Below are 72089 nucleotides of genomic sequence, written 5' to 3'. Positions count from 1 at the left end.
AGGTCTCGAATCACATCAAACAATGCCAAAAATGCAAATCGCACCATGAATCGAACTATGAACTTCCAAATATTCTAACTTCGAAAACTCATGCCGAAACCAATCAAACCAACCTGAAATGATGCCAAATTTTGCAAACAAGTCCCAAATGACATAACAGAGCTGTTGCAACTCTCGGAATTGCAATCCGACTATGATATCAAAAAAGTCAACTATGGGTCAAATTTCTCCATTTTCCAAACTTCAACTTTTCTAACTTCCACCGAAATGCTCCAAATTACCCTACGGACCCCCAAATCTGAATCTGGACACGCGCCTAAGTACAAAATCACCATAAGAAGCTACTGACATCATCCAAAACTCATTATGAATCCATTTACATAAAAGTCAAATTCCGGTCAAAATTTTCACTACTTAAGCTTCCAAAACTAGATTCCTTCTTCCAATTCGACTCTGAATCTCTGGTAACTGAATTCAACCATGCGCGCAAGTCGATAAACATGATATGAAGCTCCTCAAGACCTAATGCTACTGAATGAAACTTAAATTCTCAAAACGACCGGCTGGTTCATTATAGTGACGAGGTCAGGTCAAGACACATACTAGAATAAATAAAGAAGCTGAACATGTATGGTACAATATAATTATGGAAACAAGGAAATGATACAATAAAGAAATACAACAAGATAAGCTACATTGAAATTAAGGCAATAAAGGCATCAAGGGAGGAACTCATAATAAGAACACCAAGGAAACTATGCAGACAAACACAAGTGATGTAAATGAAAGATTACAACAAGAATCACATATGAGGTACCACCTCGTATCTCATTTCATAATCACAATCTTTTCTTATATCACCGCGGGAGCGTTACATTTGTTTTTGAAAATTATTTTTCAAAATAGCTACCGCGTTTTATCCCACCTTATCACACCGCGTGACTTTAAGTAATTTCCTTACTAGCAACACGCGTATCAAGCCCACCTTATCTCACCGCATGTGTATCAACCTTTATCCTTATACCACCGCATGTGTATCAATATCACAACATATCACAACTCGCCAAATGAATCAGTAATAAAAATATTTCCACAACAATAGCCCATAACTCAATCACAATGTGTTCAAGAGCCTCAACAATAGCAACAGAAAGTGAATATCTCAACAAGAATGGTATTTCAACAATTTATAATTTTTCCTAAATGTGATCACAACTTTTACAACTTCAACACCAAAACTTAACAATAAGGTATTCCAAGAAATAACAACTTCAAGTAAGGTAAAACAATAGTTAAATATGTAACAAGGCAATAAGGAAACAGTAACTTCAACTAAGCATGTAAGGGCAAATAACAAGTAAGAGGTGAAACAAGTATTAACAATGTCAAGTAAAGCATGTAAGGATAGATTAACGATGAGGAATATAACATGTTATGACAATTCGATTAAAGGAATGAAAAGAATCTACATAACTTAAACCGGTCAATTACCACATATAGCCCATGTACTCACTCTTTATCTTGCGTACACGACCTTCACGTACCACAAATGACACAAAACAACTCTCCTAAGGGGTAATTCTCCCAAACTAAGATAGGCAAGATACTTACCTCAAAACACGCTAACTCAATCCACTAGTAAGCCTTTTCTGTGAATCTCCAACTCCAAACAACTCGAATCTGGTAACTTTATACCATAAATAGAAGCCATAGAAAACTATTCTGGATAATAAAGTTAATATATTTAAAGAAAAATAAAAAGTCAAGTTAGAAAGTCAACCCCCGGGCGCGGGTCTCAGAACCCGACCACACTTGTAAAATCTGAACACCTATTCAATAATGAGTCCAACCATACTAAAATTATTCAATTCCGACCTCAAATTGCCTTTCAAATCCTCAAAATATAGCTCATGAGATTTTCACAAATTCACCCAATCTTTCCAACCAAAAACACTAACTAAATGGTAAAATTATGATGGATTCATGTATAATAATCAAATTTGAGTTTAAATCACTTACCTCGGCCAATTCCTTTAAAATTTCTTCATACATCACCCAAAACTGAGGTCTTTAGCTCAAAAGATGAAAAATGGAACAAAACCCTCGATTTGAAAATAATATACTGCTGCCTAGTTATTGCCTTACGCGATTGTGGAAAAGCACTTGCAATCGTGGAGAAAACATTCTCCCTGCTCAAATAATATACTATTACCATATTTTTCACTATCCTGCAGAAATGTTAGCTAATGATAACAATCCATCCACAGTTTTCGGTTACTCTAACCCCAGCTGGATCTTGATATCATATCCTTCTCTTAAATTATATCTATTAGCTCCCATAGGGCATAATTGAGATGGTGTCACACCTCCCTTTTTACCTACACCCCGAGGGCGTAAATGAGTTTTTCCATTTAAAGGACAATCGGAACGGGATATAGTTATTAATTATTCAGAGTCGCCACCTGGGAGATTAAAGGTGTCCCAAGTCACCGGTTGAATCCCGAACCGAGGAAAAATATGACTCTGTTAACAGTCCGCGAACCAGAGATCCGAGTAAGGAATTATGTTAACCCGCGAGAAGATGTTAGGCATTCCTGGATTCTGTGGTTCTAGCACAGTCGCTCAACTGTTGCATTTAGCTTATTTACTGATTTTATTACATGAAGAACCTATGTGCCATATTTTACTTTTAACCGCTTATTATTTACATTTTTTTAAAAGAAAGTTGAACGTCGTTTAAAATGTGTCTTTGGATCACGTCACATGAAATGCACCCACAATCCTAGACACACTTTATTCAACGTTTTGGGCTTTGATTTGGGTCACATGAAATGCACACCCGAGTTTAGGAAGGTAATTTTATTAAAATCGCGCCTAAAGTGGCTATGCGTTATTTTCTTTTGGGAGGGCCGTGAAATTTGCTAAACGGCCCTTCCCGATTCTCTAAGTATTGTTTAGTTAAGCATTGCATGAGGGCCCCGCAATTTGCACATTTTATTCGGCGAGGCTCGTCTCAACATCTTATTTAAAGGTCAATCCTAAAGTGACTATGATTTTTTAATTATTTGTCTCTAAAAATAAATAAAATCCTACACAATTATTTTGTTAGAATTCGGGCTTCAAGTTCAAGTCCAGGTCCAAACAAAAGGAAGAACCTTTTAATTTGAACCCGCTACCTAACTTAAAACTCAAACTTATATTGTTTCTTAAATCTTGAATTGAACTCTTTGACCTAAGCCCAAATTATGGGCTTATTGAACTGGGCTTGTGTAAAGAGCCCCATTTCCATTTCCATCAACTGTGCGCGAATCAGACATCGAGTCTAGATGGAAACATCCCAAAATTCCAACTGACAGTCCATATTCACAAGGCTTGCGTGTGCCCAGTTTTGGGCTATTAACATTGTGCCCGAGCCCAAGTCTCAGGCTACGCAGCCTGAACTCTTCATCAATTAAATCAACAGGATCCATGGCCTGGGCCTTCAACTGACCAACAGGGCCCAAACTCTCAATCCCAAAGAATGTACAACAAAACGCCAAGCAATTTTTACCAGGAGACAAATTTTAAATACACTGATCAACTATTTCAAATCAGCGGTGGTATCAATTGAACGGAAATTACCACTAGTAGATTACTAAAAATGTTTACTAACAATTAATCACATACTAACCCGGATTCGATTCTGGAAATAAACTATACGATTTAAAATCAATTTTAACAACAACTGGAGCATTTGGAAACTACTACAACGTGCTTTTGATCCATGATTTGATAACACAATGCGCCTTAATTACTTTGCATTTACTCAAGCTAACAAACGATAAGTAGATAATTGAACTATCGAATACAGAATACTAACTCCTTCTTCCTCAGTTCGTTTCCATAGATTTTAATCAATTGAATCTGATACTAAATAACTATACACTACATGAAACAATCACAAATCCAATATTTCCACAGTCCAAAAGCTTAAGCAGTACAAAGTTAATAAAAGTAGATCATTACAATCCAATTTCTAGGCAGTTCATATCAATTGGAAATAATTCTAATTAAGCTCATACAAATTAAACTAAACAACTAGGCATGATTGATTATAACTACAGTTCAGCTATTAAACAGCGAATGCGACAGAGGAGCCTTGATCCAAACTTCATTTCATTTCAACAACCAAGGGTGTACAAGTGTACCTGGAAAGGGAAATATGAGAAGGAAAGAATGTCAGCTACTTTGAACAGCAACAACAACCAAACTCAGCAATATAGCATCACAGAACAGGCCAGAAAATGATTTTTGAAAACCAGAAATACAAGCAGACTCAATAGATCAATTCAACACGCACTTGACATGCACTCCTAGCCCTCAAAACTGAAGTTAGATGCCTCTGAAACCTCACTGGAACAAAACTCAACTGAAATCCAAACTAGACAAGCCCAAATTCACTTGAGTCAGTCATTAAACACTTCTGAATGCTTTTAGAACTTAAGCCTCGAGCAAAAATGAAGAATACCAAAGAAGAATCTGAAATAGGCAATGAAATAGTAATGTTTTTGATTTTCCTCTGTTTTCTAATGTTTTTTTTTTGAATTTTTTCTGAACTTCTGAACTTCTGAACTTCAACCTAGATTTTAGAAGTTTCTCACTTCTACTGCAGACTTGGAATTTAAAATGGAGAGAGTATTTTGGAGCTAAACTGGCTGGAAAAAAAGAGATGCCTCTTCAAGGCATTACATGCTTTTTTATAGGCCAAATGAGGGGTAGCCCTCAGATTTCTGTTTTCCCTATTAGTCCCTCTTTCTTTTCAGATTAGTCCCTTATTTCCTAACTTGTTACCCAAGTAAATGCCCTTAATTATTAAAACTTACACTAAAGCCCCATTTGGAATGTCTTAGAAGGTTCTTTTAGCTATACAATGCCTATATCACCCTTTCCCCTGTTTTGAAATTACCAAACCTAATAAAATTACCCTTTTCTAATGCCCAAACTACCCTTGTTGCCTCTTAAAATTACCAACCCTAGTTAACTACATCAACCCATTTGCCCTTAGCTAAGAACTTAACTGAATTTAACTAATAAAGGCATTAACCAGCTATATCCAAACCTTAAACCTAATTAAACTCTGAACTAATCAAATATCAAATAACACCATTATTGCACTATCGATTAACCAATAAAATCAAAAATTGAAATCAAGCAAACTAACATCTACTGGAGTAGATTAAAAGCAATATGAACTTTATACTAGTGAACTGAAAGCATCTACCAAACATGTGCCACCTAATTAATTGCAGAAGTCTGGTCAAGTCCCAAATCAGTATCACATGAACAAAACAAAGGGAAAATCAAATTAAACTAGTGGCTAATTGACCAATTAATAATGATCATTCAAACTTAGCAAAAGAATCAAAATAAGATCAGAATTTGGACGAAGAAAGGAAGATTAACCTAAAAATTAACCAAAACATTTACGCCCATTATGACGACTAAGTTGTGAATTAAGAATTATGCCTGAACGAACAGACCCAACACTGAATCGAAAAAGAAAACTAAAGAAAATACAGAGAAGAAACACTCACTGAATTTTGGCCATCATGCAAACTTTCGAAACTAACTTCAAGTTAGTACGATACGTCCATTTCTCTCGAAATAAACCTATAATACTAGCCTGGGGTAGCTTGACCTTGACAAATCACGGAGTGACTAGGCGCAGTGAACCCTAGATTTGAAATTGGGGTGGCCTGGTAAGATTCGAGGGTTTTTATGTAGAGATTAGTGATGAGGGAAGAACGGGGAGTGTATGGTATGACTTTGGTACTAGTTGGAAGTGGCACCGCCACCAGGGAATTTTGTGGCGGTGCTAGGGTTCTTGATTTCAAATCTACATTCGACGAGCTAGGGTTTGATTCGAAGGAAGAGGTTTGGATATTCATGAAGAGGAGGTTGAGGCGGTTCTATGGTGTGTTTTTGGAGGTCATCAGAGACTGAAGGTTCCAGCCATTTTTCGATTGAAGATTCGAAGACCATGGCTAAGATTCGAGATAAGTCTGGTGCTGGTTAGAAAGGGGAGGTTGAGAGGAGTTCGTGGTGTGAAAATGGGGTTATTTGGCTTGCCGGAACCGCCGTGGGGTGATTTCCGGTAGGCGGAGGACGGCGGCTAACGGTGGCGGATCTGTTTGTCTCTGTGAGAGACGATGAGGTGAGGGGGGGTAGGGGCTCGTTTGGACATATTTATGTAAAACATCCTAGGATACTATCAACCATTAGATCAAGAATTAAGGGCTAGGATTGATTCTGGAAACGACGTCGTTTGGACTTGTTTAGGAACCGGACTGGGTTAATGGACGGGACTGGGCTATTTGGCGTGATTGTTTGGGCTAATGCTCAATTCAGAAGAGGCCCAATTGTTTCTTTGCTAGAGACAACCCTTTTATTCCTCATTTTCAATTGTTCTTCTCTTTGTATTTTGATTTTCCAAATTAATTCATCCTTATTTTCCACCTCATTTTTGTTACTAATTATCTAATTTGCAAAGATTGCAAAAAATTAAAAACTAAACTAAGCTAATTAATGTCTTAAAACATTAAAACTAATTTGTGACAATTTTACAATTAAAACAATAAAAATGCTAAAGTGAACTATTTTTTGTAATTTTCATGTTTTGTTCAAAAAAAAAATCCCTAATTAATCCTAAAAATATGAAATTATATCCTAAATGCAAATGCATATTTTTTGTATTTTCATGTGAATTAACATGCATAAATAAAATGCAAACAATTAACAGAAAATGACACAAAAATTCTCAAAAATTGTAAAAATAAGGAAAAATCATTTTTGTTTGAATTTTTGGGAATAATTCATATATAGGGCAAAAATCACGTGCTCACAGCTGCCCCTCTTTGCTCGGAAACATGAAAAGTTTTTGTGCAAAGATAAGTGAGCAAATACGAGCGATTTTTGCCCGTTCAAATATTCCGTTGTGAAGCATTTTTGAAAAGTTTGACCGCACCCTGCTTCAGAGGTTGCCTACATATCCTGGGTTAAACAGGAATCAGGTCAGTGTAGTTCGGAAATGTCTGGTAGCTGGGACTACCAGGAGCTGTGATTTCACTGCGATTGTTGTTGCTGCTGCTTGCTGACCTCCCTTATTACACCGTGTCAAAAATAAAAGAAGCTAGCCTAAGCTATGAACTATGAATTACAAAAAGTCCTATCTAAAATCTTCAACTTGCTTTTGTACTTCCTTATTGTCTTGTTGTCTTGTGTTTTCTCGTTGCCTCATTGTCTTGTGTTTTCTCGGTAAAATCCCTTGTTGTTACTTCAACTGGTCAACTGAGATGTTGTCCCTTCTCTTCCAAATTGCTGAACTTGAATAAACTTGAACTTGAATGTATTCCTCTGTTATCCAGGCGGGCTCCTGATTTCATAAAAAGACAAACAAAGAAAACTTTCTGCCCCAGTTTGGAAAACTGGGTGCTTGTTACTGGATGAGAATTTAAAAGCTAAAACTTGAATTGTAATACCTCCATTCTTCAGGCGGGCTCCTGACTTCAACACTTGAAAATTAAAGACTAACCAAACTTAAAATTTTAAGACTGAAATGTATTCCTCTGTTATTGGGGCGGGATCCCCACTTCAAAACTTAAAATTAAAGACTGAAATGTATTCCTCTGTTATCGAGGCGGGCTCCCCACTTCAAAACTTAAAATTTAAAGATTGACCAAACTTAAAATTTAAAGACTGAAATGTATTCCTCTGTTATCGGGACGGGATCCCCACTTCAAAACTTAAAATTAAAGACTGAAAACTTAAAATTTAAAGACTGAAATGTATTCCTCTGTTATCGGGGCGGGATCCCCACTTCAAAACTTAAAATTAAAGATTGAAATGTTTTCCTCTGTTATCGGGGCAGCTCCCCACTTCAAAACTTAAAATTTAAAGACTGACCAAACTTAAATTTAAAGACTGAAATGTATTCCTCTGTTATCGGGGCGGGATCCCCACTTCAAAACTTAAAATTAAAGACTTAAATGTATTCCCTTGTTATAGGGGCGGGCTCCCCACTTTAGAACTAAAAACTTTTGTCCTAAACATGCAAGCTTTGAGACTACCCTACATTCCTATGTTACTCCTCATTATCCTCTGTTTTAACCGTAACTTACTTGCAGTCAAACCTGATTACTTCTTGTTTTTCCCTCACGGAGAATTCCTCTTGAACAAACAACTTTTCTGCCCCTGTTTCAATCAAAGCAAATTTCGTTAGTTTAAATGGTGGTTAGTTGATGGCATTCTTGCTGCAAAATCCTTCCACTGCCTTGCTTTGTGTTGACTGGCTTCCTCGAACTAACCTTGAACCGCTTGACTTTCTGACTGACCTTCCCCTTCCCCAACCTTTGACAACCTGAATGTTTTGTACCCATGTTGTTGTTTCACTTTTCCGACCCTTTTTGCATGAACCTTTACATTTCCCACAACATTTCCCAATTAGTCCACCTATAAAACTTTCGGCGACTTCCCCTATTCCACTTTACGGCACGGTGTTGTTGACATGCTCTGGCCACATATTGTTTTACCATTTTCAGGAGCTGGTAGTGAGCTTTGAAATCTTTTCCCCTTTGCATTGAACAAAACTGACATTGGAACATCTTAGACAGACAAAACCCCCAAAAAGAAAATGAAATGCAATGATTTTATGGATTAAGGATAAGGAGAATCCAAAACCAGATGACTATAAAAAAACAAGGAAAAAGAAAAGAAACTTATCTGACCGGAATAGATGGCATCAATGGTCATGACATGCATTTCGAACTAACCGGCCCAATCTGTCCAACTAACCAGCTTTCAGTTGCCATACTTCATTGCTCAGAACTTCCATCACTTGATTACCTTAACCAAACCAACCCTGTTTATCTTGCGGTGCCACGGAACAGTTTTTCACCGACGAACCTTTATCAATTGACCATTTCTCAACTCACTTTCGCCTCAAGGTGCCCACGAGGGTTTTCACCACTAAGACTCTCTCATTTTTATTTTCTCTCAGCTCCCGTCGCCTTACGGTGTCTGTGAAGGTTTTCACCAATAAGACTCTGTCATTTTTTTATTTTTTTTTTATTTTTTATTTTTATTTTTTATTTTTGCTTGAATCAGGATGTTACCCCTGTCATGAATTACCTCTACCTGCTTGACTTGGCATTTCCCCAAAATTGATCAGAAGGTCTTTATTTGGACCGTAATGTCGGCTTTTGGATGGGTTAGAAAGAAGGGTATAAAAGGCTCAAAACAATTTCAAAATGGGTTAAAAATACAAATTTCGGAATCCAATTTCTCACAACAAACCACAACTTCTGCCTCAGTTTCTTGCTCGGGGACTTTTGGATTGTTATTTTGGTATGACTGAACCTCAGAGAAGCTGCTTACGTACCCTTTCGGGATCAAGTCGAACGTAGTTCACTTCATAGAGACTACGTTGTTATGTTTCTCTTCTTCTTTTTTTCTTCCATTTTTCCTTTCATTTCTTTCTTTTCCTTTCATTTCTTTCTTTTTCTTTCTTTTTTTTCTTTTTCTTTTTTTTTAATATCCGGCACCTGCGTTTCCTGATTATGCCTTTGATTCCGAAAGAGGGGTATGAACGAAAACAATTAAGGCTCAAAAGGGGATAACAATGGATAAAGTGTTTGGATAGCAGAACAAAACGCCTTCGTCATTTCAATCTTTAAAAGGTGCCAAATACAAACAAGTATATTCAGAATAAAGAATCATACATAGTATCTCTTGACCGCATCGGAATTGATGGCCATTTCTACACATTTCCTTCTATGTCTATCAGATATAGTGCACTATTAGACAACACTCTGGTTACAACAAATGGCCCCTGCCAGTTTGGGGCGAATTTTCCTTTTGCTTCAGCCCAATGAGGCAGAATACGTCTCAGCACTAGCAGTCCGACTTCAAACTTCCTCGGACGCACTTTCTTGTTGTACGCTCTTGCCATTATTTGCTGGTACAGTTGAACATGACACATTGATGCCAATCTCTTCTCGGCAATCAAACTCAACTGCTCGAGGCAGCTTTTCACCCATTCATCATCATCGATCTCAGCCTCCATGATGATTCGCAGAGACGGGATTTCCACCTCTGCAGGTATTACTGCCTCGGTGCCATACACCAATGAATAAGGAGTTGCCCCCACCGAGGTACGAACGGTGGTGCGGTACCCTAACAATGCAAAAGGTAACTTCTCATGCCACTGTCTAGACCCTTCAACCATCTTCCGGAGTATTTTCTTTATATTCTTATTGGCTGCTTCAACCGCACCATTTGCCTTGGGACAGTATGGAGTAGAATGCTTATGGGTAATCTTAAACTGCTCACATGTCTCCTTCATCAAATGACTATTAAGATTAGCCCTATTATCCGTGATGATTACCTTCGGAATCCCAAACGGACAGATGATATTTGAGTGCACAAAGTCGACCACAGCTTTCTTAGTCACAGACTTAAACGTCTTAGCTTCCACCCATTTGGTAAAATAGTCTATAGCTACCAGAATAAACCAGTGCCCATTTGATGATGTTGGATCAATTGGCCCAATAACATCCATGCCCCATGCAACAAAAGGCCATGGTGCGGACATCGTATGTAGTTCTGATGGTGGAGAATGAATCAAATCTCCATGCACTTGGCACTGATGACATTTACGCACAAAACTGATACAATCCCGCTCCATAGTGAGCCAATAATAACCTGCTCGGAGAATCTTTTTTGCCAGAACGTACCCACTCAGATGCGGTCCACAAACTCTGGAATGTACCTCAGTCATGATAGATGTGGCCTGTCTTGCGTCCATGCATCTCAACAACCCGAGGTCTGGAGTTCTTTTGTACAACACTCCTCCACTAAAGAAAAACCTGCTTGCCAATCGCCGAATCGTTCTTTTCTGATCACCGGTGGCCTGCACCGGATATACTCCCATCCTAATGTGCTTTTTGATATCATGGAACCATGGCTCGCCGTCGAGTTCCTCTTCTATCATATTACAGTAAACATGCTGATCATGGACCTGAAGTAGCCAAAGCGTCAATGCCAAAGTAGCCAAAGCGTCGGCAACCTCATTATGAATCCTTGGAATGTGCCTGAACTCTATAGACTGAAACCACTGACAAAGCTCATGTAGACATTGCCGATACGGTATAAGCTTTAAATCCCGTGTTTCCCATTCTCCTTGAATTTGGTGTACCAATAGGTCCGAGTCACCCATGACCAAGACTTCCTGTACACCCATATCTACAGCTAATCTCAATCCCAATATACACGCCTCATATTCTGCCATGTTGTTCGTATAGTAAAAACGAAGTTGAGCTATAACAGGGTAATGCTGACCTGTGTCAGAAATAAGTACTGCTCCTATTCCCACACCTTTCATATTTACAGCCCCATCAAAGAAAAGTTTCCATCCCGGCTACTCAACTTGTTCCAATTCATCAATGTGCATCACCTCTTCATCATGGAAATAAGTTTTCAAAGGTTCGTAATCTTCATCGACGAGGTTCTCAGCCAAATGATCAGCTAATGCATGTGCTTTCATTGCAGTCCGTGTCACATAGATAATGTCGAACTCTGTAAGCAGGATCTGCCACCTTGCAAGCCTCCATGTGGGCTTAGGCTTCTGAAAAATATACTTCAATGGGTCCAAGCGAGATATGAGGTAAGTGTTGTAGGATGACAAATAATGTTTCAACTTCTGTGCCACCTAAGTTAGGGCGCAACATGTCCTCTCCAGATGAGTATACTTAACCTCGTAAGATGTGAACTTCTTACTGAGATAGTAGATAGCCTACTCCTTTCTGCACGTAATATTATGCTGCCCCAGTACACAGCCGAATGAATTATCCAAAACCGTCAGATATAGAATCAAAGGCCTCCCTGGTTCTGGCGGGACCAACACGGGTGGGTTCGACAAATACCGCTTTATCTTATCAAAAGCCTCCTGACATTCATCAGTCCATTTGACTACAGCGTCTATCTTCAACAATTTGAAAATCGGCTCACAAGTTGTCGTGAGTTGAGCGATGAACCTACTGATATAATTCAATCTTCCCAACAAACTCATCACCTCGGTTTTGTTTCTTGGAGGCGGCAATTCCTGAATAGCTTTAATCTTTGATGGGTCTATCTCAATGCCTCGACGACTGACTATAAACCGCAACAACTTCCCAGATGGCACTCCGAAAGCACACTTTGCAGGATTGAGCTTAAGATTGTACCTACAAAGCCTTTGAAAGAACTTTCTCAAATCTCTGACATGGTCGGACTGCTATCTAGACTTAACGATCACATCATCCACGTACACCTCGTTTTCCTTATGTATCATATCATGGAATATTGTGGTCATGGCCCTCATATAAGTTGCCCCAGCATTTTTCAAACCAAACAGCATGACCCGATAACAGTACGTTCCCCACGGCGTGATGAATGTCGTCTTTTCTGCATCTTCCTCGTCCATTAGAATTTGATGATAACCCGCGTAACAATCCACAAAAGAACCAATATCATGTTTGGCACAATTGTCAATCAGTATATGGATGTTGGGCAGTGGGAAATTGTCTTTTGGACTCGCCTTGTTAAGATCTCGATAATCGACACACACCCTGGTCTTGCCGTCTTTCTTCGGCACAGTCACAACATTAGCTAACCAAGTGGGATACCGTGTAACCCGAATGACATTTGCATCAAATTGCTTAGTAATTTCTTCTTTGATCTTCACACTTATGTCCGTTTTGAACTTTCTCAACTTCTGCTTGACAGGGGGAAGTGCTGGATCAGTGGGCAGTTTGTGAACCACTAAATCAGTACTTAGACCTGGCATATCATCATACGACCACGCAAAAACATCTTTGTATTCGAACAATGCTTTAATTATCTCCTCCTTGAGTCGTGGCTACAGATAAACACTTATTTTAGTTTCGCGAACATTGTCTTGGTCCCATAGATTAACTGCTTCTGTGTCTCTTAGGTTAGGTTTGGGTTTTTCTTCAAAGTGACATAATTCTTTACTAATTTCCTCATAGGCCTCGTCATCATCACATTCCACCTCATCATCACACTCGATTTCTTGTATTATTATTTCTGAGTTAGATTGGCTTTTAAAACTGGGCCGAAGATTCCTCATGCATGTCATGTCATTGATATCAGCATAACAGGAACTGTACAAAAAGAAAAGAAAAATGGAAACAGAATTAGGAATGAAGAAAGGAGAAAAATTGCATTTCATTGAATGTAAAGATAACAGGGTTTTAACTCATCCAAACGGACGGAACATAGCAACTGAATTAGAAACCCTGGAATAATCCAGGTGAACAAAAGGAAAACAAAACCCACTACCACGACTCCCTCCGAATTGGAAGAGGAGTAGCTTCCCAATTGTTGACATTAGCACGTGGTCCGATGTACTGTATATCTGCTTTGCTTGACCCTTCCCCGGCCTCAACCATGTTCACTTCAGCAAATACCCTCTCGAACACCTTATCCAAGTTCCCCTCTGCACCAATCAGTGGACCTGACACCTTTGCCAATGACTGCTTCCTGACACCCGGCCTGACGAAGGACCTGGACAAGCGTGGAATCGGTTTGGGAAGAACCCAAGCTTTCTTTTTCAACTTACGAGCTCTTCTAACATCTGCCGCTATTGGTTTGAACCCCAGTCCGAAGGTGTCCAGGTTTTTGGGTAGAGAAACAGGTTGAACAATGCCCTAAAGCTCAGCCCCCAGACCTTTTCCTGGCACGAACCCATTACTCAGCATTTCTGATACCTCCATGATGGCGCAGCTGCCACCTTAGGACATGGAATTCTTTTACCCTCGGGCACTCTGTTTACCGGGACTGTGTCGAAGACCTGATAAACCCATGGTCCCTTATCATCTTCAGTTTCTATAAAGGGCACAATGGCATCATTCATGGCGTATGTGGGATCTTCCCCATATAACATGATTTCTTGTCTGTCCCACTCGAACTTGACCATTTGGTGTAGTGTGGAAGGCACTGGTTTGGCCGCGTGGATCCATGGTCGACCCAACAAAAGATTGTAGGACACTGCAGCATCCAACACCTGAAATTGCATAGTGAACTCGACTGGGCCAATAGTCAATTCGAGTATAATATCCCCCACTGTGTTTGTTACCCCTCCGTCGAACCCTCGAACACAAACACTATTTTTGCGGATTCTATCATCATCAATCTTCAACTTGTTCAATGTGGACAACGTACAAATATTAGCACTTGACCCGTTATCGATCAACACCCCAGTAACCATTGAATCTTCACACTTGACCGTCAAGTAGAGAGCTTTATTGTGTTCTGTGCCTTCCACAGGCAATTCATCATCAGAAAATGTTACCATGTTTACCTCAAAGATCTTGTTGGCAATTGTCTCCAGATGGTTCACTAAAATTCTGTCGGGCACATGAGCTTCATTCAATATCTTCATCAAAGCTCGGCAATGCTCGTTAGAGTGGATCAATAATGACAACAACGAGATCTGGGCCGGTATTTTTCTCAATTGTTCAACAATGGAATAATCTTGCACTTTCATCTTTTTCAGAAATTCTTCTGCCTCTTCTTCCGTCACAGCCTTCTTGACTAGCACTGGATTGTCATTAGCGCCCCTAGCCTTTCTCAACTCTTCGGGAGCAAAACAACGTCCTGACCAAGTTAATCCTTGTGCTTCACAACTCTCTTCCTCAATTTCCTTTCCTTTGTATGTCACCACTACCTTGTCATATTTCCACGGCACCGCTTTGCTATCAACCACGGGTAATTGGACTACCAGCTTTACAACAACTGGTTCTATGTAGGCCCCTTTCACAACAACCACGGGTGCAGATGCTGACCCTGGTATCACTAACTTGACTAGATCTGGCTTCTTTGCAGCAACAAATGGTCCTTTTCCCATTACCAACACTGGCTTATCTTTTATCGCTTTTAGCTGAACCGCTAGCCTCACGCTAATTGTATTTTCTTTGACCTTGGCTTCCGTAGAACGGATCACCATGACCGTTTGCGAGGGTTTTTTAGGCTCTGCCCCCTTATGTATCAGTTCGATCATATTGGCTTCATAATGCACTGGTAACGGGTTTTGATTGATGTTTGGAGCCTCCGGAGCCTGTACTTCAATACGACGATTATCAATGAGTTCTTGTACCGCATTTTTCAATTTCCAACATTTTTCAGTATCGTGCCCCGGCATCCCTGAGCAATACTCGCAGCTAACAGAATGGTCCAGGTTTCTGGGAGGGGGGTTTGGTGCTTTGGGCTCAATTGGGGTCAACATTCCCAACTGTTTCAATCTATGGAAGAGAGTGGTGTAAGATTCTCCAAGTGGAGTAAATGTTTTTCTGTTCGGGGCCTTCTCGCTTCTAAAAGCTTGGTTTGGGCGGAAGCCGGTTCCTGGTCTATTTGTCCTGGGAGGTGGATAGGTATTTTGTGGGGGTGGATATGTGTTTTGGGGAGTCGGTGCATGCCATTGCGAGTGCGCCGGAGGCTGAGTGTATGTCTGGGCATGGTGGATAGAAAGGTGTGGTTCTGGTGGTGGATAATAATGTTTTGGTGGGCCATATAGGGTATACTGGTAATTTGGGTGGTGGGGTCTGGGTTGGTTGTAGTAGGGCGGAGGGTTATTGGGCCTGGACCAAGTACTAGTTTCAACTGTGGCAACTTCTTTCTTCTTCTTCTTTCTGAGTACACCACCAGTACCGCTTTGGATGGCCTGGGTAGTTGCTTTCAATGCCGAATAACTCAAGATTTTGTTAGACTTCAATCCTTCTTCAATCATGGCTCCCATTTTTACCACTTCATTGAATGATTTTCCAACAGATGTCACCAGATGACCAAAATAGGTCGGCTCCAACGTCTGCAGGAAATAGTCTACCATCTCACTCTCCCTCATCGGAGGATCGACTCTTGCTGCCTGTTCCCTCCAGTGGAAACCAAATTCTCTAAAACTCTCCGCGGGCATCTTCTCCAACTTCAACAATGACAGACGATCGGGGACTATCTCAAGGTTATACTGAAAATGGCCAATGAACGCTTGTGCCAAATCATCCCATGTATACTATCGGTCGGGGTCCTGTCTCGTGTACCATTCCAATGCGGACCTGTTCAGACTTTGACCGAAATAGGCTATCAACAATTCATCCTTCCCCCCTGCTCCTCTCATTTTACTGCAGAAACCTCAGAGGTGGGCCACCGGATCGCCATGTCCCTCGTACAAATCAAACTTGGCATTTTGAAACCTGCGGGCAACTGGACATCCGGGAAAGGGCACAAATCTTTGTACGCAACACTTACTTGGTTGCCTAAACCATGCATGTTCCGGAAGGATTGCCCAAGGCTTTTGACTTTACGAATCACTTCTTCCTGTTCCACATTCTTAACTGGTTTCTCAACTTCTCCCGGGATCTCAAAATTGGGTGTATAGGTATATGGCCCAGGCGCTTTGAAAGTGGGTTCATGAGGGTAATATTGGGTGTCGTGAGCTTGGAATAGCGGCTCACTGGATGATCTATGTAATGGGGCTGGGGGAGGTGCCACAAAGACTGGAACCATGGGTGGGGGAGGGTTCTGTTTGGGTGGTGGAGCTGGAGGAGCATATGAAGTAGTACCATAGACCTAGGTGTGATAGGGAAAAGCTGAAGATGCATGGGGAGTAGTGGGCTCCTGAGCCTGAGCCTGAGGTGGGATGTAAGATGAATTAGTGGGGTATAGTGGTGTCGGGTGCCCCTAAGACTATACCCGATGCAATTCGGCCATTTGAGCTTTCAATTTCCGCATCTCTTCTTTCATAGCACCCACATCTGTCACCTCAACTTCATTTGAAGGATCCACAATACTGGTATCCGAATCCTGTCCTATCATGTTTACTTTATCTTTCGACCGGGTGTTGTACGGGTGAGTTGCCAGAACTGCCAATCAACTAACCACCTGCCTGGACTTACACATGTTGACAACAATTTTGTTAGCGATTAGGTTTCAATAGATTGGATAACCGCACATTAGGCATGAATGCACCTATACAGTCAACCATTTCTATTATGCATTTGCTCGACCGCATGCGTCTTCCTGGCATTTTCTTAGTTCCAACTGTAAGCTTTCTCTTTGTTTTCTTTTCTCTTTTCTTTTCTTTCCGCATTTTATCCCTTTCTTGTTTTCTGCTCTTTTCTTTTCTTATTCTTCCTTCCTCTCTTGTTTTCTTTCTTTTTTTTTTCTTCATTTGGTTGCGGTCGAATCCTATGGAGATTGCCTATGTATCGTGACCCCGCACGAATCAGACCAAACATAGTTCGTGAAAATAAGTATTATAATAAAGGAAACAATTTTGGGATTTTTTCAAGTTTTTCATTACCACAACATTCTATTACAAACTAAACATTTTGAAATGGGAAATAACAGGCTTCAACTGAACTCGAATACAGACTCCGAACATACTAGCATGCTTGGACGCAAAAAGAAAACAGACTGACAAACAACAAACTCTAAAATGGAAATTACAGACTCGATCTATGAATACATTAGTGCTTCAAAAGTGGGTGTCCGTGGGGCATCGTTTGGTCTCGCCACGGGCTTAGGTGCCAAATCCCTTTCAAGTTGCTCCAGCTCATACATGGTTCACTTGACATAAATCATCACTGCCGAGAAGAAAGTAGTGCGGGTCATGTCTTCACATGCCTGGCATCTCCTAAGGATGGCGTGGGCAATGATCTCAATCCTTTCTCTTGTTCGACCTTTTTCTATAAGCAATCACCTTATTTGATTATTTCGAGCCTCCAACACACGAGAATCCTGAAGGTGCTGATCCTGCAACTGCTGTATCTCTACCTCCATTCGGGCTAATAAATCATATCAATATCCACTTTCGGTCTCAAAAGCTTTAGCTTGCTTAGCTGCTTTATCCTCAAAGGTGACCACCTTTCTTTTTAGACTAGCAATGGTCTTTTCATAATCCTTCTTCAGTTGTTGCAAGTAATGGGTGCGTTCTTCTGTTCTTTTTGCCCACTGTGCTTTGAGCCCTGCTATAGTACCCTTGGATTTTCCTAACTCATCCCGGCACTCTCTGATTTCATTTCTCAACCCCTTTATCAAACGCTCATCCGACCGGCTCCTCGGTTGTTTATCAGTGGTTGTTCTCATTTGTTGGATTTGGTCCCTAAGCGCCTCATTTTCTTTGGCCAACCTGTTCTTTTCTCCCTGATCGGCGGCGACTTGCACATTGCTTTCAAATTGCAGGTTCTCGATCTTTTGTTTTAGTTTGCCTATTTCTGCCCTGTAACTTTCTTCTTTTGCTAGCCAACTTCATTGTTCTTGTGAATCATCCGTGAATTGTTGGACATGGGCTCTTTTGGTAGGCCTCTGATGGATCTGGAACCTTCTCCCAAGCCATGCACTATACTTTGAGTCCACCTCACCTTTAGCTAAATTTCGGACCATAGTTTTGGGCTCAAGGAATCTGCATTCATTCCACAACTTGCGAATTTTATCTTCCGGGAACGTGGCTCTCGGACTTAACTCGATGACATGCTTGCTCAAATCTTCATCTTTAGGGACAACTTAGAACCTTCCCAATTGGCATAGTACCCGATGGGGAGCATATGGTTGGATGCTCCGGATACCCATTAACAAAATATAACATTCTCCCGCTGCCATGTGTACCACCTTGGTAACAGGTAACCACCCGAATGCCCACTCAATTTGATCTGCCATCAGTGACCTCAGGCGTACAAACCAATCTTCAGCACCCTCAGGGAATGCGACACCCATTACCCGCTTCTCAAATTCTTCAATGCAGCTTAAACTAGTCAGCCCATAGGTCATGTACCCCACTCGGTGGCAGAGATGTTCTTGCATCCACAACTGAAGTAATAAATTGCACCCTTGAACGAAACCTCCTCCCTCCTTGCTCACAGTCAATGCTCGGTACATTTCTTATAAGATCAGGGGAACTACAGTGCTATCAACCCTTTTGATTGCGACATCAACCATTCCCACAAGACATATCTCTATTTTCTTATCTTCTCGTGGACAAACCATGATTCCCAAGAATGTCGTTATGAATGCCAAGGTGCGTCTTGCTTCCCATTTACTTCTGTTTCCAGCATGAGTCAGTCCCAAATTTGGCTCTTCGAAACCCCGTGGGGTACCATAACGCTGATATAAGAACTGAAGAGCACAACATCCTCCTGACAAATCATCATTGTGCACGGTCCGACTGATATTTAACAAATCCAGAAATCGGTGCGGAGATACCGGCCTCGGTGACAACAGATATTGACCCCTCAGATTTCCATTCAGCCCTGCATAACCCGCGATTTCCTCCAGCGTGGGTGTAAGCTCAAAATCCGCAAAGCGAAATACATTACGGGTCGAGTCCCAAAATGGTATTAAAGCCTCGATGACATCCGACCTTGCCCTGACATTTAGTAGACCGATGAGACCTCCCAAAATTCTGACCACTATTTCTTTGTTGTTTTTTTCAAATCGTTCCACCACATGTAGAGCTGGAGGGGGACCTCACTAAAGACGGTGAAAGGTTTGTTTTAACTGTTCTCATCCTGCACATTTATTAAGGCGATTAAAAGGAGTAAAATTTATTTGATTCAAAACAAAGCTACTATTTTTTGCTTTCCCAAATTAAAATGAAAGACCCAATTCGTCAAACACGGCCTTTCAGCACTTCGGAAACGAAGATTTTAAGGCTGTGTGGATTAACCGAAAAAAAAATAATGACCAAAGGGGCCGTTTATGCAAAATCAGCCTTCTGGCGTCCCTTTCCGGCACATTTGGCTATTTTTGACAAAAACGGCGTCACCCAACTTATTTATGACAAAAATTAAAATTTTGATATTTTTGGCTATTTTTGCAAAGGGGGGGTTGGACCCGATGAAGGTTGCCTACGTATCTCACGCCCTGTGAGAATCAAACCTGCGTAGTTCGGGCAAATTAACTGAACTATTTTTTTGAAAACAAGACTCTTTTATTTTTCATTTTCCATGGCACGACAAACTATTTTTCCTTTTCTATTTTGAAAATAAGACAAAATAACGACTCTCTCTTTTTTTTTCTTTTTTCATTTTCAACAAACAATAAACAACCTATTACTCGTTATTTTCAACAAACAATAGTCGTTATTTTTTCGAGAGTTAGTTGACAGTATTTGGGCATTGGTTTTTATAAAATAGTCAACTAACTCTCCAACTGCTATTTTTTCTTTTCTTTTTTTCTCAATTTTCCAAAATTCTCTAACATTCTCGAGATTCAGAAGCCGGTCAACATGTGGGTCCGACATAAATAAATGCACAGAAAAAATAGGATGCATCAAGATGGTCTTTTTCATTTCAGGTTGCTAGTCCTAGACGGACGCAACCCCTGTGTTGAGTCCCCTAAGTCAAATGCAACATGATGCAGATAAGCGTTCCTACTAGGGATACGACATGAGGTTGAGTTATTCTAGGTTCAGAACCTGGGTGTTTGTTCTAGACCTGGCTTACAAGAGCGGACAGCTCGAGCCGAGGGGGAGGCAGCGTACCGGGAATACAGAAGCTTCGCTGGCTTTGCAACTTATCCAAACCTCGTTCTAAACTGGGAATTAGACACTATACAGAAAAGAAGTCACACGAAGTGCACCCTTCTTCATGATTTCGAAGACTAAGAGAGGAGATGGGTTTCGGCACAGTTTATATACAGTTCACATAATATCAAAGCGGTAAAACCAGTCAATTAGCACATTAGGCACAGATCATGTAACAAAATCAGATAAAGCCGAACACAATAGTTATTCTAAGCTCGAATTCTGAACCCTGAACTAGAGATTCTGGGTTCGTTCCCCAGCAGAGTCGCCAGAGCTGTCACACCTCCCTTTTTACCTACACCCCGAGGGCGTAAAGGAGTTTTTCCATTTAAAGGACAATCGGAACGGGATCTAGTTATTAATTATTCAGAGTCGCCACCTGGGAGATTAAAGGTGTCCCAACTCACCGGTTGATCCCGAACCGAGGAAAAATATGACTCTGTTAACAGTCCGCGAATCAGAAATCCGAGTAAGGAATTTTGTTAACCCGGGAGAAGGTGTTAGGCATTTCTGGGTTCCGTGGTTCTAGCATGGTCGCTCAACTATTGCATTTAGCTTATTTACTGATTTTATTACATGAAGAACCTATGTGCCAAATTTTACTTTTAACCGCTTATTACTTAAATTTTTTTTAAAAGAAAGTTGAACGTCGTTTAAAATGTGTCTTTGGATCACGTCACATGAAATGTACCCACAATCCTAGACACACTTTATTCAACATTTTGGGCTTTGATTTGCGTCACATGAAATGCACACCCGAGTTTAGGAAGGTAATTTTATTAAAATCACGCCTAAAGTGGCTATGCATTATTTTCTTTTGGGAGGGCCATGAAATTCGCTAAACGGCCCTTCCCGATTCTCTAAGTATTGTTTAGTTAAGCATTGCATGAGGGCCCCGCAATTTGCAAATTTTATTCGGTGAGGCTCGTCTCAACATCTTATTTAAAGGTCAATCCTAAAGTGACTATGATTTTTTAATTATTTGTCTCTAAAAATAAAGAAAATCCTACACAATTATTTTGTTAGAATTCGGGCTTCAAGTTCAAGTCCAGGTCCAAACAAAAGGAAGAACCTTTTAATTTTAACCCGCTACCTAACTCAAAACTCAAACTTATATTGTTGCTTAAATCTTGAATTGAACTCTTTGACCTAAGCCCAAATTATGGGCTTATTGAACTGGGCTTGTGTAAAGTGCCCCATTTCCATTTCCATCAGCTGTGCGTGAATCAGACATCGAGTCTGGATGGAAACATCCCAAAATTCAAACTGACAGTCCATATTCACAAGGCTTGCGTGTGCCCAGTTTTGGGCTATTAACATTGTGCCCGAGCCCAAGTCTCAGGCAACGCAGCCTGAACTCTTCATCAATTAAATCAACAAGAGCCATGGCCTGGGCCTTCAACTGACCAACAGGGCCCAAACTCTCAATCCCAAAGAATGTACAACAAAACGCCAAGCAATTCTTACCAGGAGACAAATTTTAAAGACACTGATCAACTATTTCAAATCAGCGGTGGTATCAATTGAACGGAAATTACCACTAGTAGATTACCAAAAATGTTTACTAACAATTAATCACATACTAACCCGGATTCGATTCTGGAAATAAACTATACCATTTAAAATTAAATTTTAACAACAACTGGAGCATTTGGAAACTACTACAACGTGCTTTTGATCCATGATTTGATAACACAATGCGCCTTAATTACTTTGCATTTACCCAAGCTAACAAACCATAAGTAGATAATTGAACTATCGAATACAGAATACTAACTCCTGCTTCCTCAGTTCGTTTCCATAGATTTTAATCAATTGAACCTATTACTAAATAACTATACACTACATGAAATAATCACAAATCCAAAATTTCCACAGTCCAAAAGCTTAAGCAGTCCAAAGTTAATACAAGTAGATCATTACAATCCAATTTCTAGGCAGTTCATATCAATTGGAAATAATTCTAATTAAGCTCATACAAATTAAACTAAACAACTAGGCATGATTGATTATAACTACAGTTCAACTATTAAACAGCGAATGCGACAGAGGATCCTTGATCCAAACTTCATTTCATTTCAACAACCAAGGGTGTACAGGTGTACCTGGAAAGGGAAATATGAGAAGGAAAGAATGTTAGCTAATTTGAACAGCAATAGCAACCAAACTCGGCAATATAGCATCACAGAACAGGCCAGGAAATGATTTTTGAAAACCAGAAATACAAGCAGACTCAACAGATCAATTCAACACACACTTGACATGCACTCCTAGCCCTCAAAACTGAAGTTAGATGCCTCTGAAACCTAACTGGAACAAAACTCAGCTGAAATCCAAACTAGACAAGCCCAAATTCACTTGAGTCAGTCATTAAACACTTCTGAATGCTTTTAGAACTTGAGCCTCGAGCAAAAAAAAGAATACCAAAGAAGAATCTGAAATAGGCAATGAAACAGTAATGTTTTTGATTTTCCTCTGTTTTCTAATGTTTTTTTTTTGAATTTTTTCTGAACTTCTGAACTTCAACCTAGATTTTAGAAGTTTCTCACTTCTACTGCAGACTTGGAATTTAAAATGGAGAGAGTATTTTGGAGCTAAACTGGCTGGAAAAAAAGAGATGCCTCTTCAAGGCATTACATGCTTTTTTATAGGCCAAATAAGGGGCAGCCCTCAGATTTCTGTTTTCCCTATTAGTCCCTCTTTCTTTTCAGATTAGTATTTTATTTCCTAACTTGTTACCCAAGTACATGCCCTTAATTATTAAAACTTACACTAAAGCCCCATTTGGAATGTCTTAGAAGGTTCTTTTAGCTATACAATGCCAATATCACCCTTTCCCCTGTTTTGAAATTACCAAACCTAATAAAATTACCCTTTTCTAATGCCCAAACTACCCTTGTTGCCTCTTAAAATTACCAACCCTAGTTAACTACATCAACCCATTTGCCCTTAGCTAAGAACTTAACTGAAGTTAACTAATAAAGGCATTAACCAGCTATATCCATACCTTAAACCTAATTAAACTCTGAAGTAATCAAATATCAAATAACACCATTATTGCACTATCGATTAACCAATAAAATCAAAAACTGAAATCAAGCAAACTAACATCGACTAGAGTAGATTAAAAGCAATATGAACTTTATACTAGTGAACTGAAAGCATCTACCAAACATGTGCCACCTAATTAATTACTGAAGTCCAGTCAAGTCCCAAATCAGTATCACATGAACAAAACAAAGGGAAAATCAAATTAAACTAGTGGTTGATTGACCAATTAATAATGATCATTCAAACTTAGCAAAAGAATCAAAATAAGATCAGAATTTTGACGAAGAAAGGAAGATTAACCTAAAAATTAACCAAAACATTTACGCCCATTATGGCGACTAAGTTGTGAATTAAGAATTATGCCTGAACGAAAAGACCCAACACTGAATCGAAAAAGAAAACTAAAGAAAATACAGAGAAGAAACACTCACTGAATTTTGGCCCTCATGCAAACTTTCAAAACTAACTTCAAGTTAGTACGATACGTCCATTTCTCTCGAAATAGACCTATATTACTAGCCTGAGGTAGCTCGACCTTGACAAATCACGGAGTGACTAGGCGCAGTGAACCCTAGATTTGAAATTGGGGTGGCCTGGTAAGATTCGAGGGTTTTTGTGTAGAGATTAGTGATGAGGGAAGAATGGGGAGTGTATGGTATGACTTTGGGACCAGTTGGAAGTGGCGCCGCCACCAGGGAATTTTGTGGCGGCGCTAGGGTTCTTGATTTCAAATCTACATTCGATGATCTAGGGTATTATTCGAAGGAAGAGGTTTGCATATTCAGGAAGAAGAGGTTGAGGCGGTTCTATGGTGTGTTTTTGGAGGTCATCAGAGACTGGAGGTTCCCGGCCATTTTTCGATTGAAGATTCGAAGACCATGGCTAAGATTCGAGATAAGCCATGGTGCTGGTTGGAAAGGGGAGGTTGAGAGGAGTTCCTGGTGTGAAAATGGGGTCATTTGGCTTGCCGGAACCGCCTTGGGGCGATTTCCGATAGGCGGAGGACGGCGGCTAATGGTGGCGGATCTGTTTGTCTCTGTGAGAGACGATGAGGTGAGAGGGGGGGTAGGGGCTCGTTTGGACATATTTATGTAAAACATTCTAGGATACTATCAACCGTTAGATCAAGAATTGAGGGCTAGGATTGATTCTGGAAACGACGTCGTTTGGACTTGTTTAGGAACCGGACCAGGTTAATGGACGGGACTAGGCTATTTGGCGTGATTGTTTGGGCTGATGCTCAATTCAGAAGAGGCCCAATTGTTTCTTTGCTAGAGACAGCCCTTTTATTCCTCATTTTCAATTGTTCTTCTCTTTGTATTTTGATTTACCAAATTAATTCATCCTTATTTTCCACCTCATTTTTGTTACTAATTATCTAATTTGTAAAGATTGCAAAAAATTAAAAACTAAACTAAGCTAATTAATGTCTAAAAACTTTAAAACTAATTTGTGACAATTTTACAATTAAAACAATAAAAATGCTAAAGTGAACTATTTTTTGTAATTTTCATGTTTTGTTCAAAAATAAATTAATCCCTAATTAATACTAAAAATATGAAACTATATCCTAAATACAAATGCATATTTTTTGTATTTTCATGTGAATTAACACGCACAAATAAAATGCAAACAATTAACAGAAAATGACACAAAAATTGTAAAAATAAGGAAAAATCATTTTTGTTTGATTTTTTTGGGAATAATTCATATATAGGGCAAAAATCACGTGCTCACAGATGGGTGTAGTCAATTGTATATATCTCTGTTACTGTTGAAAGTAACTCAAAATGTTTATATTTTTCCTCCTAAATTGTAAATACTGATAATCTTAACTAACTCGGTACCTTGTACCCTTTTTTACCTTTATTCTTTTACTTGTTGAAACTTGTATCTACCTTCTGATTCTCTCATTTTTTAAACCATATGGGTGGATAGATATTCATGCCTTAGGGCTCCATATCAAGAAGCTTACACGTCTTATTAAACACATGATCTACTGAAGACCTCACATTTACTCATCATAAGTATGATGCAAAATCAAGTTCCTCTGACTCAACTCTTTCATAGCCACATTCAATCTCTTACCAGCTGTCTTTCTGGATGTAGGTATCGTTGTATTATCAATAAAATAGAATTTAGGAGTTAGAATTCTTAAAATTGAGCTCTACCACATGATTTAGAGTAAGAAGAAGAGTAATAGTCCTAATTGCCCTGCGTCGCGCCCTCTTTTTCCTCGCGAAAGCGGGTTCATAACATTTGGGAGGACAACTCGTTTCCTTTCGGGAATTGGGTTTGGATTGAAGAGTCGCCATCTAATGATTTGAGTGCATTAGGACCTAAAAAGAATTTGATTTAGGAAACCAGAGATTGGATAAGGGCTTGAAATTATCCCTAGGGGAAAGTGTTAGGCACCCCTCAGGATCCATTAGTGTGGTTCCCGGCCAGGCTATGGTTGTGACTTTAAGTACAAATAACATGAAGGCGAGTAAGAGTTCAAATAAGAGGAGATTTGCACATAAGGGTTACAAATAGGTGAAATTAAAAGAAAACAAAAGAAAAGCTGAATTTTGAGAAAATAGTTTGAAATTTGAAAGTAAACAATGAAATAAACAACTAAAGGAAAGGGGGTCCTAGGTTTACAAATAATATGGATCACCCCACACAACATCCGGTAATCGCTCCTCAATGAGGGACTACACGAGATGTTATCACGTGGTCATCATATCCATATCTACCCTTTCCCACCCCTTTAAGGTATTAAAGCGCGGAATAGTCTCGTTTACTTATTGCATGCTATTACCCACCTCAATCCTATCGGCCTCGGAGGTACTTGGGACTATTAATCCTAAAAGGGCGGAAAAGTTGGCTTATTTGTGGTTTCAAAGGCAAAATTCTAAGGCGACAAACAAAAAACACATGTAGCAAGTTTGGGGAGAAAGAACATAAACAAATAAGGCTCAACAGACCTCCTTAAAACCAAAGAAAAGCACATAGTTTAGCATGTCTTGCACATACTGCTTAGGGACTGATTAAAACTTAAAAGGTTGAGCCAGACTGATTTATTACATATTTCATATAAGAAATCCAAATTAGGCCTGCCTGCTGGTTGTAAAAATCTGACAAGTTTACCTTATGGCTTGCCTAAGTGTTAGACGAATACCTATAGGCATGCTATCTACTGATTTCAGAAATGAAGAGGTAAACGGATTACAGATAGGTTACCAGTTTTAACAGAATAATACAAGTTCTGCAATCGATAATGCGTTACTACTGACAATTTAAACTTACAAGCTAGTAAAGCGATTCAGATTTGATTAGAACCACTATAGGCATGCTTTCTATGTGTTTGTTAACTTAAAACATGTTATCTAAGTGCTGCATTTTATTACGAATGTGATATCTGATTTCACTGGTTGTTAAAACCTATAACATGTTTGCCTAATGAGAGGCGAGTATGCAATAATCAGAAAGGACTTATAGGCATATTATTTACATGCATGTGCATCCTATAGACATGGTATCTATATACGAATGCAGAGATTCTTATAGTTAAGTTATCTACATGAATGCAGAAATTCATAAAGACAAGTTATCTTCATGAATGCAGAAATGCAGAAATTCCTATAGACAAGTTATCTATGTGAATGCAGAAATTAATATGCCTGTAGGAAAGTTATCTATGTGAATGTAGAAATCAAAAATTTCTATGAGCAGGATATCTACATGAACGCAGAAGTGCAGAAACTATAGGCAGGGTATCTGTATGAATGCAGAAGTGCAAAAAACCCTATGAGTAGGACGTCTACCCCTTGCATGCATGGTTACTCCTACCTTTTCACTAATCACCCTAAAAGTTTATTACAAAGTTATTACAATCCAAAAATAAAATAGAAAAAATACATCAAAAAATTGAAAATTACAACCAAGGAGAGCCTGATTCAGACTTCATGTCTGAAGTATGAAGTAAACCAACCCCCAAGATCAAGTCCCAAAGCCTTTCTCTCATTTGGATGTGTCATAGTTCCTTAAGAGACTCATATGGACTCTGGGCAGTGCTCACATCAAATACATTGCGAGATTAAGTCATTGTGCAGTGTGGAAGGGCCAGCCCTCAAGTGTCCAAGTTTAGAGGGAACTCAAGGTCCCAAGGCAAGGCTCACAGGAGGGGGCAGAACTTAGAAGCTAAGAGTGAGTGCAAGTGCAGAGTTCTGAGAGGGGGGAAAGGAGAAGGAAGTAACTTAAAACCAGTGCACATAGGGGTATAAGGGAGTGGGGAATTGGCAGGAAGAGCAGGCAAAGGGGCATACCCAGCAATGAGACATACTAGCACACCCTCCAGCCTACTTAGAGGTTAAGACCTCAGGGGTTCAAAACTCAGTTCATATACAACAATCCTTGTTGCCATGCCTTAAGTCTCGACTTACAAACACATAGGGGTAATGGGATAGGGAGCAAGTGTTCACAGAAAGAGGCAAGCAGTAGCACATAGGCATATTAAGTTAGATGCTAAACTTTACAGAAAATAATAAAGTAGACATGGATACAAAGACTGTAAGTAAACACATTGGGGTGATGCTTAAAATTAAGTTAGGACATACCGGTTTTAAAAGGACAAGTAAAGAAGAAAGCAGTAGTCTTGGAAAAGCCAAAGTGCAGACAAGAAGCACGAACACTCTAAGTATGAATTCAGAAGAGGTTGTGAGCTTGTGATGTCTTAAGTCTGTAGTGGTGAAAAGGGGTCGTGCCTTTAATAGTGTAGAAAGCAAGCATAAATAAGGTAAGAAAATAGTTTGAAAACTGATTGTCAATCAATTACACAAGGTTTCCCTTAATTAAGGGATTCAGATTCAAACGGGTAAAACTAATTAAGGAAAGAAAGTAGTCAAATATTTTGTGCAAAGTAGTAAATTAGAGGCAAATACATAAAGGTTATTTAAGGACAGGGTCTTGACAGTACACGGTTTGTGCAAATAAGGCAAGGGAATCAGTTAACAGCTAGGAAATCAGAGATCACATATTTGGTATGAATGAACTAAGTCAAAAAGGTGGAAAAGGTTTTAGCTTAAGGAAAATCAGTAACAATCGATTAAACCTATTAAAAAGGGATTCTGAATCAATCACTAGTTTGAAAGCCTCTTTTAAGAAAGAATCAACATTTATAAAAAGCATACAGACACGTTTAAATATGAAAGAAATTTGTCATGCCCTTGCAAAATCAGTAGAAAGAATCCATTGTAGAAGAGTTTAGCAAAAAGGTTCAACATTGTATGAAAACAAAGGCATCCAAACTCAGTTTAGAGATTCAAAAATCAGTTTGAAAGAGTTAAGGGTTCTAAAAAATAAAACCCTAGTTCCCATAATCAAACCTCGGCGGAATCCCCAAATTCTAAGGTTTCCACCTTGAATCAGATACAGAGATTAGGAGGCAAGTAGTCGAAGCACACTCAGAGGTTTCTTTCAGAAACTTATGAGAAAACATGCAAACAAGTAAAAAAGGTCCAAGCAAATAGAGTGAAGAGACTAATTTGAGGCATAATGAAAGAACAACTGATAGTAGAAGAAACAGTAGAAGCAAAACATGCTTAAGCAGGTTTTTTAGAAAAACTTAAACAAGGTAAAATAGTAAGAACACTTAAGAACATGGTAGAAGGAAGCAATAGGCGAAACATATCAGATCGTAGTGGAAGAAAATAGCAGAGCATAGTGAAAAGCATACAGGCACATAGTGTAGAAAAATAGTAGAAGAACATGTGTGGTAAAAGAAGAACATAAGAACACAGTATAGACACACATACACAAAGGAAAAGGAAAAGAAAAAGTCAGAGAAACGCTTTAAGCATTTTCAGAAAACCCTAAATCGGAAAGAAGTGATTTTGAAAGTAGTTTTTGAAAGAAAAGTTGGGGAAATCATTTGAAAACTCAAGTAGAGCATAGATACATAACAGATCTAAAAAGATTGGAGAAAAACTCGAAGAGTTAGGGTTTCAGAAGAGCCCTAGAAATGAGAAAGGCTTGGGAAAAGGTCTGATTTGAGTCGTAGAAGTCAGAACCAGGCTCGAAACACCATTGTACGCCGGAGCAAGGCCGGAGATGGCCGTAGAACCTTGAATCGGCGGAGACCTGAGTGAAAACCTTCGATGTCAGACCTCGAATCTTCAACTATAAGAGCAAAGGAAGGTGAGTTTAAGACTCTCATGGCCTGGGAGGCCATGGATTCTGGTGGTTTCAAGGCTTGAAGACGGTAAGAGGGGCTAGGGTTAGGGAATATTCGAGAGAGTCTGAGAGATGAGAGGATTTCAGAGGCGCCGGGTTAGGGGAAAATGATTTTAGGGTTGGGTGTATGGCAATTATATGCAATTTAGCCTTAAAAATACTAAATAAATTTGTAAAAATGTGGAAATTTTACCTTAGCTATATTTTGGTATAAATATGAGAATAAAATACATTAATCACCAAAATAATAATTTGAGGAACAATTATTGGTTTTAGTACTGTTAAAATAGGGCAATAAATTGATTTAAAAATCTTTAAAAATTAGGAAAAATACTAAAACACTTGGGAATACTTATATATGCATATATATGATATTTTGAAAGTATTTTGCATAAATAACATATAAAGGGAAAAATTGGGTATCAACAGCTGCCCCTCTTTACTCGGGAAGGATGAAAGAGTAATCGGGTAAAGATATGATGGCCAATTTGACCGAACGAAATGGTTTGAAGAGGTTGACCGTGCTCTGGTTTCTGAGCTGCCTATATATCCCTGGTCTTACAGGAATTAGTCCATATGTAGTTCAGGATTCGTCGGCGGAATATGCCAATGGAGATTTTTTCAAGAACGGACGAGATATTCGGGTTGGGATGGATGATTAAAGTGTAGTAGGGCCGCGGGAACTGGAGCGGGATCACTCCTGCTGAGGCGGACATTGCTAGCCGGTTTACCTACAAATAAGCAATACAAGTGTATATTGTGCAAAAAATTAAACATGATGCAATTTTCCGTCGGACCATGAATGTTGTCTTTGGATGGTTAGGATGATGTCCTTAGACCATGACGTCCTGGGCGATGCAGCGTATAATAAGGGATTTGTAGGCTATGAAATGATGTTCTCAAGCTATGAGAATGATGCTTCCAAACCATGATGCCCTTGAATAATGATATACAAAAGATGAAAAGGGGGTCCTCAGGCCATAGCATGGTGTTCTCGGGCTATGAAAATGGTGCCTCTGAACAATGATGCCTTTGGTCAATTTGGCAATCTTTCAGCCCATGAGATGTAGAAGGTGGCGATCTTTCAGCCCATGAAATGCAATAAGGTGGCGATCTTTCAGCCGATGCAGGATTTAAATGAAGTGGCAATATTTCAGCCGATGTAAGGTGAAAATAAAGTGGTGATATTTCAGTCGATGCAAGACGTAAATAAAGTGGTGATATTTCAGCCATACAGATGTAAATAAAGTGGCGATATTTCATCCATGCAGATGGAGGTAGAGCTTAACCTCTGAAGGCAGAATGGTAGCCTTATGCAATGTAGGAAATGCAGATGGAGACAGGGCTTAGTCTCGGAAGGCAGAATGGTAGCCTTATGCGATGCAGGAAATGCAGATGTAGATAGAGCTTAGTATCGGAAGGCAGAATGGTAGCCTTATACAATAGAGGTAGAGCTTAACCTCGGAAGGCAAAATAGTAGCCTTATGCAGTGCAAGAAATGCATATGAAGACAGATCTTAGTCTCGAAAGGCAAAATGGTAGCCTTATGCAATGCAAAAAATGCAGATGGAGACAGAGCTTAGTCTTGGAAGGTAGAATGGTACCTTTATGCAATGTAGAAAATGCAGATGGAGGCAGGGCTTAGTCTTGGAAGGCAGAATGGTAGCCTTATGCAATGCAAAAAATGCAAATGGAGGTAGATCTTAGTCTCGGAAGGCAGAATGGTAGCCTTATGCAAGAAGTAAAAGGGCAAATGATAATAGAATTTTTTCTTAGCTGATAGCGGATTGCATTACTGTGACTGCTGGGGATACTATGTCTGCTGGGGACACTACGTGCGGATAGCAGCTGTGAGTAAGTGCAATGGTTCTGAGAGTTGTAATTCTGAGCAATGTGAGTCTCGTGAGTGTATAGTATATTTGATGATTTTGCAACTGAAGTGCCTGCATCCAAAGAAAAATTGTGAGTTTAGTAAAAGGGGGGAAAGTTAGTTCGTATCCCCGCTGGCTCTGCTTGACTTGCTCACTTCAGATCTGGTGATACTATTCGTATCGTTGGGGTAGCTTTGCTAAACAAAGAAATTTTGATAATAGACATGCATGATTTAGTAAAAGCATAATATAAATGCATAATTAAGAATAGTTTTCTTTATATGAATCGACGACTGCGATGTGGTTCAAGACATTGCAACTTTTCTTGCTCCGGAATTTTGAGGGTCCTCCTCAAATCTGCCCCAGTTTACTGGGCTGCTGCTTCTGATGGCTGCTAATTATAAACGGCTGAAATTAACTTCGGAATTTTGAGGGTCCTCCTCAAAATTCTGCCCCAGTTTCCAATAACGGGGGGAAATGAAAATTTTATTGAATTGTGACCGAACCCATAAGGCTGCCTATGTATCCCCTCTTAAACATGAATCAGGTTAGGCGTAGTTTAAATTACATAAGGAAATCATAGATGTTACACATAGTATTACTTGACTACATCTGAATTAGTTGGCTTTGGTCAGACTTCTCCGTCCATTTCTGCAAGTATGAGGGATCCTCCTGTCAGAACCCGATGAACCATGTACAGACCCTGCCAGTTGGGAGAGAATTTCCCTTTGGCTTCATCTTGATGTGGAAAGATATTCTTTAGAACCAGCTGCCTCGGTGTGAATTGTCTTAGCTTGACTCTTTTATTAAAGGCTCTGAACATTCTGTTCTGATAAAGCTGACCGTGGCAAACTGCATTCATTCTTTTTCCATCTATAAGAGCTAGTTGCTCGTAACGACTCTTCCCTCATTCTGCATGGTCGAGTTCAGCTTCCTGTATGATCCTTAGGGAAGGAATTTCTACCTCAACGGGAATAATAGCCTTTGTACCGTAAACCAGCATATAGGGGGTTGCCCCTATTGACGTGCGGACTGTGGTGCGGTATCCCAATAAAGCAAATGAGAGCTTCTCGTGCCACTGCTTATGCTTCTCTATCCTTTTCCTTAGTATCTTCTTGATATTCTTGTTGGCGGCCTCTACGGCTCCGTTCATCTGAGGTCTGTAAGCTATAGGATTTTTGTGTTTGATCTTGAAGGTTTCACACATGGATTTCATCAAATCACTGTTGAGGTTGGAGCCATTATCAGTAATGATCAACTCTGTAATTCCAAGCCGACACACGATACTGTCGCGGACGAAGTCTGCCACGACTTTCTTGGTCACTGCTCTTTAAGATGCTGCTTCAACCCATTTGGTGAAATAATCAATTACTACTAGGATAAACCTGTGCCCATTTGATGCGGCGGGTTCGATTGGTCCGATAACATCCATCCCCCATGCGGCGAACGACCACGGAGAACTTGTTGCATTAAGCTCATTTGGAGGTACCTTTATCATATCTGCATGTATCTGGCAGCGGTGGCATTTCCGGACATACTGGATGCAGTCGGTTTCCATAGTCATCCAAAAGTAACCAGCTCGGAGTATCTTCTTTGCTAAGACAAAATCGTTCATATGTGGACCACAAGTCCCAGCATGAATTTCCTCTAGTAGCCTAGATGTTTCCTTTGCGTCGACACACCTTATCAATCCCAAATCAGGAGTCCTCCTATACAGGATTCCTCCGCTGTGGAAGAAATTATTAGATAACCTCCGAAGTGTGCGCTTTTGAGTAGCGTTTGCAAGCTTTGGGTATTCTCCTTTCGCCAAGTATTCCTTGATATCATGAAACCAAGGTTTTCCATCTACTTCTTCCTCAACATGAACACAATAAGCTGGTTGATCATGGATATTTATCGGAATGGGATCAATAAAGTTCTTACCTGGATGTTGTATCATGGATGATAGGGTAGAAAATGCATCGGCAAACTCATTCTGGACTCTGGGAACATGCTGGAACTCTGTCTTTGTGAGCCTCTTTCTCAACTCCTGTACGTGATACAGATAAGGGAGTATCTTGGAGTTCTTGGTCGTCTATTCTTCTCGGACTTGATGTATAAGCAAGTTTGAATCCCCAATTACTAGAAACTCTTGGATGTTCATGTCAATGGCCATCTTGAGCCCTAAGATGCAGGATTCGTACTCGGCCATGTTATTTGTACATGGGAACCTGAGTTTAGCAGACACTAGATAGTGCTGGCCAGTTTCTGATACTAGGACTGCTCCAATTCCAACTCTTCCTTTTCTGATACTAGATAGTGTATTCTTCCTTTTCTGACGGTGACAAATGAACGTTGATCCGAGTTTCTTTGATATTTTTTGCATCTCCAAGGTTAACAATCTTGGTTTCGTCCAGGTTGGACTTAGGTCTGTTCTCAAAATTTTCAACCTCTTTAACAATCTCTTCCGGTATATCTTCTTCCTCTGAATCTATGTCTGTTTGTTGCGTTGTCTCGTTGTATGTCACAGCCATTGGTTCATCAAGATAAGTAATAGTAATGTTGTATAAGTAATAGTAATGTTGTATAAGTAAAGTAATGAGAGAAAATAATAAGAGTAAGATTTGTAAGGAAACCAAAATGCTTTGATAAATTTCATAACTGTTTTGAACATTGGAAGATCTTATTGCGAAAATTCAAAAATGCGAAAGGAAAATCAACTAGTAAAAATAAAAGATAGTGCATGATGCTTTGTTTAGCCTTGCTACCCCGAGGCTTTTCGAGCTCTGGTGGTTCTGATGGTCCAATTGTTAAGGTGTGCTCCTCAGCTTACGGCCTGTATGGAAGGGCCTTCCTCCCCCTCCTCCTTGAGAACAACACAACAATCCATGTCATTATCCTCTAAGAACAAGTTTTTCACAGTTGATAGTGCTTCCTCTTCTTCCGACCCATAGATAACATCGGCCGGCTGGAAAGTTTTCTCCAAATGTAGTATTGGCTACTTCAGCAGGTAGTATGGACCGCGCCATGATGGCGACCAGTTGTTGAATTCCTCCCAAGTATACTCGTATCCCAGACCAAAAGTGGTGCCATGTTTCTTCAATTTGATAGGCTTGGCGATTCCTTGGAGGTTTTTGTCAAGTTCCTTGCCAGGTTCATATCCGCTCCAGTTCAACATGCTTTCAATTTTGTTGTCCCACCATTTGTCTTTGTCAACAGCATTGACTCGCTTGATGTGGTGATAGGTTTCCCCGCCTATCTTTCTCCTTTCTCCTATCGCTGGGATGGTTTGGCGACTGTATATAGGATTGCTATCGTCGCCGTGAATGATCACCTCTCGGTGGTTCCATTCAAATTTCACCGCCTAATGTAGTATTGATGCTACGGCCCAAGCGGCATGAATCCACAGCTGTCCCAACAGTAGATTGTAAGATGCTGGCACATCTATTACTTGGAAATCGACATCAAACCAAGTAGGCCACATTTGCAAGCACAAACTAATTTCCCCAATAGTGGATCTTTGGGAACCGTCGAAAGCTTTGACGTTGATGGCCCCATCCTTGATCTCATGCAGACCCTTTTCCCAATGTTCTGAGTGTTACCAACGGACAAATATTGAGGGTGGACCCTCCATCAATCATGACCCTAGTGATTAAATAATCTTCACATTGCACAGTGATGTGCAATGCTTTGTTATGACTTTCCAATACCTGCCCTACCATGTTTGCCATTTCTCCTTCGATGATATTGCTTGGTACATATGCCTCGCTCAGCACCTTCAACAAGGCATTCTTATGTACGTCGAAACTTTGCAGCAAAGCTAGGATAGAAATCTGTGATGGTGTTTTGTTCAGTTGATCAATGACTAAGTATTCCTTGTCTTGTATCTTTCTCCAGAGATCGTTGGGCCTGGTTTCAGTGATGGTTGGCCGACCAGAGGCCTACTTACTCGACTCAGTTAAATGCTCCCGAGTATAAACCCTGCCGGTTCTTGTCATACCCTATACCGCAATGGCTTCCCCGAACTTGACCTTCCCTTTTCGTCTCGCCTCGGCTGTGTAATCCCAAGGTATGGCATTTGTATGGAACGGTTTTACGGCCGACATTGCTACTGGAATGGGCACCTTTAATCCGAACAGAACATGTATTTTGGAGGGTAAAACCGCAACTTCAAACGGTGCGGGTGTGTTTGCTGGAGACCCAAACTCGACCTCAATTGGTGTTGGCGTCTTTGCAGGGGGTGGTGCTTCAAACTCAAGTGATACAGACATGTTTACCTCGGCATCCCTAGAAGGCTGAGTCTGGACTACAATTGGATTAAGGGTGACTATTGGCTTTTTTGGTTCGTCACCTTCTATGATTAAACCGATCGATCCTTTGGGATCCCAATCATCCTCTATTTCAATCATGTGAACACCTCCACCCTTATGGTCCGTCATAGGGTTGTTGCGGACATTCGGAGTAGGCTCCTTTGCCACAATGATCTTGTTATCAATCAGAGTTTGGATCTTGTATTTCAGAGAGCGGCATTCATCAATGGTATGCCTTTTCATGCCGGAATGGTATGCATAGGATTTAGGGGTTTTTAGGGGTTATAGCAGGGATAGGGGTGACGTAACCAACAGCTTTGAGCTTTTCATACAACTGGTCAATCAGTTCAGTAATGGTGGTATACTGTTTTGGGGGTCTGCGGTCGAAATTTGGTCGAGGTCTAGGAAAGTTTTGACATGTGGGAGGTGATTGATAGTGGGATGGCTGAACATTGTAGGCTTGGTAGACATGTGCGGGTTGGGAATATCTAGGTGAGGTAGGTTGATATGTAGGAGGTGAGGGTGATTGGTAAGTAGGTGGTGGAGTTTGGTAAGAGGGTGAGGGTGCTTGGTAATTCGGGGTAGGCTAATATGTGAGTGGAGGTATCGGATAGGCTTGGTATTTGATAGGGGATTTGGCTCTTTGTGCAACCATTATGGCACCTACGTACCTTTTTTGGACGTACCACCAGACTGTAAAGCCTTATTGGTATCTTGCAAAGCTTCAAAGTTTGTAACCATACCACTTTTGATGCCTTCCTCGATCCTTTCCCCTAGCTTGATGATGTCAGAAAATTTCTGGCTCTCGATCAACATCAGCCTTTCATAGTATTGCGGGTCCTGAGCCTGGACGAAAAACTTGTTCATTTGTTCTTCCTCTAAAGCAGGTTTGACCTTAGCAGCTTCTGATCTCCAATGAGTGGCATACTTGCGGAATGTTTCTGTGGGTTCTTCTTTAGGTTCTGAATGTAGAACGCATTTGGTGCATTTTCTGCATTGAACCTGAATCTGTCCACAAAGTCGGACGCCATACTTACCTAGTTTGACCATTTCTTCGGGTCTTGGCTAATGTACCAAGACAAAGCATCTCCTCTCAAACTCCTCATGAAAAGCTTCATGCAAATCCTTTTGTTTTTCCCTACTCCAACCAGCTTGTCACAGTATGTTCTCAAGTGGACTCTCGGATCCCTTGTACCATCAAACATCTCGAACATAGGAGGTTTGTACCCCTCGGGTAGTTCGACATCCGGTTGTATGCAAAGATCTTCATAGTTCAACCCTTCAATCCCCCTGCTTCCTTCGACACCCTAAATTCGACTAGTCAATTTCTTGAGTTCCGCAGACAGGTTCCTGATGAGTAAGTCTTTATCATCAGATTCGGGTGTGTTTGAGACAGGTTGGGTGGAGTGTGGCATGGTTTCCACATAGATGGGGGTGTTATGGTGGGCGTGGAAATCATCATTTGTGGAATTCAGAGGTTCTGGGATGAGCAGTGGAGTATTGCTGGATGTATGGCATGTATTGCAGTGGTGGTGAGGAGCGGGATGGTTTTGTGGTTTCGGGATATTTTATGGGGGCGTGGGGTTCTGAGCGTTAGGAAAATTGATAGCTGGAGTGGTGAGGGGAAACAACAAGTTTGCCAGATTCCGAACCTGATCAAGTTCCTTCTGAAATTTCAACAGTTTCTGCTCGAGTTGGGACACACTTTCTTTGGAGACCAGAGCACCATGAGTGACCTCTACCCGTTCAGTTGAGTTTTCCTTTCTGGTGTTGTTCAAATTTTCCATCTTTCCTTTGTTCCTGCTTCTGATAGGACTAGTAGAAGGAGTGGGTGGAGGGCCCTTTGATCTTGTAGAATATGATTGCCACACCTCCTTTTTACTTACATCCCCGAAAAGGATATAAATATAAGGGAGTTTTTCCAGTTAAAGGATAATCAAAACGGGATTTGATTAAAGATTCAAAGTCGCCACTTGGGATAATTTATGGTGTCCCAAGTCACCGGTTTAAATCCCGAATCGAGGAAAATATTGACTCGGTACTACAGTCCACGAACCAGAAATTCGAGTAAGGAATTTTGTTAACCCGGAAGAAGGTGTCAGGCATTCCCGAGTTCCATGGTTCTAGCACGGTCGCTTTGATCGTACTTGGCTTATTAAATTGCCTAATTACTCGTTTTAGAACCTATGTGCACTTACCTCTTTTTAACCGCTTCTAATCACTTGATCTATTCGTAATTAAAGAACTGAGTTACACGTACGTATACTCCTTTCTTTTGGTGCGTCAGAAATCATGTCACGCGAACGTGTCCACAACTGATAATGCTTGTTTATTTATTTAAGAAAAATTTGGTTGAAGTTGTGCGGACGCATACTCCGATTTTGTTTTTAGAAAATCGTAACCATGTCACGCGAACGTGTCCATAATTAGGATAGTATATAAACCGCACATAAGCAAACTCCGTACATTTGTCAACTTTTATATATAAATTAACACGAAGGCCATGCAATTGTGATTTTTGTTTGGCACGGCGCACCTCAATTAAAAAAGGTTCAAGCTAAATGCTTTAGGGCCATAAATTATTTATGTTATTGGATATAGCTTGCCTCAACTATATAACTGTCTAATTAATTAACACTAAATGTAGCTAAAGGTTCCATTTAAGCTAACTAAGATGGTTTATACGAGGGAAAACTAATCCATTACACAAAAGGGCTTGAGCTAATACAAGGGGACTGATAGTCCCACAACAGCAACAGCCCAGATCTCATTCAAGGGAATTTTCAGAATTGGGCCTCATAATTGAGCCCAAGTTCGAAGCCCTACAGCTGCTGAGCCTTAAGCTCTACATCGACGCCTTTCAATGCATGAGCAAGTTGGAATTCGTAAAGGATTCAACCGGATAATAACGAGACCAATACATATGCAAGTAGCTTTAGGTTCTGTCTTTAACTTGTCAATAGCCCACTACGTGACATCCAATAATGATTCACCCTTGAAATTGATTATGAGTTCCAATTCTAATAACTAATGGCAGATAGCAGAATTTACAGTTTCAACGTCATACAAACACGGCTAATCACATTACTTTTGCACATAAAGGACATTAGCAGGTAGATCACTAACCCAGACTCCTAAAAGGACGTTGTCAAACAAATACTAAAATTCAGAATAGTAATACTGAATACTGTATATGCAAATGCCTACTAGGAATGTCCTTGAAAGTCCCTTTATACATATACCCCAACTCAAACCCACAAAATCCACGTGATTAAGCCATAACTCGTTCCATGTTTCAAACCAAAACTAATTCTAGAACAGAGAGCTTAGCAAGTATTCTCAACACTAAGATAGTTACAAACACAGTTATACGTCATTCAACCAAAAACAGACTCGACTAAGCTATCCCTGGAATAAATAATACGCATCATGCATGAAATTAAAAGAGACAGAAATGAGAGTTCAATAGCAATCATCATCGAATTTGTCCATATCTCATATTCAAGCTTCAGACTACGTTCAAATGGTGTCCATAGTGTTTGTGAATACCCAGATATCAAGAGGGAAACAAGGGGAATAAGGAGTCAATAACAGCAGCAGTAGGTCAGCCCAGAATCAACAAAGAAGAGATATCAAACAGTAATCAAACCTAATTTGAACCCCAGATTTAGCTTAGAAAAAAATTCTCGAACCAGACTCGGTTCAACAAACTTTTAGATATCAAATTAAACCTTCCCTAGCCTCATGTGAATCAAGAATGGCTTCAGAAAAATGAGCCTCAAGAATCAGAACATAACATAAATCAATGGAACAGTCAATTTCTATGACATTTTCAGCTTCTTTTTATTTTCTGTATTCTCTATCTCTTCTAATCTCCTATGAAACAGTAGATTGTTTTTTGCAGTTTTTTTTCTTTTTTTTTTAAAGTTTAGCCCTCAGAAAAATTTCTGCATTCAAAGGCAAGAAAAGCTGCCTTTATAGGCAAGGCACTAAGGCAGTTAAAGGAGGATCAGATTTTCACCTAGACCCTTTTCATATTTTTGTTTTTGCTCAAAAGCCCTTAGTTTAAAATATCAGATTTCATATAAGCCCCCACCCCACTTTCCTAGAAGTTTCCCTAGTCAGTTACACCTAGATTCCCTATGTCTTTTACCCAAACTAACCCTTAATTGCCCTGTTTTTACCCCTGAACCCAAAGCAGATATGGGTCAATCTTGACCCAAAACTTAAAAGACTTTTGCAGTGGGGTCGAGAATGGCCTCAAGGCCCAAACAAAATCAGAAGCTCATTTTAATGAATCAATAATCACTTGGGAGATTTTAAAACTAAAATTCTAGCTAAATGACTGATTTCTCTTTTTAGGCTAACTAATGAACTATAATTAAACTATATTACCTAATCAACCACAACTAATCATACAATTAGAAGAATCCGAAATTGTGACCTAAATAAAGCTAAACATGCAACATACACAAATCAAACAAAACTGACGACAAATTTGAAAAGAAAATTGGAGAACACACAGAATAAATACGAACACCAAAATGAAAACCTAGGTTTAAAACTTTTATCAACTTTTAGTCAGAATAAAAATTAACTAAACAAAAAGGAGAAGAAAAGAAGAGAAAGACGGTGAAGTGACAGAAATGGACAAAAAAAATAAAAAAGCTTACCGACTAAACTCGACACCAACACTGGATTTCCAATTTATCCCAAAATAATGTTAATAGCTTGTTCTTTGTCAAGAACCAGCGACCATCATTGTTTCATGATAAATCGGCCTTGAACACTCAGGAAAATCGGGGAAATAGCCCTTGCATGCACAGAATCTGATTTTGGGTTTTTAGGGTTTCACACTTCAAATCAAGATTCGATGGGTTCTGGAAAGATTCGAGGGAAACGAGTACTGGATTTGGGAGGAGGGGGTCGTGGAGGTCATGGGGCATTATTTTGGGAGTGGTTGGAGGTGGCGCCGCCGGTTGAGGCGGTGGATTAGGGTTTGGAGCTTCTGAGCCAGATTCGAGAAATCCAGGCGTTATTCGAGGGAAAAGGGGTGTGGATTTGGAATGAGGAGAAGGACAGGGAGCTAGGGTGTAAATTTGGTGGCCATCGGAGACCTACCGCCTTCGTAGGGCGATTTCCGGTGGCGGTGCACGGTGGGGTTACATTGGGGTCTTTGAGGGTGTTGGTGACGACGAGCGATGGGGGGTCTGAGGGTTCGGACATTTTTATACGGGGGGAAGGGCCAGTTCTGGTCCGTTGGATCTAGGCACGATCAACGGCTCAGATCAAAACTTTAACGAAACGACGTCGTTTAGTTTGGGGGGGAAAACCGGACCGGGTTGGACGCGGGTTTGGGCTGGGTAAAGGGTATTTTGGACGGGTCTCAGGGCAGAAGGTTTGGGCTTATGGAATTTGCATGGATTTGGCCCAAAGCTGATTTCTTCCTTTTACTTTTCATTCTTTCCAAATTAATTCTTTTATTTTCAAACTCTTTTAATTAAAAAATTTCAAATAAAATAAATAAATAAAACCAAACTAAATCTTAAATCAAATTAACCCTAACATTGAATTAATTAACTCTAATAATTACCACCATTAGTTAAAACCAAATTAAAGGAAAAACCACCAAAGTTCAAAAATTAAAATTAAAAGTGCAAAAATAACTATTTTCTGATTTTCCAATTCATATAAAATAACTAATTTACTACTTAATTCAAGAGTGCAAATTTAAATCCTAAATGCAAATGCAACATATTTTTATATTTTCATTAATTAAATAGAGTAAACATGCACAGACAAATGCAAACAATTAACAGAAAATGCCACAAAAATCCACAAAATTGCAAACAATGGAAAATTATTTTATTTTGAATTTGTAGGAGTAATTCATATAGGGCAAAAATCACGTGCTCACAGCTGCCCCTCTTTGCCCGGAAACACGAAGAGTTTTCGTGCAAAGATAAAGTGAGCGGATACGAGCGATTTTTGCCCGCTTGAATACTCTGTGGGAAGCATTTTTTGAAATATTTGACTACACCCTGCTTCCGAGGTTGCCTACATATCCTTGGCTAAAAAGGAATCAAGTCAGTATAGTTCAGGAATGTTTGGTAGCTGGGACTACCATGAAGCTGGGCTTTCACTGTTGTTGTTGCTGCTGCTACTGCTTACTGAACCCCTTATTACACCATGTCAAAACTAAAAGAAGCTATACTAGACTATGATCTATGTTTTACAAAATCCTATCTAAATCTTCAAACTTGCTCTTGTGTTTCTTGTTGCCTTGTTGTCCTCAATTCTCTCGGTGATATCCATTTGTTATCCCCTTGAATTGTCAGCTGAGATGTCTTTCCCTTCTTCAGGTGGGTGCCTGACCGCTGAACTTGATACGTATTCCCATGCTATCCAGGCGGGCTCCTACTCGCTGAACTTGAATGTATTCCCATGCTATCCAGGTGGGCTCCTGACTTCAAAACGTGAATGTATTCTCATGCTATCCAGGCGGGCTCCTGACTTCAGCAAAATAGACAAAAACAAAGAAAATTTCCTGCCCCAGTTTGGGTATGTGGGCCCATGTGTAAGTGTAAAACGAATCACATTACCGAATATCAATAAGAATTTTGAAAATCAAAACTTGAATTGTACTCCCTTGTTCTCCAGGCGGGCTCCTGACTGCTAAACTTGAAAGTATTCCATGCTTTCCAGGCGGACTCCTGACTTTAACTTGAAAGTACTCCCTACTCTCCAGGCGGGCTCCTGACTTTCAAAATAGAAAAAACAAAAAATTTGAAAGCTAAAACTTAAATTGTACTCCCTTGTTTTCCAGGCGGGCTGAAATGTATTCCCTGCTCTCCAGGTGGGCTCCTGACGGCTGACTTTGAAATGTATTCCCTGCTCTCCAGGAGGGCTCCTGACTGCTGACTTTGAAATGTATTCCCTGCTCTCTAGGTGGGCTCCTGATTGCTGAACTTGAAATGTATTCCCTACTCTCCAGGCGGTCTCCTGACAGCTGACTTTGAAATGTATTCCCTGCTCTCCAGACGGGCTCCTGACTGCTGACTTTGAAATGTATTCCTTGCTCTCCAAGTGGGCTCCTGATTGCTGAACTTGAAATGTATTCCCTGCTCTCCAGGCGGGGTCCTGACGGCTAACTTTAAAATGTATTCCCTGCTCTCCAGGCGGGCTCCTGACTTCAACTTGAAATGTATTCTCTGCTCTCCAGGCGGGCTCCTGGCTGCTGATTTAAAATGTATTCCCTGCTCTCCAGGCGGGCTCCTGATTGCTGACTTGAATGTATTCCCTGCTCTCCAGACGGGCTCCTAACTTCAACAAAATAGACGAAAAACAAAGAAAATCTTCTGGCCCAGTTTGGTGGCTGGGTACAGATGTGAGTGCAAAACTAAATCATATTACCAAGTATTACTAAGAATTTGAAAGCTAGGTCCCATTATCTAGGGGGTCCTGACAACTCTTAATTAAATGACAATTTTAAATCTAAGTTATATCTTCTAAAGGTGTGACTTTTGCTAAATCTTGTTATCTAAGAGGGTCTTTAAACTACTCCCATTATCCAGGAGGGTCCTGAAAATCAAAGGTCAAATTTTATCTTAAGAGCGACAACTTTTATGGCTGAATTATACTACCCTACAACAGAATTTACGCTAAATGTTATTATCTAATCGAAATCTTAAAGCTAAGTCCCATTATTTATGAGGGTCCTGAAAACTCCTAATTGAATCCTATCTCGAACATGCAAACTTCTAAGCCAACTTATATTCCTTTAGGATGAATTTATGCTAGATTATTCTATTTTGAACATTTAACTAGGTCCCATTTTCCAGGAGGGTCCTGAAAATCAAAAATCAAACCTGTTTGGAGACTGCCTTTCTCTACGGAAGGTTTCTCCGAAACAATTGGAATTTTCTGCCCCTGTTTCAATCAAAGAACATTTTGTCAGTTTAAAATGGTGGTTAGTTGATGGCATTCGTGCTGAAGATCCTTCCACTGCATTGTTTTGTTTTGACTGTCTTCTCCAAACTGGCCCTGAACCGTCTGACTGTCTGACTGACTTTCAAACCCCATGACTTTAAATGACCCGAGTATTCTATACCCAAATCATTGTTTCACACCTCTGACCCGTTTAACTGAAACTCTGCATCTCCTATGAAAATACTAAATCATTCTGCCGATGGAACTTTTGCCGACACTTTATCCCACCCTACACCAAGCTATTTTTGGTATGCTCTGGCCACACTGTGCTTTGCAATCTTGAAGCTGGTAGTGAACTTTGAAATTCCTTCTTATTTGCTTAAATATAACTGACATTGGGGAAAGTCTTAGAGAAATAGACCCGAAAGAAATGAAATGCAATGACTTTTAGAGTTAAAGATAAGAAAATCCAAAACTGGGAGACTATCTGAAAAGGAAAAGAGAAGAAACTTATCTTAGTAGAGCAGCTGGCACCAATGATCATGACATGCAATTTGGATTAATCGGCCCAATCCGCCCAACCAATCAACTTTCAATTGCCATACTTTGTTGCCTCAGAATTTTCATAACCTGATTTCTTCACCCCAAATCCTGACCTTGTTCATCCTGCGGTGCCTTGAAAAGTTTTCACAAGCAGACCTCTTTCATTCGTTCATCTCTCAACTCGCTTTCTCCTTACGGTGCCCGTGAGGATTTTCACCAATAAGACTCTCTCATTTTTGATTCCTCTCAGCTCCCGTCGCCTTATGGTGCCCCATGAGGGTTTTCACCAATAAGACTCTCTCATGTTTTATTCTTTCCCTATTTGGACCAAAGTGTTGCCCTTGATATGAATCACCTCTACCTGCTCGACTTGGCATTTCTCGAAGACTGATCGAAAAGTCTTTCTTTGACCCGTAATGTGGCTTTTGGATGGGATTAGCAAGAAAGGGTATAAAAAGCTCAAAACCATTCGAATGGGTTCAAATTTACAACCTTCGGAATCAGATTTCTTACAACAACCACAACTTCTGCCCCAGTTTCTTGTTTGGGGACTTTTGGATTTTTATTTTGATGAGACCCAACCGTGAGGCAGCCTACGTATCCTTAAAAGGAATCAGGTCGAACGTAGTTCATGTCATAGAGATTACTTTGTTGTTGTGATTTTTCTTCCCTCTTCTTTCTCTTCTTCTCCTCTTTTGTTTTTCCCTTTGTTGTTGTTGTTTTTCTCTTCTTCTTTTTTCCTTTTCTTTCTCTTTCCATTCTTTTCTTTTTCCTTTCTCTTTTCTCTCCTTTCTTTACTTATCTTTACGTTTGTGTTTCCGATATTTGCTATTGATTCCGAATGAGGGGTATGAAAGAAAATAAATGAGGCTCAAAAGGGTAACGAGGGATAAAGTATTTAGATAGCAGAACAAAATGCCTTTGTCATTTCAACATTCGAGACATGCCAAATACAAACAAGTACAATCAAAGAAAGAACTCATACATAATATCTTTTGACTGCATCAGAATTGATAGCCATTTCAACACATTTGCCTTCTACATCTGTCAAATACAATGCACCATTGGACAACACTCTAGTCACGACGAACGGCCCCTGCCAATTTGGGGCGAATTTTCCTTTTGCTTCAACTTGATGAGGTAGAATGCATTTCAATACTAACTGCCCCACTTTAAACTTTTGTGGACGCACCTTCTTGTTGTATGCTCTTGCCATTCTCTGTTGATACAACTGGCCATGACACACTGCTGCCATTCTCTTCTCATCGATCAAACTTAATTGTTCCAAGCGGGTTTTTACCCACTCCTCATCATCGATCTCAGCCTCCGCGATAATTTGAAGGGATGGGATTTCCACTTCTGCGGGTATCACTGCTTCAGTGCCATATACCAACAAATAAGGAGTCGCCCCTACAGAAGTACGGACAGTAGTGCGATAACCGAGCAATGCAAATGGAAACTTCTCATGCCACTGCCTAGAACCTTCCACCATTTTTCGAAGTATCTTCTTTATATTCTTTTTAGCCGCCTCAACTGCTTTGTTCGCCTTAGGGTGGTATGGGGTAGAATTGCGATGTGTAATCTTGAACTGCTGACATACCTCTTTCACCAGATGACTATTGAGATTAGCCCCATTGTCTGTAATGATCACCTTCGGTATCCCGAACCGAAAAATGATATTTGAATGCACAAAATCAACCACCGCCTTCTTGGTTACAGACTTGAATGTTTTAGCCTCTACCCACTTGGTGAAATAATCGGTGGCCACCAGAATAAAGTTGTGTCCGTTGGATGTTGCTGGCTCGATTGGTCCAATGACATCCATTCCCCAAGTAACAAAAGGCCATGGTGCAGACATTGTATGTAATTCAGATGGTGGAGAATAAATCAAATCTCCGTGCACTTGGCACTGACATTTTTGCACGAAACTGATACAATCTCGCTCCATAGTGAGACAATAATAACCTGCCCGGAGAATCTTCTTTGTCAGCACATACCCACTCATGTGCGGTCCACAAACCCCATAATGTACTTTAGTCATGACAGGCGTGGCCTGTTTGGCATCTACACATCTTAATAACCCAAGATCTGGATTTCTTTTGTACAAAACTCCTCCACTGAAGAAAACTCCACTTGCCAAGCGACGAATCGTTCTCTTTTGATCACCTGTGGCTTGTACCGGATATACTCCCTTTCGGATGTATTCCTTGATGTCGTGAAACCAAGGCTCCCCATCGAGCTCTTCCTCCACCATGTTACAATAAGCATGCTGATCATGGACCTAAAATTGCAATGTGTCTACATAAGCCTTATCTGGATGATGTAACATTGATGCCACAGTAGCCAACGCATCGGCGACCTCATTGTGGATCCTTGGAATATGCCTAAACTCTATTGATTGAAACTGTTGACAAAGATCATGTAAGCATTGCCGGTATGGTATGAGTTTTAAATTCCGTGTTTCCCATTCTCCTTTAATCTGATGTACCAGAAGGTCCGAGTCACCCAAGACCAAGATCTCCTGGACACCCATATCCACAACCATCCTCAAACCCAAAATGTATGCCTCGTATTCCGCCATGTTGTTAGTACAGTAGAACCGAAGCTGAGCCGTAATAGGGTAATGATGCCCTGTTTCAGAAAAAAGTACCGCTCATATTCCAATGCCTTTCATGTTAGCAGCCCCATCAAAGAAAAGTTTCCATCCTGGCCTTTCAATCTGTTCCAACTCATCAATGTGCATTACCTCTTCATCAAGGAAGTAAGTCTTCAAAGGTTCGTATTCTTCATCCACAGGATTCTCAGCCAAGTGGTCGGTCAATGCTTGTGCTTTCATCGTTGTCCGAGTCACGTAGACAATGTCAAATTCTATGAGCAAGATCTGGAACTTTGCAAGCCTTCCTGTGGGCATAGGCTTCTGGAAGATATACTTCAATAGATCCAAGCGAGAGATGAGGTAAGTAGTATAAGAGGATAAATAATGTTTTAGCTTCTGGGCCACCCAAGTTAGGGCGCAACACATCCTCTCAAGATGAGTGTACTTAACCTTGTAAGATGTGAACTTCTTGCTGAGAAAATATATGGCCTGCTCCTTCCTGCCAGTGATGTCATGCTGTCCCAACACACATCCAAATGAATTTTCCAAGACTATCAAATAAAGAATCAAAGGTCTCTCTGGTTCTGGCGGGACCAACATAGGTGGGTTTGACAAGTACCCTTTTATCTTATCAAAGGCTCCCTGACATTCATCTGTCCACTTGACTGCACCATCTTTCTTTAACAATTTGAAGATAGGCTCACACGTTGTCTTGAGCTGAGCAATAAACCGGCTGATGTAATTCAATCTTCCCAACAGACTCATCACCTCAATATTGTTCTTTGGATGTGGCAATTCTTGGATGGCTTTGATTTTTGACGGGTCTAATTCAATACCTCGTCGGCTGACTATGAATCCCAACAATTTTCCTGACGGAACACCAAATGTGCATTTTGCAGGGTTGAGCTTGAGATTGTACCTGCGAAGCCTTTGGAAGAACTTTCTCAAATCTCTAACATTGTCAGACTGCTTTCTAGACTTTACAATCACATCATCCACATAAACCTTGATCTCCTTGTGTATCATGTCGTGGAATATGGTCGTCATTGCCCTCACGTAGGTTGCCCCGTCATTTTCTAAACCAAACGGCATGACCCGATAACAGTACGTTCCCCAGGGCGTGATGAATGTTGTCTTTTCTGCGTCTTCTTCATCCATTAAGATCTGGTGGTAGCTCGCATAACAATCTCCAAAAGAAACAATCTCATATTTGGCACAATTATCGATCAATATATGGATGTTTGGTAGTGGGAAGTTATCCTTGGGACTCGCCTTGTTGAGGTCTCGATAATCAACACACACCCTGGTCTTGTCATCCTTCTTCGGCACAGGCACTACATTAACTAACCAAGTGGGATACCGAGTGACCCGAATGACCTTGGCCTCGAACTGTTTGGTGAACTCTTCCTTGATTTTCACACTCATATCAGTTTTAAATTTCCCTAGCTTCTGCTTGACAAGGGGAATGCCGAATCAGTGGGCAATTTGTGAACCACCAAACCAGTGCTTAGACCTGGCATGTCATCATAGGACCATGCAAAAACATCTTTATACTCGAATAGTATTTTAATTATCTCCTCTCTGAGTTGTGGTTCAAGATGGACACTTATTTTAGTTTCCCGGACATTGTCTTGGTCCCTTAAATTGATTGCTTCTGTATCACTCAGGTTAGGCTTGGGTTTTTCTTCAAAATGGCTTAATTATTTACTAATCTCTTCAAAGGCTTCATCCTCGTCATATTCCGATTCAACATCACACTCTATCTCTTGAATTACTAATTCAGTATTAGATTGGCTTTTAAGACTGGGCCAGAGATTTCGCATGCATGTCATATCATTGAGGCCAGCATAAAAACAACTGTACAAGGAAAAAAGGAAAACAAAAATAAAACTATCAGTAAGAAAGGAAAAGAAAAATTGCATTTCATTGAAATTAAAGACAATGGGGTTTATACATCCAAACGGACGGAACATAGAATCTGAATTACAACCCTGGAATAATCCAGACAAATTGAAAGAAAAACAAAGCAAACTACCAAAACTCCTTCCTGGTGGGGAAAGGAGTAGCTTCCCAATTGTTAATCTTTGCACCGGGCCCAACAAATTGCACATCCGCCTTGCTAGAACCCTCTCCAGCTTCCAACACATTCACATCAACGAATATCCTCTCGAATCTTTCCATCAAATCTTCATTCACATCAACCACCGAAATAGGAACCGCCGTCACTGGGCGCTTTCTGGTACAAGGCCTGACAAATGATCGAGAGAGATGCGGGACTGGCTATGGAAGGGCCCATGCTTTCTGTTTTATTTTTCTATCTCTTCTCACGTCTGCGACTGTGGGCTTGAACCCCAGACCAAATGTATCCAAGTTTTTAGGAAGAGAAATCGGTTGTACGATACCTTGCAGAGATGCGCCCAAACCTTTGCCCGGTACAAAACCATTTTTCAATATTTCAACGGCTACCAAGACTGATGCGGCAGCTACCCTTGGAGTCGGCATGCACTTCCCTTCAGGAACTTTCTCTACCGCTACCGTGTCAAAAGCCTGATAAACCCACGGCCCCTTATCGTCTTCAAACTCTATGAATGGAATAATAGCATCACTGGGAACACACAAATTGTCTTTGCCATGCACAACAATTTCCTGTCTATCCCATTCAAACTTAACCATTTGGTGCAAAGTAGACGGGACCGCTTTGGCAAAATGAATCCAGGGTCGACCTAACAACAGATTGTAAGAAACAGCCACATCGAGCACCTGGAATTCCATAGTAAATTCAACTGGCCCAATTGTAAGCTCGAGCACTATGTCCCCGACTAAATCTTTTCCTCCCCCGTTGAATCCCCGAACGCAGATACTATTCTTGTAAATTCTTTCATCATCCACCTTTAACTTGTTCAGAGTGGAAAGAGGGCAAATATTTGCACTGGAACCATTGTCAACAAGTACCCGAGTAACCACGGAATCTTCACATTTCACCGTCAGATAGAGGGCCCTATTGTTCTCGGTACCCTTCATGGGCAACTCATCATCAAAAAAAGTGACTATGTTTACCTCAAATATCTTGTTAACTATCTTTTCCAAGTGGTTTACTGAGATTTTGTCAGGAACGTGGGCTTCATTCATTATCTTCATCAATGCCCGACGGTGCTCGTATGAATGGATCAATAATGACAAGAGCGAGATCTGAGCCGGTGTTTTCCTTAACTGCTCCACAATGGAATAGTCCCGTACTTTCATCTTTCTCAGAAATTCTTCTGCTTCTTCCTCAGTCACCGCTTTCTTTACGAACACTGGATTATCTTTTGAGGTCTTAGCTTTTCTCAACTCTTTGGGGGCAAAGCATCTCCCCGATCGAGTCAAACCATGAGTCTCGCACACTTCTTCTTTAACCTCTTTCCCCTTGTAAGTCACTGTCACTCGTTCATAATTCCATGGGACTGCCTTGTTGTTGACTATGGGTGATTGAGTTACCGGTTTGATAATGACAGGATCTGTGCAGGAGCCCTTCACAATTACCACAGGCTTGTTTGTCACTCCTGGCACTACCACTTTTGCTCTTTCGTGTTTTCCTGCAACGCTACTTGAGGACCCCTTCTTGACCTCCACAGATGGTTCATTATTTTCCCCGTTCAACTTGATCACAGACTTCTCAATTGTTTACTTTTCAAATGGCTTGGCTTTACTAGCTCGAATAATCATGACGGTTTGTGAAGGCTTCTTAGGCTCCCCTCCCTTATGCACTATCTCAATCATATTGGTCTCATGATGGGCCGACAACGGGTTCTAGTTGATGTTGGGTGCCTCTGGGGCTTGGACCTCAATCCGATTAGTATCAATGAGCTCTTGAATAGTTGTTTTCAACTTCCAGCATTTCTTTGTATCGTGACCCGGGGTCCCTGAGCAATACTCACAACTTACCGAGCAGTCAAGATTTCTGGGAGGGGGATTCGGTAGTTTGGCCTCGATCGGATTCAACATACCCAACTGTCTCAGTCGGTGAAATAGACTAGCATATGATTCTCCCAAAGGAGTGAAGGTCTTCTGTTTCTGCAACCTCTCATTCTTAAAGGCTTGATTTGGCCGGAAACCTGTCCCAGGGGGATTTCTGTAGGCTCTCGGGGGTGGATGGGCATTTTGTAGAGCTAGGTATGGACTTTGTGGAGCCGGCGCATGCCATTGTATATGAGCGGGAGGTTGGGTATAGGTTTGTGCATGATGGACGGAAAAATGGGGATCGGGCAGTGGGTAGTAGTGTTGTGGTGGACTATATGGAGTGTGGGGGTAAGTTTGGTGGTAGGGTCGAGGTGGGTTGTAGTAACATGGAATGTTCCTAGATCCAACCCAAGCTCCTGACTCAATTGTAGCAACATCCTCTTTCTTTTTCTTCCCGAGTACACCTCCAGTACCGTTTTGAATGGCCTGGGCGGTCGCTTTGATTGCTGAGTAACTCATGATCTTGTTGGACTTGAGTCCTTCCTCAACCATGCCTCCCATTTTTACAACTTCATTAAAGGACTTACCTAATGCTGACACCAAATGACCAAAATAAGTTGGTTCCAAAGCCTGCAAGAAATAATCAACCATCTCACTTTCTTTCATCGGAGGGTCAACCCTCGATGATTGCTCTCTCCAACGGAATCTATATTCCCTGAAGCTCTCACCGGGCGTTTTCTTAATCTTTGTCAACGACAGATGGTCCGGGATAATTTCGAGGTTGTACTGAAAATGGAAGGTAAAGGCTTGGGCCAAATCGTCTCATGTGTACCACTTGTTGTGATCTTGTCTGGTATACCATTCTAAGGTCGATCCACTCAGACTTTGGCTGAAATATGCCATCAGCAATTCATCTCTTCCACCTGCTCCTCTCATCTTGCTACAAAATCCTCTTAAGTGTGCTACTGGGTCACCATGCCTATCGTACAAATCAAACTTGGGCATTTTGAACCCCGCTGGTAACCGAACATCTGGGAACAGACATAAATCTTTATAGGCCACACTTACTTGACCTCCCAACCCCCTCATATCTCAGAATGATTGTTCTAAGCGTTTGACCTTTCTGATCATCTGTTCATGCTCGGGATTTTTGGGTGGCTTCTCGGTCTCTGCCGGGAGATCAAGATGAGGGGTGCAAGAATATGGTTCTGGAACTTTGAAGGTGGGTCTAGGGGGATAGTACTGGTTGTTCTAAGTTTGGAACAGGGGTTCACTGGAAGATCAGTGTAATGTAGCAGGTGGAGGTTCCAAAAAAATAGGTGTAGTTGGTGGGGGAGGGTATGGGACTTGTTTGGGTGGTGGAGCTTGAGAAGTATGGGAAGTAGCACCATGGCATTGTTGGTAGAGGGGAAAGGCTGGAGATGAGTTCACAGTGGGAGGCTCCGGAGGTTGGGCTGATGGTGGGATATAAGCAGGGTTGGCGGGATAAACCGGTGGTGGATGCCCCTTGGCCCAGGCTTGGTACATTTCAGCCATATACTGCTTTAACTTATACATCTCTTCCCTCATTGCATTAACATCTAGTTTTTCCACCTCTTTTGACGGGTCAACAATACTTGTCTCCGGTTCTTGGTTGGCCATATTCAGCCTGTCTTTTGATCAGGTGTTGTATGAGTGGGTTGCCAGAATGCCAATCAACTAACCACCTGCCTAGACTCAATACATCAAACAACAACCTTGTTAGCGATTCGGCTTTAACAGATTGGTAACCGCACATTGGGCATGAATGCACATAAACAGTTAACCATCTCTATTATGTATTTGATCGGTTGCATGCGTCATCCCGGCCTTTTCTTACTTTTAATTGAAAACTTCCCCCTTTTTCTTTCCTTTTCGTTTCCTTCCTTTCACTCTTGCCTCTGTTCTCTCTTTGTTTTTATTCTCTCTTGATTTCTTATTTTCTCTCTTTTCTTTCTTGTTTTTCTGCTCTTTTCTTTTCTTTACTCTCTTGTTTTTCCTTTTATTTTCTCTATCTCTCTTTTTTATTTGGTTAAAGTCGAATCCTATGGAGATTTCCTACATATCATGACCCCGCATGAATCAGACCAAGCGTAGTTCTTGGAGATAAAAATAATAAAATATTTTTGGAATTTTCAAATTTTCATAATAAGACTCGGAAATAAACTTAAACAGAAACTAATAGACTCTGATGAAAGACGAAATACAGACTCGAAAAACAAACAACCCACATACTCTGATAAAAGAAATACAGACTCCAAGACAGATTGGCAGACTTTAACGGAAAGAAAAAACAGACTCAAGAAATCACGAATACATCAATGCCTCAATTGCCCCCAGGACCCGTGGGGCATCATTCGGCCTCACCGTGGGCCGACTCGCCAAATCCCCTTAGAGGTGGTAGAGATATTCCATTACCCGGCGAACAAAAATCATCACAGTAGTGAAGAACATAGATCTAGTCATATCCTCACAGCTACTGCACTTCATCGCGACCCTTTTGACTCGCTCTCTTATGACGCCCTTCTCTTGCAACAAACGCCCAATTTGTTTGATTCTGGCTTCCAAAGTTTGTTCGGCTACCTGGTTCTGCTCTTGGAGTTGTTGCAAATCTCTTTCAAGCTGTGCCATTAAGGCGTAACAATGTTCTCTTTCAGCCATAAAATTTTTGGCTTGTTTAGCCATTTCACCCTCGAGGTTGTCAATTGCCTTTTCCCAACCTGTGACCCCTTTTTCATATCTTTATTTCATCTGTTGAATGAAAGTTGCACGCCTTTAGGTGCTTTTAGCCAACCTTGCCTGTGCTTTTGCTAGTTCAGACTCAGCTTTCTGCAGGTCATCTTCATAGTCACGTACCTTTTGAGTAAGGTTATAAATGAGCCTTTCATCTTTCCTGCTTCGGCCTGGGTTCTCGGCTTCAATTTTCAACTGTCGAACCTGAGCTCCGAGGGCTTCATTTTCTCGCACCAATCTTCTCCTTTCACCTTCGGCCTCTTGTGCCGGCAAATCATTGTTGAAGGTGACATTTCTCAACTCTTCTCGTAGATAATGGAGGATGGCCTTATATTCCTTTTCCTTCTTCCCCCAGGCTAACCTCTCCTGAATTTTATCATCAAAGGCTTTAACATGAGGCCTTTTGGCGGGCCTCTCGGGCTCTGGCTTATTATTTACATAAGACATTTTCTCAAACCAAGCAGCATAATTTGGATTTATTTCCCTCTTGGCGATGTCTGGTACCTGGGTGCCATTTTTTAGATACCGGCAGCTATTCCAATCCTGCTAGACTACAACCTCGGGCAATGCTACTTCTGGATGTAACTCTATCACCTGGGTGCTTAGATCTTCATCTTCAGGCACAATCTGATACCTTCCAAATTGCCTCAAGACCCTCTACGGTGCATATGGTTGAATACTCCTTATGCCCATTAACCTCAGATAGCCTTTGGTAGCAGTCATATGGATGGATTCTGTCCTCGGGAGCCATCCTATAGTCCACTCGACCTGACCTGCGTTAAGAAATTTCAAGTGAGAGACCCATGCTTCAAACCCTTCTAGTGCATTGTAATCTTTAACCCTCTCCTCGTAACTAGTGATGAAGTTATTCGGGCTCAAACCATAACTCATGAATTTGGGATGATGGCGAAGGTGCTCGATCAACCACATTTGCAGAAGGATGCTACAACATTCAAAATATTGAGCCCCTCCTTTGCATAAAGTCAATGCTCGATAAATATCTGCCAACACCAACGGGGCAAGTGTATGATCTTCCTCAGTAGTGAGGATTTGTGCGATTCTAGCCATACGAATATCCACCGTCCCTTTCTCATTTGTAAAAACCATGATCCCCAAGAATTCCACAATAAATGCGAACCGGCGATGAATTTTCCAAAGGCCCTTATCTTGTTTGTTGCTCAAACCCTTTTCATGCATTTCAAAACCAGCAGAGTGCCCGAACCTGAAGTATAAGAAATGGAAAGCACAACACCCATTGCTCAAATGTTCTTTATTTGTCTGTTTACTGATATTCAGGAGGTCAAAGAACTTGTGCATTGATGGAGCCCTTGGAAATATAAGTTGTTGCTTCCTCAAATCCCGTCCGAATTCAATGTACCCGGCTATCTCCTCCAAAGTAGGGGTGATCTCAAAATCCGAGAAATGAAAGACATTGTGGACAGGATCCCAGAAAGTTACCAAAGTCTTGATCAGATCTTCCCGTGGTTTGATCTCAAAAATGTTTATAAGAGCACCCAATTGCTTTTTCACCCATTTCTGACCATCTTCATCTAGATCATTCCACCACATATGCAAGTGCAACTGAGCATGTTCCCTGACCACTTCTGGCAGATCCTGGATGGTATTCATTCTGTTCCTGTGGAAGGTTAAGGTTAGGGTTGACTCGAGTTGACCCCTTTGTAAACAGGTTTTTTGAAGAAGAAAAGAAAAAGAGAGAGAAAAGAAAAGAACAAATCAAAGGCCCATGATTTCTTCCCCTATATGCTAATTTTAGCCAAGTGACTGTTTTTGCAAATGCGGCCCCTTCCCAATTTCACATGAATTTTGAGGCCGGGGGGGATTATTTTACGACCCTTCACAAACTTGCCCATTCTTTTACAAAAATAGCCTTTCGACAACTGAAAAATACTCTAAGGCTATCTTGGCAAGAACGGTTTAAGACATTGCTGAAGCTGGATCGACTTATTTGACCAAAATCCAGAATGTATTCACTTGACCACTGACTCTCTTTTTCTCCTTTTTTCAAAAATAAGGCCGAACCTTATGTAGGTTGCCTACATATCCCACATCTGGTGAGAATCATACCTGCATAGTTCGGTCAGTTTTGACACAGTGTTTGACTCTTTTGAAATAACTTTTTTCTAAAAAACTTTTGGCAGAGCTTCGGGATGTTTTTCAAATACCGGGGTTTTCTTTAGAACCGGGCTTTATTTCCTTCCCTACATCACTCTTGGTTTTTCTTTTTTGCTTTATTTTCCTTAGTCGGTCAGCATGCAAGCCAAAACAAACAAATGTTCACATAGCACATAGAATGCATCAGGATGGTCTGTTATTTCGGGCATACCTATCCTAGACGGACCCAACCCCTGTGTTGAGTCCCCTAAGTCAAATGCACATGATGCAAACAAACGTTTCTACTAGGGATCCGGCATGAGGCTGTGTTTTTCTAGGTTTGAATACTGGGGTTTTGTTCTAGACTTGGGTTACCCGAGCAAACAACTGGGGCCGAGGAGGGGGTGACGTACCGGGAGCACTGAAGTCTGCCCGGCCTTGTCACTTTCCCAGCCTCGCTCTATTTGGTATAATTTCTACAGAAAAGCGGGCTACGCGAACGTATGCACCATTTCCAGAAGACTCAGAGGGGTGGCGTAAGAAGACAATTATATACAATTCAACAATATTAAACCGGTAAACAAATAGCATTTAGCACAAAAGGTTCACAGAATACAGTAATATCAACGATAAAATAAGCTAAGTAAAAAAATCTTGAAACAAGCTCGAATTCTTGAACCCTGAACTAGAGATTCTGGGTTCGATCCCCAGCAGAGTCGCCAGAGCTGTCATACCTCCTTTTTACTTACATCCTCGTAAAGGGTATAAATATAAGGGAGTTTTTCCAATTAAAGGACAATCGAAATGGGATTTGTTTAAAGATTCAGAGTCGCCACTTGGGATAATTTATAGTGTCCCAAGTCACCGGTTTAAATCCCGAATCGAGGAAAAGATTGACTCGGTACTACAGTCCATGAACCAGAAATCCGAGTAAGGAATTCTATTAACCCGGGAGAAGGTGTCAGGCATTCCGGAGTTCCGTGGTTCTAGCATGGTCGCTTTGATCGTACTTGGCTTATTAAATTGTCTAATTACTCGTTTTAGAACCTATGTGCACTTACCTCTTTTTAACCGCTTCTAATCACTTGATCTATTCGTAATTAAAGAACTGAGTTACGCGTACGTATGCTCCTTTCTTTTGGCGTGTCAGAAATCATGTCACGCGAACGTGTCCACAACTAATAACGCTTGTTTATTTATTTAAGAAAAATTTGGTTGAAGTTGCGCGGACGCATACTCCGATTTTATTTTTAGAAAATCGTAACCATGTCATGTGAACCTGACCATAATTAGGATAGTATATAAACTGCACGTAAGCAAACTCCGTACATTTGTCAACTTTTATATATAAATTAACACGAAGGCCATGCAATTGTGATTTTTGTTTGGCACGGTGCACCTCAATTAAAAAAGGTTCAAGCTAAATGCTTTAGGGCCATAAATTATTTATGTTATTGGATATAGCTCGCCTCAACTATTTAAATGTCTAATTAATTAACACTAAATGTAGCTAAAGGTTCCATTTAAGCTAACTAAGATGGTTTATACGAGGGAAAACTAATCCATTACACAAAAGGGCCTGAGCTAATACAAGGGGACTGATAGTCTCACAACAGCAACGGCCCAGATCTCGTTCAAGGGAATTTTCAGAATTGGGCCTCATAATTGAGCCCAAGTTCGAAGCCCTACAGCTACTGAGCCTTAAGCTCTACATTGACGCCTTTCAATGCATGAGCAAGCTGGAATTCGTAAAGGATTCAACCGGATAATAACGAGACCAATACATATGCAAGTAGCTTTAGGTTCTGTCTTTAACTTGTCAATAGCCCACTACGTGACATCCAATAATGATTCACCCTTGAAATTGATTATGAGTTCTAATTCTAATAACTAATGGAAGATAGCAGAATTTACAGTTTCAACGTCATACAAAAACCGCTAATCACATTACTTTTGCACATAAAGGACATTAGCAGGTAGATCACTAACCCAGACTCCTAAAAGGACGTTGTCAAACAAACAACTAAAATTCAGAATAGTAATATTGAATACTGTATATGCAAATGCCTACTAGGAATGTCCTTGAAAGTCCCTTTATACATATACCCCAACTCAAACCCACAAAATCCGCGTGATTAAGCCATAACTCGTTCCATGTTTCAAACCAAAACTAATTCTAGAACAGAGAGTTTAGCAAGTATTCTCGACACTAAGATAGTTACAAACACAGTTATACTTCATTCAACCAAAAACAGACTCGACTAAGCTATCCCTGGAATAAATAATACGCATCATGCATGAAATTAAAAGAGACAGAAATGAGAGTTCAATAGAAATCATCATCCAATTTGTGCATATCTCAGATTCAAGCTTCAGACTACATTCAAATGGTTTCCATAGTGTTTGTGAATACCTAAAAATCAAGAGGGAAACAAGGGAAATAAGGAGTCAATAACAACAGCAGTAGGTCAGCCCAGAATCAGTAAGAAAGAGATATCAAACAGTAATCAAACCCAATTTTGAACCCCAGATTTAGCTTAGAACAAAATTCCCGAACCAGACTCGGTTCAACCAACTTTCAGATATCAAATTAAACCTTCCCTAGCCTCATGTGAATCAAGAATGGCTTCAGAAAAATGAGCCTCAAGAATCAGAACAGAACAAAAATCAATGGAACAATCAATTTCTATGACATTTTCAGCTGCTTTTTATTTTCTGTAATCTCTATCTCTTCTAATCTCCTATGAAACAGTAGATTGTTTTTTGCAGTTTCTTTTCTATATTTTTTGGAGTTCAGCCCTCAGAAAAATCTGTGCTTTCAAAGGCAAGAAAAGATGCCTTTATAGGCAAGGCACTAGGGCCGCTAAAGGAGGATCTGATTTACACCTAGACCCTTTTCATATTTTTGTTTTTGCTCAAAAGCCCTTAGTTTAAAATATCAGATTTCATATAAGCCCCCACCCCGCTTTCCTAGAAGTTTCCCTAGTCAGTTACACCTAGATTCCCTATGTCTTTTACCCAAACTAACCCTTAATTGCCCTGTTTTTACCCCTGAACCCAAAGCAGATATGGGTCAATCTTGACCCAAAACATAAAAGGCTTTTGCAGTGGGGTCGTGAATGGCCTCAAGGCCCAAACAAAATCAGAAGCTCCTTTTAATGAATCAATAATCACTTGGGAGATTTTAAAACTAAAATTCTAGCTAAATGACTGATTTCTCTTTTTAGGCTAACTAATGAACTACAATTAAACTATATTACCTAATCAACCACAACTAATCATACAATTAGAAGAATCAGAAATTGTGACCTAAATAAATCTAAACAGGCAACATACACAAATCAAACAAAACTGACGACAAATTTGAAAAGAAAATTGGAGAACACAGAGAATAAATACGAACACCAAAATGAAAACCTAGGTTTAAAACTTTTATCAACTTTTAGTCAGAATAAAATTAACTAAAGAAAAAGGAGAAGAAAAGAAGAGGAAGACGGTGAAGTGATAGAAATGGATAGAAAAAATAAAGAAGCTTACCGACTAAACTCGACACCAACACTGGATTTCCAATTTATCCCAAAATAATGTTAATAGCTTGTACTTTGTCAAGAACCAGCGACCATCATTGTTTCATGATAAATCAGCCTTGAACACTCAGGAAAATCGGGGAAATATCCCTTGCATGCAAAGAATCTGATTTTGGATTTTTAGGATTTCACACTTCAAATCAAGATTCGAGGGAAACGAGTACTGGATTTGGGAGGAGGGGTTCGTGGAGGTCATGGGGAATTATTTTGGGAGTGGTTGGAGGTGGCGCCGCCGGTTGAGGCGGTGGAAAAATAGGGCGGCGGATTAGGGTTTGGAGCTTCTGAGCCAGATTCGAGAAATCCAGGTGTGATTCGAGGAAAAAAGGGTATGGATTTGGAATGAGGAGAAGGACAGGGAGCTAGGGTGTAAATTTGGTGGCCATCGGAGACCTACCACCGCCGTAGGGCGATTTCCGGCGGCGGTGCACGGTGGGGTTACATTGGGGTCTTTGAGGGTGTTGGTGACGACGAGCGAGGGGAGGTTCTGAATGTTCGAATATTTTTATACGGGGGGAAGGGCCAGTTCTGGTCCGTTGGATCTAGGCACGATCAACGGCTCAGATCAAAACTTTAACGAAACGACGTTGTTTGGTTTGGGGGGAAACCGGACCGAGTTGGACGCGGGTTTAGGCTGAGTAAAGGGTATTTTGGACGGGTCTCAGGGCAGAAGATTTGGGCTTATGGAATTTGCATGGATTTGGCCCAAAACTAATTTCTTCCTTTTTTCTTTTCATTCTTTCCAAATTAATTCTTTTATTTTCAAACTCTTTTAATTAAAAATTTCAAATAAAATAAATAAAATAAAACCCAAACTAAATCCTAAATTAAATTAACCCTACCACATTGAATTAATTAACTCTAATAATTACCACAATTAGTTAAAACCAAATTAAAGGAAAACCCACCAAAGTTCAAAAATTAAAATTAAAAGTGAAAAAATAACTATTTTGTGATTTTCCAATTCATATAAAATAACTAATTTACTACTTAATTCAAGAGTGCACAGTTAAATCCTAGATTCAAATGCAACATATTTTTATATTTTCATTAATTAAATAGAGTAAACATGCACAGACAAATGCAAACAATTAACAGAAAATGCCACAAAAATCCACAAAATTGCAAACAGTGGAAAAATTATTTTATTTTGAATTTGTAGGAGTAATTCATATAGGGAAAAAATCACGTGCTCACAATGATGATGATGCTAGAGTGCACGAACTAACCTTTGGGGAGGGGAGTAAATAAACAAAAAGTAAAAACAAAAAGGTAACAATCAGTGGGGATTATAAGAAAGTGTTGCGATATTTAAACACATAGTGCAAGAATGTATATCGCGTCCAAATTTTGGAGCCTCGTTGTGCCCGAGGTAGGCCTAGCGACAAATTGATTTGGAGAACTTAGAATGCTAAATGCAGAATTTTATTGATAAAAAGTAGACGAATCCCAAATCGACACTAAATAACAAGAAATAAAACCAAATTCCTATCTATTTGGTCCCAGAAGGACCTTCCTCAGGTTGAATGCTCTTGTTGATCAGATCTTCCAATTCGCGTAGGTTCACCATTAAAAATGCCTTTTCCAGGTGTTCTCCTTCGTTTCCCTCAGTGTTCTGGCAGTCAGTGACTCTCTTCCTCACTTTTCCTTCCAATTTCAGCAGACTGTATTCCAGATATTCCAACTTTTTGCTAGCTTTGGCGGCCCTTTCTTTCCACTCATTAATTTGGTCAATTGATGGAAGACTCCTCCACCAGTCTAGCAAGAGTGGGGGTGTTCTAATCATAACGAAACTGGGGACCTCGTGCCTCATTTTCTGCAAAAAAAAAGGGTTAAGACCATACTTGTACCGGACTCGACTATTTAATATCAACAATTAGCATAAAAGCATTTAGTTCTCCAAATAAATGTACAAAACGTGATAGTGTCCATTTGGCTTTTTGGGAAACCCAGTGGACTTTAGATAAGTCTATCTTAAAAAGTCATTATGCGGACAATGTAACTGACTCGTTTAGGTTTGACCATGATGCATAAACAAAGTAAGGTTTCTATGGGGTTTTAGACTAGTACCCTTGAGCGGACAACTCAAGAGGGAAAGGCACGGAACCGTCAACTATACCGTTGATCGATTGGTTTTACCGCAAATACGCCTTTGTCGGATTTAAAGGGTGATAATATCGGAAGAGCACAACCACTCATTATAAGTGTTGCTATGGTATTTGTTTGGCACGAGTGGAATATGATGTTGAAAACATGCTTATGCAATAATTAAAACAAGTTGTCACGTATTTACACGTTCATAAAGTAATAATTACAATAATTTAAAACAGTAATAAAGGAGTGCAGTAAAGGAAAGCAATGAAAGAAACAAGGGAAAGAAACAAGAGACAAGTTATTTTTTTGCAGTAGAAGAGGGAATTAAATGCTTAAAGGTATTAAACAAATAAGGCACATAAGAAATATAAAGTCACAGTAATAGCTTGAAATGGTAGAAGCCTAAAAGATATCCCCAGCAAAGTCGCCATGCTGTCGCGCCCCCTTTTTCCTTGCGGAAGCGGGTTCATGACATTTGGGAGGACAACTCGTTCCCTTTCGGGAATTGGGTTTGGATTGAAGAGTCGCAACCTAATGATTTGAGTGCATTAGGACACTAAGAAGAATTTGATTTAGGAAACCAGAGATTGGGTAAGGGCTTAAAATTATTCCTAGGGTAAAGTGTTAGGCACCCCTCAGGATCCACTAGTGTGGTTCCCGGCCAGGCTATGGTTGTGACTTTAAGTACAAATAACATGAAGGCGAGTAAGAGTTCAAATAAGAGGGGATTTGCACATAAGGGTTACAAATAGGTAAAATTAAAAGAAAACAAAAGAAAAGCTGAATTTTGAGAAAATAGTTTGAAATTTGAAAGTAAACAATGAAATAAACAAGTAAAGGAAAGGGGGTCCTAGGTTTACAAATAATATGGATCACCTCACACAACATCTGGTAATCACTCCTCAATGAGGGGCTACACGAGATGTTATTGCGTGGTCATCATATCCATATCTACCCTTTCCCACCCCATTAAGGTATTAAATTGCGAAATAGTCTCGTTTACTTATTGCATGCTATTACCCGCCCCAATCCTATCAGCCTCGGAGGTACTTGGGACTACTAATCATAAAAGGGCAGAAAAGTTGGCTTATTTGTGGTTTCAAAGGCAAAATTCTAAGGCGACAAACAAAAAACACATGTAGCAAGTTTGGGGAGAAAGCACATAAACAAATAAGGCTCAACAGACCTCCTTAAAACCAAAGAAAAGCACATAGTTTAGCATGTCTTGCACATACTGCTTAAGGTCTGATTAAAACTTAAAAGGTTGAGGCAGACTGATTTATTACATATTTCATATAAGAAATCTGAATCAGGCCTGTCTGCTGGTTGTAAAGATCTGACAAGTTTACTTATGGCTTGCCTAAGTGTTAGACGAAGACCTATAGGCATGCTATCTACTGATTTCAGAAATGAAGAGGTAAACTGATTATAGATAGGTTACCAGTTTTAACAGAATAATACAAGTTCTACATTCGATAATGTGTTACTACTGATAGTTTAAACTTACAAGCGAGTGAAGTGATTCAGATTTGATTAGAACCCCTATAGGCATGTTTTCTATGTGTTTGTTAACTTAAAACATGTTATCTAGGTGCTGCATTTTATTACGAATGCGATATCTGATTTCACTGGTTGTTAAAACCTATAACATGTTTGCCTAATGAGAGGCGAGTATACAAGAATCAGAAAGGACTTATAGGCATATTATCTACATGCATGTGCATCCTATAGACATGGTATCTATATACGAATGCAGAGATTCTTATAGTCAAGTTATCTACATGAATGCAGAAATTCATAAAGATAGGTTATCTTCATGAATGCAAAAATGCAGAAATTCCTATAGACAAGTAATCTATGTGAATGCAAAAATTAATAAGCCTATAGGCAAGTTATCTATGTGAATGCAGAAATCAGAAAATTCTATGACCAGAATATCTATATGAATGCAGAAGTGCAGAAACTATAGGCAGGGTATCTGTATGAATGCAGAAGTACAGAAAACCTTATGAGCAGGACGTCTACCCCTTGCATGCATGGTTACCCCTCCCTTTTCACTAATCACCCCAAAAGTTTATTACAAAGTTATTACAATCCAAAAATAAAATAGAAAAAATACATCAGAAAATTGAAAATTACAACCAAGGAGAGCCTGATTCAGACTTCCTGTCTGAAGTATGAACTAAACCAACTCCCAAGATCAAGACCCAAAGCCTTTCTCTCATTTGGATATGTCAGAGGGCTTTTTATTAGTTAGTCCTGGTAAAGCCCCCAGGCGGCGTATTTTTTTGAAACGAGGTCCTTCTACAGAATGGAATTCCAGGGCGTCTTGCTTAGATCGCATTTGCTTTACCTTACTCCTGAATAGTGAAATATTGAGCCATTTTTGTTCAACCCAAGTGCATTGGGAACCCCAATTTTTTTCTTCGGAGCCATTTTTTTTTCGTCCCCCCGCCCCGGCATAGCGCATCCTAAGAGCCTCATATGGACTCTTGGCAGTGCTCACATCCAAATACATTATGGGATTAAGTCATAGTGCAGTATGGAAGGGTCATCCCTCAAGTGTCCAAGTTTAGAGGGAACTCAAGGCTCACAAGAGGGGGGCAGAACTTAGAAGCTAAGAGTGAGTGCAAGTGCAGAGTTCTAAGAGGGGGAAATGAGAAGGAAGTAACTTAAAACAAGTGCACATAGGGGTATAGGGGAGTGGGGAATTGGCAGGAAGAGCAGGCAAAGGGGCATACCCAGCAATGAGACATACTGGCACACCCTCCAGCCTACTTAGAGGTTAAGACCTCAAGGTTCAAAACTCAGTTCATAGACAACAATCCTTGTTGCCATGCCCTAAGTCTCGACTTATAAACACATAGGGGTAATGGGACAGGGAGCAAGTGTTCACAGAAAGAGGCAAGCAGTAGCACATAGGCATATTAAGTTAGATGTTAAACTTTACAAAAAATAATAAAGTAGACATGGATACAAAGACTGTAAGTAAACACATTGGGGTGATGGTGAAAATTAAGTTAGGATATACCAGTATTAAAGGGACAAGTAAAGAAGAAAGCAGTAGTCTTGTAAAAGCCAAAGTGCAGACAAGAAGCAAGAACACTCTAAGTATGAATTCAGAAGAGGTTGTGAGCTTGTGAAGTCTGAAGTCTGTAGTGGTGAAAAGGGGTCGTGCCTTTTATAGTGTAGAAAGCAAGCAGAAATAAGGTAAGAAATAGTTTGAAGACTGATTGTCAATCAATTACACAAGGTTTCCCTTAATTAAGGATTCAGATTCAAACGGGTAAAATTAATTAAGGAAAGAAAGTAGTCAAATATTTTGTGCAAAGTAGTATATTAGAGGCAAATACATAAAGGTTATTTAAGGACAGGGTCTTGACAGTACACGGTTTGTGCAAATAAGGCAAAGGAATCAGTTAATAGCTAGAAAATCAGAGATCACAGATTTGGTATGAATGAACCAAGTCAGAAAGGTGGAAAAGGTTTTAGCTTAAGGAAAATCAGTAACAATCGATTAGACCTATTAAAAAGAGATTCTGAATCAATCACTAGTTTGAAAACCTCTTTGAAGAAAGAATCAACATATATAAAAAGCATACAGACACGTTTAAACATGAAAGAAATTTGCCATGCCCTTGCAAAATCAGTAGAAAGAATCCAGTGTAGAAGAGTTTAGCAAAAAGGTTCAACATTGTATGAAAACAAAGGCGTCCAAACTCAGTTTAGAGATTCAAAAATCAGTCTGAAAGAGTTAAGGGTTCTAAAAAATAAAACCCTAGTTCACATAATCAAACCTCGGCGGAATCCCCAAAATTCTAGGGTTTCCACCTTGAATCAGATACAGAGATGAGGAGGCAAGTAGTCGAAGCATACTCAGAGGTTTCTTTCAGAAACTCATGAGAAAACATGTAAACAAGTAAAAAAGGTCCAAGCAATAGAGTGAAGAGATTAATTTGAGGTATAATGAAAGAACAACTGATAGTAGAAGAAACAGTAGAAGCAAAATATGCTTAAGCAGGTTTTTTAGAAAAACTTAAACAAGGTAAAATAGTAAGAACACTTAAGAACGTGGTAGAAGGAAGCAATAGGCGAAGCATATCAGATCGTAGTGGAAGAAAATAGCAGAGCATAGTGAAAAGCATACAGGCACATAGTGTAGAAACATAGTAGAAGAACATGCGTGGTAAAAGAAGAACATAAGAACGCAGTAGAGACACACATACACAAAGGAAAAGGAAAAGAAAAAGTCAAAGAAACGCTTTAAGCATTTTCAGAAAACCCTAAATCAGAAAGAAGCGATTTTGAAAGTAATTTTTGAAAGAAAAGTTGGGGAAATCGTTTGAAAACTCAAGTAGAGCATAGATATATAACAGATCTAAAAAGATCGGAGAAACCCTCGAAGATTTAGGGTTTCGGAAGAGCCATAGAAATGAGAAAGGCTTGGGAAAAGGTCCGATCTGAGTCGGAGAAGTCAGAACCAGGCTCGGAACACCATTGTACGTCGGAGCAAGGCCATAGATTGCCGTAGAACCTTGAATCGGTGGAGATCTGAGCGAAAACCTTCGAGGTCAGACCTCGAATCTTCAAGTATAAGAGCAAAGGGAGGTGAGTTTAAGACTCCCATGGCCTGAGAGGCCATGGATTCGGTGGTTTCAAGGTTTGAAGACGGTGAGAGGGGCTAGCGTTAGGGAATGTTCAAGAGAGTCTGAGAGAGGAGAGGATTTCAGAGGCGGCAGGTTAGGGGGAAATGATTTTAGGGTTGGGTGTATGTGAATTTTGTGAGCACGTGATTTTTGCTTCACGAAAACAACTCCAAAATAAATCAAAAATAAATAAAAACAAATCTCTGTTAGTGTGCAATTTTTAGAATTTGTGTGGTGTTTGTTAATTATTTGTGTTGTCCGTAAATATTTTTTTTATAATTAAACAAAATTAAAATAAAAATATATGTTTCATGCATATCTAGGATTTAATTATGCATTTAATAATTGATTTAAAAATAAAATCACAAAAATATGCATTGGTTCTATTTTAAATGTTTCACTGTGTGATTAATGTTTTGTCTATGTGTTAATAGTTGTTAAAAGTAATCAGTATTTTTGTAATGATAATTTTTGTTTTTATAATTTTAATTAAGATTTTAATAATTAAGAATAAACTTAGAAAATAAAAAAATAAATTGTAAAAGTAAAAATCGGACCTGGACCTAAATCCAGGCCCAAACAAAATAAACCCCACAGCCCAGTCCAAACAACCCCATGTCCGGTCCAATTCAAACAAACCAAACGACAACGTTTCATCATCCTTCATCAAGGGCCGTTGGATTAAATCCATCCAACGGCTGAGATCCCCTACCCTTATCCAGAACCCTTACCCGACCCATTGCCCCGATTCAACCCGTTCCCCTGAATTAAACCAAACGACATCGTTTGGTTAACTGAGTTGATCCAGACCATTGATCCTGTTTGATCTAACGGTCAAGATTAACTCACCCATTCCCTAGATAAATCCTAAACCATACCCCGGCCCCCTAACTAAACACCCCCCCTCCTCTCCTGTTCATCATCGTTTTCAAACACACCCTAACCCTAGCCGCCCTAACTTCCCCTCGCCTGAAACCCAGCGGCAACAATGTCGTCGGTCACCACCTTAACACCCCGGAACCCCTTGACCATCCTCTATCCAAATATGTTAGCCACTTGGCTCGAATCCTCCTGAAGGTTCTCGAATCTTCATTTGAAGATTTGAGCCAAACTCAGATATAAACCAAACAGCCCCTAATTAATACCATAGCATCCACTATCCATCCTCATCACGGATCTGTTAGTTGCATGGCTCGAATCCTACTGGAACTGCTCGAATCTTCATTTGAAGATTCGAGTGAAACCTGACCCTATCCCAACCTACCTCAAACTAACACCAAATGACCCCTAGGCCTCCCTCACCCTTGTGTCATCTTTGGTTCCCTTCGAATCTGCCCAGAAGTGTTCGGATTTAAGATCCAAGAATCTGAAACCCTAAAAATTTTCCAATCTTGGAATTTTTCCGATTCGAGTGAAGGATTGAGGTCTAAGAGACTTTAATCGAGGTATTCTCAACTGAGAATACTTCGAATAAAGTCTGTTCAGCCTCAAAAATGTCCGAATCCAAGTTGAGTCTGTGTCTGAATAAATTTGAAGATTCAGAGGTATTTTTTCTATTTCTTTTGTGTATTTTATGTTTGTTTCATTAGTCTGTGTAATTTTCCCATCTTTTATTGTTATTCTGTCTCATACCCGTCTATATGATCAAAATATGAAACTGTTTCTGTTGGTTGTGATTATTTACAATGTGAGTAATCGACTCGATTAAGTTCGTCGATTAGTTATATTATGAATTCTCGTTTATGATAAATACTGATTGAAACAATCTGTTTACCTATTGTTTGTTGACAATTGTTATAGATAGTCAGTTAATTAGTCTTTTAAATCATGCTTGTTTGTAAATCAATGAGTCTGTCAAATGGATGTTGTGTGTGTATTGATTTCTGGGCAGTTAGTTTCAGGTAATGCATATACTGACAATGCCCCTGCACTTATGCTAAATTCAATTTCAATTTAGATTTTGTTCTGTTACGTTTTGTGTATTGTTAATATGTTTGTGTACAAGTTCAGTGTTCAATCTGAATTTAGTTTTGTCCATTAGCTATTAGACATTGGGTGTTGGATCAATTAGCTATCATTGAAAAGACGGAATGTTTGTTTGATTTAGGAATTGGTTATTAGCTGCTAAACAGGTTTAATTCAGATAATTTGGTCAAGGTTTAAGTAGTTTTGGTCTGGGGCAGTAATAACAGTAATATTAAGGGATTTTCAGGGGTATTTGAGGAATGAAACAGTAGGGTAATGTAATAATAATAGTCTGCTTATAATGGAATGTTAGTGGCTATAATTTAATGGGATAATGGGAAACAAAGGGTAATGGAATGCTGGAAATCAGGAAAAAGTTCACTTAATGGGATTTAAAGTATTTAAAAGCAGATTTTGGATATGATTTTCTGGTTTTTAATAGAAGAGGGGGTCCAGGTAGCACTTAAAAAGAAAGGGGCAGACCTGTATAAATACAGGAAGCAGACTCAGATTTTAGGAACTGATTTTAGGACTCAGATTTTAAGGGAGATTTTAAGAGAGATTTTAAGGAAGAAGAGATTTTAGAGCAGATTTTTTTTAAGAGAGAGACTGAGATTTTAATACACACAGAAATACATATACATAGAGAGAAAAATCTGGATAGAAGTTAAGAAAGGAAAACAGAAACAGTAAAACAGAATTCTACATCGGAAACTAGTATTGAAGCTGATTCTGTGTTTTGAAATTGAAAGCTTTTCAGTCTGCTTTGTCCTAAGTCTCAAAATCAGAAATATTATTATTTCATTGAATCTGTCCGGATTTATTTGATCCCATTGTTTAGTTAAAAATCTGAAATTTCTTAAAAATACTGTTACTGTGCATCTGGGTTCCTCGGGTCCTATTATTGCTCAAATCTGTGGAAATACTGGTACTCTGCTAATTTTGTTACTGCTGCTACTGCTGAAATTTATTCCTTCTACCTTCATTTCCAGGTACATATCTTTTAAACTCATGTTGTGAAGAGCTTCAACATGACAAATAAATGAAGCTTGGAAATTATAATTCTGTTTTCCATTCGTCTAAGTTAATTAGTTTAAATTTCAGCTTTGTTTCATGTTGGTTAATTAGTAGTGAGTTCGACACGATGGCTATAAGTTAATTGTCTTATTTTGAAATTCGTATAAAAGCTTTGTAATAATGTTATCCATTTCGAAATCTCATTAGTTTAGTTATATTTGAACTGTCAAAATAAGGAACATGGTAGAAAGTTGGCCATTATTCAAACTTTATGGTATTGTTAGTTAGGTACAGCATAATATGGAAATATCAAGGAAAACATACATTATTGGTTTATTTTGTTAGTTAGTTAGTTGTTGTTTAAAGCTAGGTGATGTTGGTTGCATTTTGCTATATTATGGCATAACAATGGTTATGTTTACAATCAATAGTTGAAAGTTGCATTAGTAAAATCCGCTATGTTCACAATGTCAAAATATGGCGAATAATGTTGTATGCAATATCATTTTATTAAGTCAACAGGTAGACTTGTTCTCTTTCTTAATAACAAAGGGCCTAGGAATTTATACAATGCGAAAGTTAGTGTTTAGCAATAATTCACATTGATTGAGAATCAAATTGGTTTGATTATATATATATATATATATATATATATATATATATATCCCAAATTCAATCATAAGCAGAATTAATTAAAGTAATTTCGCCTATTAGATTAAAAACAAGTATATGAGAATGAGATGAGATGTATAAGCACGAATTACAACATTTTATATCAATGGTATGTAGAAATAGAATTTGCATTAAAAAAAATAATGAAAATTCTTCGAAAACATCTCTTCCTTTCATAAATCATTTTTTTTAGTTTCATATGCAATTCATTTTTGGGTATATATATATATATATATATATATATATATATATATATATATATATATATTGTATTTACGAGAAAAATGGTAGTCTTAATCACACTTTGTTTACTTTTACTCCTAAAAATTTGAATGGCTCGAAAGAATATAATTCACACGTAAAAAAATATAATCAGCGGTAAACATTTAATAAATTGTGAATTCTTTTCAAAGAATTTAAGGGCACCTTAAATGGGAATTTCTCATGATTTTCACATAAAAATGTGTGGATATAATAAACAATTTGTGGAAAATCCATAATACCATTACGAATATTTTGCGCGATTAGGGATGCGTTCGCGTAACCTGATTATTTTTTTTAAAAGCAAATTCGGATTATGCGTTCGCACAACTTCGAGCGAATATTCAATAAAAGGGATTTCTCCGAGGATGTTAAAATAATTTCATATAACCCGAGATGTGCAGTTCACTGTTTAATAATATAAGGGTGATGATGTTCTTAATTTTATTTTTAATCTCGAGCATATATTTTTTATAAAAACTATAACATGGACAATTTTATTGTGTACACGTACGCGTGGCATGATCCCCGATAATTATAAAAAGTATATAATACGAATATACGTACGCGTAATTCGTCCATATAATTGTAAACAATAAGTAAAAAAGCGGTAGTAAAATCATGCAATAAAAACGTATTTAGTAAAATCAAGATAATTAAGCCAATAATAAAAACAGTTAAGCGACCGTGCTAGAACCACGGAATTCGGAAATGCCTAACACCTTCTTCCGGATTAACAGAATTCCTTACTCAGGATTTCTGGTTCGCAGAATAACAAACAGAGTCATATTCTTCTCGATTCAGGGATTAAAACCGGTGACTTGGGACGCCTTAAAATTCCCAGGTGGCGACTCTGAAACAAATAAATAAATTCCGTTTTGACTGTCCTTCAATTGGAGAAAACTCCCTACGCGCCTCGCGTGTGCAGGAAAAGGAGGTGTGACAAATTTAAAAAGGAAAGGAATGATTGTGGCCGTCGATTAAAATGATCAACGGCCTGGATCAAAAGGGGAGGCCGAGCAGGTTAGATTAGTTGGGTCAGGGGCGGGTTAAATTGAAATTGGGCCGGTCAATTTGGGATTTGAAATTGGGTTAATTGGGGGGTTGATTCAAGCTATAATTGAAATGAAATAGGGCTAGCATTTAAATAACCACTTTCTCCCTTTTATTTTATAAAAAATAGTAAAATAATTTCTGAAAATACATTAAAGGTACTAACTTAATTAATAATATATAAATATTAAATAAAATATATTGGAACCAATTTCATAAGTATAAAATGCAACTAAATCTTAAAATAGGCTAAAACTGCAATTATATGCAATTTAGTCTTAAAAATACTAAATAAATTTGTAAAAATGTGTAAAATTTACCTTAGCTATATTTTGGTATAAATATGAGAATAAAATATATTAATAACCAAAATGATAATTTGAGGAACAATTATTGGTTTTTGTACTGTTAAAATAGGGCAATAAATTGATTTAACAATCTTTAAAAATTAGGAAAAATACTAAAATACTTGGGCATACTTATATATACATATATATATATATGCTATTTTGAAAGTATTTTGCATATATAAAATATACAGGGAAAAATTGGGTATCAACACCCTGTAGCCTCCTACTTATAAGGGTGGTTCATAACACACTCATAAACAAGACTCTACTAGACACGGCTTGTAGACTATCAAGGACGGAACTGCTCTGACACCACTTATGTCATGACCCAAATCGGAGAGCCGCGACGGGAACCCGGTGCCTTACTTAACCGAGTACCAACGCAATGTTTCTTTCATATCAAACTATCATGGGTAAATGGGCCAGAAGGGCCGTCATGAGATAACTAGAACAAAAAAAGGGAATATTAGACGTAGGACGACCCAGGATGATATAGAAACTTATACATGTGACATACGGGCCCATAAGGCCGACATGATCAT

The sequence above is a fragment of the Nicotiana sylvestris genome, chromosome 4 (assembly GCF_000393655.2).
Source record: "Nicotiana sylvestris chromosome 4, ASM39365v2, whole genome shotgun sequence".
NCBI classification, from domain to species: Eukaryota; Viridiplantae; Streptophyta; class Magnoliopsida; order Solanales; family Solanaceae; genus Nicotiana; species Nicotiana sylvestris.
The sequence above is the reverse complement of the archived record's forward strand: the minus strand, read 5'-3'. Positions refer to the sequence as shown.